Below are 72089 nucleotides of genomic sequence, written 5' to 3' on the forward strand. Positions count from 1 at the left end.
AGATGTCAGTTGCATGTCAGAAGGGTATTAGATACATTTGATTTGATTTGATTTTGATTTGATAATTAAAGAAGATGTATTCATGTCACGCTGCGCCTTGGTCTCCTCACTATGATGAACATGACAATATCTGTTTTTGGTCCAATTGTCACGCCCTGGTCGAGGTATTTTGTGTTTATCTTCATTTATTTGGTCAGGCCAGGGTGTGGCATGGGTTTTTGTATGTGGTGTGTATGTATCGGGATTGTAGCTTAGTGGGGTGTTCTAGTTAAGTCTATGGCTGTCTGAAGTGGTTCTCAATCAGAGGCAGGTGTTTATCGTTGTCTCTGATTGGGAACCATATTTAGGCAGCCATATTCTTTGAGTGTTTCGTGGGTGATTGTCCTTAGTGTCCTTGTTCCTGTCTCTGTGTTAGTTTACACAAGTATAGGCTGTTTCGGTTTTCGTTACGTTCTTTGTTTTGTAGTGTTTGTAATTGATTCGTGTTTTACGTTTGTTTATTAAACATGGATCGCAATCTACACGCTGCATTTTGGTCCGACTCTCCTTCACCACAAGAGAACCGTTACACCAATAGCATATTCAAAATAATCCATCATCCTTGCGAATCTTTCTGCACAGTTTGCACAATCGGATCAACATTTTTATTAATTACAGCTTTTGAGTTTCTTTGCCCATAACAAAAAATATATTTCTCCCTTCCAGTCCCTTTTCCACCCAACCTCATCTATATTTGTAGAATGAGCTTCCTGTAAACAATAGCTATTATATTCTTTCTCTTTTATCATGTAAAAATGTATCTTTTTATATGATCTGCTAAGCCATTACAATTATAACTTGATCTACTTATTTCCCCACTTACCATAATGATACCCAAGTTTAATTTATACTTACCACAACTAATGTTTGTAAACTTACCATTAAAAAGCACCATGATGATTAAGTGTCCATATAGTTGTACCATAATAACTTGCACTGTTAGGCATACTGTAGCTGCAACTTTGTAAACCTCCAATTGTCCTAATATTCCACCCACTTAAACCAGTCCCCATATCTAGATCTGTTGTCACTGAGACCATCATTTCATCTCCCTAACTCATGACGCACCTTTGCGTCCTAAGGCAAACCCTTGGCCGACAATTGGCATTGGCCAGAGGGAAATATCTATGAGGATGCTTGAAAGAACTAACCAAAAAACATGGAAAACAGTCAGAAAAAATGAATAGTAACAATAAATAATATTAATAGAAATAATAACAGCCAGTCTTATAAATGCGTACTCATATTAGAAAGTCCTAGCAAGGCTATAAGCTTGTCAGCCCAGCCTGCTCAGTTCATTGGATTAAATTGTTCGTTTTTGTTTTAAGAAATTAAGAGAAAACAACCTAAATATATCGCAAGACTAGTCCATTTTTTTATGTCCATTACATACAAGACATATTTCATATAGTCCTCATTATATCCTGTTGTATTCCGACACAAAAAAGGAACAAGGATAAAGGAACATAGATTCTAACGGCCACTAATGACTGCAAGTAAAAATGTGTCTTAAGCATCACATCCTGTTGTATTCCTGTTTTATCGTGCCATGGCTGTACCAGAGCCAACCGCAAGCCAAAACCAGGCACCCCTTCATGGGAAGACATACCCAAGTTCAACTCACAATCGATTCCGATACAGCCACGGCACGATACATGCAGTACTGAAAATCCAGAGCGAGTAAAACCAATCCTCTCTCCACCCACAACACATTTAGTTTTTTATTCCAGGGTGGTTGCTCTATCACCTCGGCTGTTTTACACCTAGGCCTATATCATTAGGATCAAGCATATAAAAGGTAGCATAAATAGCTTATATAGAAATATATAATATACCTTTCTCTCACTGAGAGAGGTGCTTCCATAAGCCAGTTATTGTATTGGTTCTACCGTTAACTTTAATCACTTTATCCCAGTGTTAACCAGCCCGCCACACACTAGAGACAACAACCCTGTTACAATAGCTAATCCATCAATTTGCCGGTGTGTATTGGAAAAATAATAATCCTTTACAATTTTTAAATGTAAAATGGTAATAACACCAATTATTTTAGGATCATATAGGCCTATTCCAATAGAGAACCTAGGCAGGTTTTTAATTATTTAATAGTTTGTCTGTAAAGGTTTTCCTCCTCTTCGTCTGAAGAGGAGAGGCGAGAAGGATCGGAGGACCAATATGCGGCGTGGTAAGTGTCCATGGTTCTTTTAATAAGAAATACTCAACTGATACAAAAACAATAAACGTGAAACGAACGAAAACCAAAACAGTACCGTGTGGTGAAAAAACACAGACACTGAAACAAACACCCACAAACAAACAATGAAACCCAGGCTACCTAAGTATGATTCTCAATCAGAGACAACTAATGACACCTGCCTCTGATTGAGAACCATATTAGGCCGAAACATAGAAATCCCAAAAACATAGACTGCCCACCCCAACACAAGCCCTGACCATACTAAATAATGACAAAACAAAGGAAATAAAGGTCAGAACATGACATTGTCCTAACCCTATATGGTATTTCTAATGTACAATGCTCAAATTAAATAAAGAAAAAAAATCATAAAGAAAAAAGGTCAGTCTTACCTATCTTCGCCTTCCCTTAAACAACCAAGTTTACGGAGATTGAAGAATTAAAAAAATAATAATGTGCAAAAATGGTAAAATCCAGGTGCGCAAAGCTCTTAGTGACTAACCAGAAAGACTCACAGCTGTAATCGTTGCAGAAGGGGATTCTAACATGTACTGTCTCAGGGGTGTGAATTGTCATGTATTGTCATGTTATGTCTTGTCCCTGTTCTTTCTCTTCTCTTCGTTTCCCCCTGCTGGTCGTATTAGGTTACTTTCTCTCCCTCTATCTCTCTCTCTCTCTCTCTATGGTCCTTTCCTGCTCCCAGCTGTTCCTCATTCTCCTAACGACCTCGTTTACTCTCTCACACCTGTCCCCTCTTTTCCCTCTGATTAAGTCTCTATTTCTCTCTCTGTTTCTGCTTCTGTCTTTGTCGGATTCTCGTTTGCTTTGCCCTTGTCCCGTCCTGTCGTAATCTGCCTCTTCATTAGATGCTGCGTGTGAGCAGGTGTCTCTGTCCTCTACGGCCCGCGCCTACCCGGAGGGACCTGCAGTCTGTTGCCGCTAGCCCTGCTATTCTCCTCTACTGCTAGAAGGGGACTCTCCTGTAAAGATTGAGGATTTATGTTTTCCCTGTTTGGACATTAAAAGACTCTGTTTCTGTTAAACCGCTTTTGGGTCCTCACTCACCTGCATAACATGAATACTTATGTTAATGAGATATAGCTGTATTTCATTTTCAATACATTTGCAAAATGATGTTAAAACATGTTTTCACTTTGTCATTATAGGGTATTGTGGGTAGATGTGGAGGCTGTAACACAACAAAATGTGGGAGCAGTGTACATACTGTAGGGCAGCAGTCTCTAAGGTGTAGGGTTGAGTACCCGGGTGGTAGCCGGCTAGTGACAGTGACTAAAGTTCAGGGCAGGCTACTGGGCGGAGGCCGGATAGTGGTGACTATTTAACAGTCTGATGGCCTGAAGATAGATGATGTTTTTCAGTCTCTTGGTCACAGCTTTGATGCACCTATCTCCGCCTTTTAGATGGTAGCGGGGTGAACAGGCTGTGGCTCGGTGGCTGAGGTCCTTGATGATCTGCTTGGCCTTCTTTGAGCAACATGGCACACAGGCTACTTTCTACGGTCACTGACAACTGAAGAGATTCTGGAGAGAATTCAGATATAACATCTTGGCTAGAAAATACATATAAGTAACCATATTGAATGTAGAAGATTTCTTTCAAAAAGATGAGTTAACATTTTTTTTTTAACCTTTTTTGGATACTTGCAAAAAAAGTATGTTGTTTTAATCAATCCACCTTTGTTAATTCAAACATTATGCATTTCATTTGTTTAATCGCAGGATTTTTCTGATAATTAAAAAAAATGTGGGAGCAAAATCACACACTTAATTAAGCCTCCAGATTCTCAAAAGAAATGCTCATAATAGAAGATGTGTTACTAAAACAAAAGAAGACTATTTAAGTGTGTGTGTGTGCCCAAAATGTTTATTAATCTCCCAGAGAAAAATAGATGTGTTAGAGAAAATTTCTAGAAGACTGTATCGACCAAAATCCAACACTAGAGGGCAGCCTTTCCATACAGAAAATTAATGTGCCTATACAGTTAATTCGGAACGTATTCAGACCCATTGACCTTTTCAACATTTTATACGTTACAGCCTTATTCTAAAATGGATAAAAGTCCATTTTTTTCTCATCAATCTACACACAAACAAAACATTTCTGCAGCATTGAAAGTCCCCAAGAAAACAGCGGCCTCCATTATTCTTAAAGGGAATACGTTTGGAACCACCAAGACTCTTCCTAGAGCTGGCCGTCTGGACAAACTGATCAATTGGGGGAGAAGGGCCTTGGTCAGGGAGGTGATCAAGAACCCGATGGTCACTCTGACAGAGATCCAGAGTTCCTCTGTGGGAATGGGAGAACCTTCCAGAAGGACAACCATCTCTGCAGCACTCCACCAATCAGGCCTTTATGTTAGAGTGGCCACACAGAAGCCACTCCTCAGTAAAAGGCACAACAGCCCACTATTCAGACCATGGAACACAATATTCTCTGGTCTAATGAAACCAAGTTTGAACTCTTTGGCCTGAATGCCAATCGTCATATCAGGAGGAAACCTGGCACCATCCCTACGGTGAAGCATGGTGGTGACAGCATCATGCTGTGGGGATGTTTTTCAGTAGCAGGGACTGGGAGACGAGTCAGGATCGAGGGAAAGATGAACAGAGAGATCCTTGATTTAAAAAAAACTGCTCCAGAGCTCTCAAGACCTCAGACTGGAGCGAAGGTTCACCTTCCAACAGGATAACGACTCCCATATAGAATACATTAGACGGTGTGTGTCCGAAAGTAATTGATGACCTATTTTATGTGTCACGTGGTTATGCCCATTTACAGTTAAAGTTGTAAGTTTACATACACCTTAGCCAAGTACATTTAAACTCCGTTTTCACAATTCCTGACATTTAGGATCACCACTTTATTTTAAGAATGTGAAATGTCAGAATAATAGTAGAGAGAATTATTTCTTTCATATTGTATTTCTTTCATAATTTCTTTCATCTTTCAACTTGGGTCAAATGTTTCAGGAAGCCTTCCACAAGCTTCCCACAATAAGTTGGGTGATTTTTGGCCCATTCCTCCTGACAGAGCTGGTGTAACTGAGTCAGGTTTGTAGGCCTCCTTGCTCTGACTCTTTTTCGGTTCTGCTAACACATTTTCTATAGGATTAAGGTCAGGGCTTTGTGATGGCCACTCCAATTCCTTGACTTTGTTGTCCTTAAGCCATTTTGCCACAACTTTGGAAGTTTGCTTGGGGTCATTGTCCATTTGGAAGACCCATTTGCGACCGAGCTGTAACTTCCTGACTGATGTCTTGAGATGTTCAATATATCCACATAATTTTCCGCCTCATGATGCCATCTATTTTGTGAAGTACACCAGTCCCTCCTGCAGCAAAGCACCCCCACAACATGATGCTGCCAGAACCTTGCTTCACGGTTGGGATGGTGTTCTTCAGCTTGTAAGCCTCCCCCTTTTTCCTCTAAACATAACAATGGTCATTATGGGCAAACAGTTCTATTTTTGTTTTATCAGACCAGAAAACATTTCTCCAAAAAGTGCAATCTTTGTCCCCATGTGTAGTTGCAAACCGTAGTCTGGCTTTTTTATGGCGGTTTTGGAGCAGTGGCTTCTTCCTTGCTGAGCAGACTTTCAGGTTATGTCGATAGAGGACTCGTTTTACTGTGGATATAGATACTTTTGTACCTGTTTCCTCCAGCATCTTCACACGGTCCTTTTCTGTTGTTCTGGGACTGATTTGCACTTTTCGCACCAAAGTACTTTCATCTCTAGGAGACAGAATGCGTCTCCTTCTTAAGCGGTATGACGGCTGCTTGGTCCCATGGTGTTTATACTTCTATACTATTGTTTGTACAGATGAACATGGTACCTTCAGGTGTTTGGAAATTGCTCCCAAGGATGAACCAGACTTGTGCAGGTCTACAATTATGTTTCTGAGGTCTTGGCTGATTTCTTTTGATTTTCCCATGATGTCAAGCAAAGAGGCACTGAGTTTGAAGGTAGGCCTTGAAATACATCCACAAGCACACTTCCAATTGACTCAAACTATGTAAATTAGTCTAATAGAAGCTTCTAAAGCCATGACATCATTTTCTGGAATTTCCAAACTGTTTAAAGGCACAGTCAACTTAGTGTATGTAAATGTCTGACCCACTGGAATTGTGATACAGTGAATTATAAGTTAAATAATCTGTCTGTAAACAATTGTTGGAAATATTAATTGTGTCATGCACAAAGTAGATGTCCTAACCGACTTGCCAAAACTATAGTTTTGTTAACAAGAAATTTGTGGAGTGGTTGAAAAACGAGTTTTAATGACTCCAACCTGTGTATGTAGTGTATGTAAACTTGTAAATTGTATGTAATTCTGTCCTTGAGCTGTTCTTGTCTATTCATGTTCTGTATTATGTCATGTTTCATGTTTTGTGTGGACGCCAGGAAGAGTATCTGCTGCTTATGCAACAGCTAATGGGAATCCTAATAAAATACCAAACTGAGACTCTCCCCCTCAGAGCTAAATCAGTCATCTACTGTTTCACTGTCTCATCTTCACTCCTGACCAAACTGTTTGTATCTTGTGTAAGCCTTTGATAGAGACAGATTTGGCATCAGTTCGCTGCACTAAAAGTACAGCTCTAATGAACTAACCCTAACCCAACGTTTCCCAAAATAGGGGTAGCTTTACAAATGCGGTTACGAGAGAAACTCTGAAAAAAAAAGTTTGCGGATAAATTAGTAACCTTCGAAATCCACTATTACCAGTTGGGACAAACAGAGAGGCTTCTGTTCTCTTCCTACAATCTTTGCTCTAACTTTTGAACAGTTGAAGCTATTATGAACCCCTATAAGCCATTATGATCCCATTACTGAAAGCTAAGAGTCTCAGAAACACTTACGTGTCTGTTTCCCGGCGACCTTCATAAACCAAGCAGGACTTGTTAGAACAGAGTGGACAGCACCAGACACCAAATGGGGGGGTGGTTATTTTCTACACAGAAGATCATGCATAATTATTCTCTGATGATCTTGTCATGCCCTGACCGTAGATTGCTGATGAATTTACCAGTTTTCATAATTGATAAAATCTGGTAAAAGGGTCTAAAGAGAAGGAAATGAGACCAGCTTATGGCTGCATCTGTCCCCTGTACACGGCCGGGAGCCTATCTGCTCTGTCTGTCAGACTTACGGCTGTCTAACTATCACTCAACTTACCCTCCTGGCCCCTAATTCCACCCCCCTCCCTCCTTCACATCTCCTTCCCCTCTCTCCAAGTCTCGTTCTCCCTCTCTCGCTTTCCATATAACCATCACCTGTTCCCGTCTCTCAAGCACACCTCTCAAGCTTAAGTCACACAAACATGATGGTGACTGTTATGACCACAGGATCCAGAAGCTAACAGGGCGGCGATGGGATCAATCTGCCAGGAGAATGCCAGCCTAGTCTTGGTCAGACTGGGACAAGACAGGTTACTATGGGTGTGTTGGATCAGTGTGTAAGCTCTTTAACCTGAAGTGAGTTAGCAGTTGTATGTATGCGTCCCCCTCCCCAATTCCCACCCTGACCTATAAACATAGCCATGCTAACATAGTTGAGTTTGGTTAATAACAACACAAGCACACACACACAACATTTCCCACTCTCTCTTTCCTTTCCTGCTCCAGCTAAGCAAATCTAATTTGCCCTGTGCTGTTCCATATGCTGAAGAGAAAATGTCATAGCCTGTCAAATCAGACCGCATAGCAATCAAAATAAACACTCTGCTTCTTCCCACTCAATCAATTGGTGGGTATCACTGGATGAAGGCAGAGCAGGGTTATGCAAGGCCAGAAATTAAGCCATAAACACAGAGGTGGTATAACAGAGGAGGAGGAGGAGATGGAGACCTGGATAAGAAGAGAGAGAAATTATAAAGATACGAAGACGTTAGTAAGAGAGAGAGCAGTTGCGAGAGGGAAGTGGGGGGAGGAAAGATGCAGAGAGAGACAAGGATGGAGAGAAAAGGGAGAGTGAGCGAGAGTGCGATAGAAAGAGAAGTGGAGAGAGAAGGAGTGGTACCATTTGTCACCCCAGCTGTCTGTGGTGAGAGGATATCGGCTTTGTCTGTATTGTTTGTGCTTTTTTATGTGGTCTGGAAGCCCCAGGATATGGGAAAACATTGGGATATCTTTACACACTGTCTGTATATCACAAAGCAGCACTGCATGGCTGCAGAGATCACCAGATTATTCCAGCACTTGGGCTGTTGATTTAAGTAAGCCCCAGAAACATGAGCCTGGACAGAGTTTGAAATCAAACATGAAGATCATCTCCTTATCACACGCTGTACCTGCCGTACTACCCCATTACAGTGAGTGTTAGTTACTGCCATGACATGGCCTGCACTGTTCAACACGTCAGACGTTGAGGGCGTTGAGAACGGTGCGTTCTCTGAAAATGGCATCTGGTATAAAAACTCTGTGATCAGTGTGGTAGTCATCTTTGTTCAACCTGCTCTGATCCTGAGTACTGACTTGTTCTACAACATCCCTCTAACTGAGCACCTGGGTGTCCTGAACTAGAAGCTCCATCACATCAGCCGATACACATCTAAAACCACCACAGTCTAAGTTGACTGATGTATTTGTGTGGCTGATTATAGACACTAGTTAGGTGCACAAAGGGAGCTGGTAGCTACTATTGCTAAAGATTACAGGCAAAATCACCTTATTCCTTCCATTGACAAAGGAGGGGTGCAGTCATTGATATGGTATTGTGTGTCATGTGGAAGAAACATTTTCCGAGGACATCCCCATTTTTTTCAGGTCTTTATGAAGTTATACTCTGGTGTCACAGCATATTCAGTTCCTTAAGACGCCTTTTTGCAACAAAGGCTTTTAAAGCTACATAAAACACACACACACACACACACACACACACAGAAATGCTCTCATTTGGTGGTTGCTGGTGGTTTGAGTTGAGAAAAAATGACCCTAAACAAAGTAGTGAGAATCATAGGGTTACAGATCTCGTACTAAAATAACATTTCTGAGAGGGTTAAGCCAAAAGTGTCTCTACATGGGAATGACAGTATTTACTGCTAGTCTGTAAGATGTGGGTAGAACATGACACAAGGACAACTATAGGGTCTTTGCGTTGGTATGTTTCATGAAATGACTCAATGCTTGGGGCTTGGAGGCATAGAGCATGTCATTTGATGAATACTGAAGCAAAACTCTTTAAATTGGTCACCACACAATCAACTCAAACAAACGTATTGAGGTAATAGTCACACAAAAAATGTATCACTCATAAATTGAGAGGATTATCAATAAAGTGGGGTTAAATGAAGGACATTCACAGATTTATATAGGTAGTGTGTCCTTTAGTTGGTGTCTGACCCCTGAAGGAACCTCCCCAATGGCCCACATGTCTTTCTGACACTAATTGATTCCACCGCTAAGCACAGTTGTCTTTGCCTGAACCGGCAAAAATGTAAATCATCCAAGACCATACTGTTCCATGCAGGCTACTACAAACAAACAAACAAACAAACAAACAAAACACACACACACAACCAACTGCAACACTCCTCTCCTTTAAATCAATAACTTCTCAGCGCCCCCCTTCCTGACTCCCCCCCCCCCCCTGGGACTGAGGAACAGGTGATCAGCCTCAAACGGGAGGGAGGGAGGGAGGGAGGGAGGGAGCAGGAAGTGACTATTCATCACCCCAGGATAGAGAGTCTGCTTGCTTCCGAGAGCCACGGCCATCTCAATTTAAGATAACTTTAACAACAGCTAAACAAACTCAGCACCTCAGGTCAGTTAGAGCACACAATAGTTTTTTAGAGCATGTCCTACACACTGCCTCCCTTTAGACCACACAGTTCAAAGGGAGAATTTAGAGCAAACCCCTCACCTTTACTGTTCTGTTGGGGCTGATGGAGAAATAATCATTTGTTTGTTTTATTTTCAGAAAGTTGCATGAACAGAAGTTATTTATCGTAGCCTAGCGGCTAGGAACGTTGGGCCAGTAACCGAATGGTCGCTGTTTGAATCCCTGAGCCGACTAGGTGAAATGTCTGTTGATGTGCCCTTGAGCAAGGCACTTAACCCTAATTGCCCCTGTGAGTTGCACTGGATAATTTTTTATATTTCAACCTGATGTAGCCTCACATCACCTTGATGTCCTCTTTTGTCTTAGTCTTCTATCTCCCCTTCCATCTGCAGAAAGAATCAAGAGAGACATCTATCTCCACACAGGGTGCACTGAGCAGTGTTGGGCCAGACCATGTGTGAATAGAGAGCTGTGCCTGGCTCCTTCTGGGTAACTCAGTCATAGACCATGACCAACTTCAACCAGAACTACCGCAGATAACAAACTGCACAGGGCTGAGAACACAAGAAGAGATTAAAATAGCAACAACAAAAAAGTCAGATACATGTTTCCATTAAATGTTTCAGGAAAAACACAGACCCTCCTTCATCAAGCTCCCAGATATACAGTTGAAGTCGGAAGTTTACATACACCTTAGCCAAATACACTTAAACTCCGTTTTTCACAATTCCTGACATTTAATCCTAGTAAAAATTCCCTGTTTTAGGTCAGTTAGGATCACCACTTTATTTTAAAAATGTGAAATGTCAGAATAATAGTAGAGAGAATGATTTATTTCAGCTTCACCTACCCAGTGGGTCAGAAGTTTACATACACTCAATTAGTATTTGGTAGCATTGCCTTTAAATTGTTTATCTTGGGTCAAACGCTTTGGGTAGCCTTCCACAAGCTTACCACAATAAGTTGGGTGAATTTTGGCTCATTCCTCCTGACAGAGCTAGTGTAACTGAATCAGCTTTGTAGGCCTCCTTTCTCGCACATGCTTTTTCAGTTCTGCCCACAAATTTTCTATAGGATTGAGGTCAGGGCTTTGTGATGGCCACTCCAATACCTTGACTTTGTTGTCCATAAACCATTTTGCCACAACTTTGGAAGTATGGTTGGGGGTCATTGTCCATTTGGAAGACCCATTTGCGACCAAGCTTTAACTTCGTGACTGATGTCTTGAGATGTTGCTTCAATATATCCATATAATTTTCCTCCTCATGATGCCATCTATTTTGTGAAGTGCACCAGTCCCTCCTGCAGCAAAGCACCCACACAACATGATGCTGCCAGAACCTTGCTTCACGGTTGGGATGGTGTCTTCGGCTTGCAAGCGTCACCCTTTTCCCTCCAAACATAACGATGGTCATTATGGCCAAACAGTTCTCTTTTTGTTTCATCAGACCAGAGGACAATTCTCCAAAAAGTAAGATCTTTGTCCCCATGTGCAGTTGCAAACCGTAGTCTGGCTTTTTTATGGCAGTTTGTAGCAGTGGCGTCTACCTTGCTGAGCAGACTTTCAGGTTATGTCGATATAGGCCTTGTTTTACTGTGGATATAGATACTTTTGTACCTGTTTCCTCCAGCATCTTCACAAGGTTCTTGGCTGTTGTTCTTGGATTGATTTGCACTTTTCACACCAAAGTACATTCATCTCTAAGAGACAGAATGTGTCTGCTTCCTGAGAGGTATGATGACTGCGTGGTCCCATGGTGTTTATACTTGCGTATTAATGTTTTTACAGATGAACGTGGTACCTTCAGGCGTTTGGAAATTGCTCCCAAGAATGAACCAGACTTGTGGAGGTCTACAATTACTTTTCTGAGTTCTTCTCTGATTTCTTTTGATTGTCCCATAATGTCAAGCAAGAGGCACTGAGATTGAAGGTAGGCCTCGAGCCACATACACAGGTATACCTCCAAATTGACTCAAATTATGTCAATTAACCTATCAGAAGCTTCTAAAGCCATTACCTAATTTTCTGGAATCTTCCAAGCTGTTTAAAGGCACAGTGAACTTAGTCTGACCCACTGGAATTGTGATACAGCGAATTATAAGTTAAATAATCTGTCTGTAAACAATTGTTGGAAAAATTACTCGTGTCATGCACAAAGTAGATGTCCTAACCAACTTGCCAAAACTAGAGTTTGTTAACAAGAAATTTGTGGAGTGGTTGAAAAACTAATTTTAATGACTCCAACCTAAGTGTATGTAAACTTCCGACTTCAACTGTAAATACTTTTTCACTCCCTTCCTTTCCACATGGGGCCGCTATTGGTAGCTTATTACTGAGGGTGATAGTGTAGCCTGCTTGAGACAGAAGTGACTAGCTCTTGAAGGTGAGTGAATTAACAGGGACCTTGGGAAACTGTTATTTCAACTCTCTCTGGATTCTTACCGGGTATTGTTCAGAATCTCTGGCTAACATTTGCTTCTACTTACCCATCTTATGGTTAGTAGTCTGGGACACTGCCTAGTAGCACATAAACTCAGCAAAAAAGAAACGTCCCTTTTTAAGGACCCTGTCCTTCAAAGATAATTAGCAAATATCCAAACAACTTCACAGATCTTGTAAATGGCTTAAACACTGTTTCCCATGCTTGTTCAATGAAACATAAACAATTAATGAACATGAGAGAGATTAAAGTAGACGGCACGCATCAACATTTTGATTGATGACCCTGCGTCATGATGACGAGTGCATGTTTAAATATGGGGCCCCGCCCCGTCCCCCCTGTTCCTGTGGTCACGTGTTAGAGGGTGTGTGTTATTTTATATCTATATGTCATGCTTTGAAGTAGTCATGGTGATTGATGTGTAGGGGCCTGGTTGAACTGGGGGGGTTTGAGTGTTTGAACTTTTGGACCGTGTATGTCCCCCACCCCCAGTTTTATCTCCCTTATGTATGTTATCTGATGAAGCAGGAATGTCCGGGGGTATAGGGCTGTGGCATATGCATTATAAATGTCCAGAACAAGGCGTGCGAACCCAGAACCGTAAACACTATTTTTAAACATGGATTTTGCGATCAGTGGCAAAGCTGTGATGACTGTAGCAACGGAAGCAGGACCGAGTCTGAAACATCGAGAAAGGGCAAAGTATACAGCCGCAATATACGATGCTCCAAAAAAGCGGTTTCTAAATGTGTATAGAACCCAGATACTTCCCGCAACTGCGCTGAAAGATGAAGTGCTGATGTCTAACGGACAGCAATGGGGTATCTGTTTGATTACTTGGCCTGTAGAGTGAAACTCTATACGGTAGCCGAAGGAGAAGAATATACCGACCAGACATTAGGAGTGGCCTATGGGGTTGAAGACTGGACGGTTTTTCGCCAGGTTTTGTGTCCCGAACTGAGCCGTATCACCAAGGGTTACAGCTTGTTCACAGGCTACGAGACCCGTTGGGAAGGTACCCTGACACCTCCGGAAGAGTATTTCACCGGGTGAAAATACAGAGAAAGAATGGACTTCCCTGAGTTCTATATCAGCACCGAGGAAATCCGAAACCAAAACATCAGGGATGGCGGTTTGGTCTGTGATTTTAGGCTTCGAATGCTTATCCCGTTTAAAAGTTGAAAATGTTGGAGTTGTTGGACGCTCTGTTTGTACAGAGCCAAAAGCGCCAGAGCCTTGTTCGGCTAAAGAAGTGCATAATATATACGAATCCGGAGGATTACGACGCAAGCAGCCCCAAGAAGGTACATTGTCAGAGGCAGCCCCCTAAGAAAAACTAGGTAAGCTGCGGCATTAACCCCGCCCAGATACCCCGAGGGCTGGTTCAACAATAAAAGGAGGGTCCTTAAAACCTACAGTTCTTAACCTACGCATTAACCATGGATATTCCTAACGCATTCCTAACTCCGAAACGGCATGGGGGCCGACACTAAGGATTGTATGCCGCGCAGCCCTACATTATACTCCCCCCTGGCAAGACCCCCGACACCCCCTACATGTACACAGCCTGAGGACGTGTTTGATGGGGTGGTCAGTACTATTTTTGTGGACACAATCAAGGCCTCAGTAGCCACGCTTTTAGACGTGGTGATTGGAGAATATATACAAGAAAAATGCATCGGTTGTGAGATTAATCACCCCAGCCAGCGCAGGCATCCATGCCTATACGACCCCCCAAGATACTACTTCTTCAACAATTTTGAGGCGCTGGTGAAAAGACTTTGGTCCTGCAGGTTTATACCATCGCTGGTCAGAGCCCTGGAGGCTATGGGCCTTGTGCCGTCTATCCCCAGAGATAACGGGTAACCGAGGCATTCCTACATGAACTGAAGGAGGCGATCCACATCCACGAGAAACTCAAAGAAATCCGACACACCCTGGTGGACGATAACATATACCGGGAGGCTGTGGTGGCTGATGTGATGACTTTCTGGCTCAATAAACCCCAAGAGACCGAGTGACATTTTTGTTATTTAGATGTAGAGCAATGGGTAACTATGTGTATACGATGTTAGAGAGAATAAATACATTTTTTCTTTTGAGAGAACTTACAAGTGTTATGCATCAAATTATTGAAAATAAAGTGAACAATGTATCGTTCTACACAACCCACAATTCCGGGACTAATGTAGAGCGTGTGTTGAAAATGGAACAAATCATGAATCATGTACGACATGCGGGCGAGTGTCTACAATGGACACAAATGGTAACCCGGCTTGGTGGTGATTCTGAAGAACTAGAAACAACCTTGTCTAAGATTTTACTTTATTTGTTTGAAACACCAATTAATTGTAACATGTATCATATTTGTTGTTTATATACTTTCATAGCGGATGTGTGTGTTGTAAAAATTCAGCGAAACAAACCAGTTAATCTAAACCAAATATACAAGGTTTTGCATGATTCGATCATTGAGAAAGCAGGGACATGTATCCTGCAACGAATTCTGAATTGTCTGTATACGTAATACATAATGTTTTCTTGAAAATAAAAATCCCAAAAATGAAAAGTTGTTGTTATTTGAAAGTGTCTCATTAACGTTATTGTACCTCAGAGAGGCAAGAAGGATGGCAGAGCAGATTTTGAAAAACATTTATTATAATCCCTCTAATCCGGGGTCTTATGGGGGCAAGGAACGTTTACAGAGAGCTATAGCCGAAGAAACAGGTAGCCGGTTAAGCGATGCTAAAGTGAATGAGTGGCTATCAGAGCAGGATGCGCACACTCTGCATAAGCCTGTAAGAAAACATTTACAGAGAAATAGAGTTTTTTCTACCCACCCATTGTCCCAATTTCAGGCTGATCTATGTGACATGCAGGCCCTTGCAGATAAAAATGATGGAAATCACTACATGCTAACGGTTATAGATATTTTCTCTAAAATAGCTTTTGTCCGGGTCTTAAAAAATAAGAGTGGTGCTGAGGTGACCCGGGCATTTGCCTCTATCTTGAAGGAAGGAGGCGCCCCCAAGAAAGTGCAGACTGATGGCGGAAAATCATTTTTTTAATAAGACTTTTCAGAAACTCATGAAGAAGCACAATATAGTACATTTTGCTACAGATTTGAAAGCTTCAGTTGTTGAACGCTTTAACAGAACTCTGAAGGAGCGGATGTGGCGCTATTTTACAGCTCACAACACGCATAGATATATCGATATAGTTCAAGATTTAGTAATTGGGTATAACAATAGTTATCATAAAAGTATAAGGATGAAACCCTCCGAGGTCTCTTCGGAAAACTCTTTTCAAGTCTTTAAAAATCTGTATGGTTTGCTCCCCCTTCGACGTAAGAAAAAAATACATTTTAAATTCATTGTGGGGGACTTGGTTCGTATATATCCAAGTTGAGGGGTGTTTTCGACAAAAAATACGAGCAAGGATACAGTGACAAGCTATTCACGGTTACAGAATGTCTGCCGCGCATACCCCCGGTCTACACATTAAAAGATTATGACGGGGAACTTATAGAGGGATCTTTTTATGAGAAGGAATTACAGAAGGTAAAGGTGGGTAAAGACAAGGTGTTTCACGTAGAGGAGATTCTAGATCAAAAGAGAGAAAAAGGACAAAAGTGGGTGCTGGTCCGCTGGAAAAACTGGCCGCTAAATTTCAACAGCTGGGTATTAGAGAAGGATGTAGTGGAGGCATCAGGGGTTAATTTAAACCCCCATGCATGATAAAATACATCCTCATTCGGGTGTACACCGGAGGGCATAATGGAACACAGCGGCTTCTACCTGACTCTCCCCAGTAATGCGTCCGCACATATATATCGTAATAATCAGAGTTCGAATTATACAACCAATTTTCCAAAGCCTATAGAGTTATCAGAGGCCTGGGAAGTAGGTCTCAGCGAGATTACATACCCCCATAGCTGGTATAATATCAAAGATAAGGACCGTGATTTTTATTTCAAAAAGTTATCGGAACCTGCGAAACTTATTAAGGTTAAAAAAGGGTTCTATAGAACCGTCAACAGGATCGTCTCCGAGTTGAATGAACGCCTATCGCAGAACAGTATGGAAATATTCCTGATGTACAACCCTATACATAAACGGGTACAAATCTCAGGAGATGCTTCCGGGGGGATAAAGACCGGCGGTAATTTAGCATAGATGTTGGGGATGGGTCCCAATAAATGGACGTATGTGAAAGATAAATTATTCCCATTCCCCGCGGATATACATGCAGGATTTTACAACATATTTGTGTATACCGACATCATATCCTATCAAAGGGTCGGAGACAGCTGTGTGCCACTCTTGAGAACGGTTCATATAGACGGAAAGGATGGGGACATAGTCACTGTCACCTACGACAAGCCACACTACGTACCTGTAAGCAAGAAATATATTGAAAACATTCTTGTTGAGCTTAAAACGGATCAGAACGAAAACATTGAATTTACTTATGGTAAAACGACTGTAAAAATCCACTTTAGACCCACCAAAACCTCTCTACATATATAATAGTAGTATTATATATTTTATATACATAATACATCTAAATTAAAATTATGGAACACCGACATCTCGACCCTAACCGGTATGTCTCATACTATGTGGATCAAGTGGGTAATGGGTTACCCGGCTATTATGGTTCCCCCACCATGTATGGTTCGGGGATCGGAGGTATATTTCGTAACCTCTTTAGGATGGTTTTACCGTTTATGAAGAGAGGCTTCAGCATAGCCAAACCGCATTTAAAATCAGCAGCAAAAAATATAGTAAGTGAGGTTGTAGCCAATGCTATGACCAGAAGGGAGGCCAGATGTCGAGAGTCAAGAAGGCTCAGGGTTGATGATGTTGTCTCGAAGACCGAAAAAGAGACCTCCGGGTATAAGGCGCAGGTTTGCGCCTAAAAAACGGAGGTTAACGGTTAAAAGAAACTCAGTTAGTCAAAGACGGGGTAAAGGGAGGAGGTCTGGACCAAAAACGGTAAAAAGAATACTAGTATTTTCTAAAAGTACAAGCACCATGGCTCTTTTACGCCGCATGTCCTCTGAAGCTATAAAGACAGAGCTCGATCTTTTCACGGCCCCCTTAACCCAACATTCAGTAGAGAGGTCCAGTTATGTGGAGATAGCCCCACTCTCTGCCATTACAGACAACGGCCCCATAGAGTTTTTCATACCAGGCCACGGTGACAACTATCTGGACCTCAACAACACCTTGGTGCATTTGCGTCTAAAAGTGACCAAAAGAGATGGTACTGATATTGTGTCACGTTCTGACCTTTATTTCCTTTGTTTTGTCATTATTTAGTATAGTCAGGGCGTGAATTGGGTGGGCAGTCTATGTTTGTTTTTCTATGTTTTGGGGTATTTCTATGTTTCGGCCTAGTATGGTTCTCAATCAGAGGCAGGTGTCATTAGTTGTCTCTGATTGAGAATCATACTTAGGTAGCCTGGGTTTCACTGTGTGTTTGTGGGTGATTGTTCCTGTCTCTGTGTTTTGTACCAGATAGGGCAGTTTTTGGTTTTCCATGTTTATTGTTTTGTAGTGTTCATGTTTATCTGTTTTTATTAAACATGAGTCAATATAAACACGCTGCGTTTTGGTCCTCTACTTCACCACAGGAAAACCCTGACAGAATCACCCACCTGTCTAGGACCAAGCGGCGTGGTAACGAGCAGCAGCAGGAGCAGCAGCAGCAGCAGTGGGAGAGGCTGCACTTCTTGGAGAATATGGACTATACTACTTGGGAGGAGATAGACAGGTGGGCGGTCGACCCAGGGAGAGTGCTTGAGCCCGCCTGGGATTCGATGGAGCAGTGTGCGGAAGGTTACAGGAGAATGAGGTTGGCGAAGCAAGCACGGCGGCACGGACGGAAGCCCGAGAGTCAGCCCCAAAAATTTCTTGGGGGGGGGGCACAGGGGGAGTGTGGCAGAGTCAGGAGTCAGACCTGAGCCAACTCCCCCCGTTTATCGTGAGGAGCCAAGGAGGAGCTCAGAACCAGAGCTGGTGTTGGAGGTGAGCGAAGCAGAGACTGTGAAGGAGTTAATGGGGAAATTGGAGGAGAGAGATATGAGGGAGTTGCTGCTGCCGGAGTCTCCTGCCTGCCCGGCGCTGCTGCCGGAGTCTCCCGCCTGCCCGGGGCTGCTGCCGGAGTCTTCCGCCTGCCCGGCGCTGCTGCCGGAGTCTGAGGCGCCAGAGCCCCTCAGCCCAGAGGCGCCAGAGCCCCTGCCTCTCTGTCCCGAGCTTCTGCCCCTCTGTCCCGAGCTTCTGCCCCTCTGTCCAGAGCTTCTGCCCCTCTGTCCAGAGCTTCTGCCCCTCTGTCCAGAACTTCTGCCCCTCTGTCCAGTGGGGTCATTGAGAGGGGTGGCCATGGTTAGAAAGCCACGGAGGCAGACAATAAAGTGGACTAAGACAATGTTGAAGTGGGGTCCGCGTCCCGCGCCAGAGCCGCCACCACGGACAGACGCCCACCCAGACCCTCCCCTATAGGTTAAGGTTTTGCGGCCGGAGTCCGCAACTTTGGGGGGGGGGTACTGTCACGTTCTGACCTTTATTTCCTTTGTTTTGTCATTATTTAGTATAGTCAGGGCGTGAATTGGGTGGGCAGTCTGTTTGTTTTTCTATGTTTTGGGGTATTTCTATGTTTCGGCCTAGTATGGTTCTCAATCAGAGGCAGGTGTCATTAGTTGTCTCTGATTGAGAATCATACTTAGGTAGCCTGGGTTTCACTGTGTGTTTGTGGGTGATTGTTCCTGTCTCTGTGTTTTGCACCAGATAGGGCTGTTTTTGGTTTTCCACGTTTATTGTTTTGTAGTGTTCATGTTTATCTGTTTTTATTAAACATGAGTCAATATAACCACGCTGCGTTTTGGTCCTCTACTTCACCACAGGAAAACCCTGACATATTGCAAACGATGCCAAAGTGAGTCTCATTAATTACCCAGTGGCCACCATCTTCTCCCAAGTGGATGTGACTTTGGGGGAACGTCTAATCAGTCAAAGCAGTGCCACATACCCATACCGGGCCATCATGGAATGCTTACTCAACTACTCTGAAGACACTCTCAAGACCCAATTCAGCGCAGGGCTTTTTAGCAAGGATACTGCAGGAGGCTCTATGGAATCGACAGACCCATCCACCAGTGCAAATAAAGGACTGGAGGCACGGGCTCGCTACTGTGCAGAATCTCGAGAGTTTCATCTGCTAGGCCCTATACACTCTGACATTTTCTTTCAAGATTGTTTACTCTTAAATGCGGTTGATTTAAGACTAAAATTAACCAGGGCCAAGGATGAGTTTTGCCTAATGTCTGCAACGGACGGGGACTTTAGCTTAAAAGTGTTGGGGGCCACGCTTTTTATTAAAAAAGTGTCTATCTCCGGCAGTTCGTCTGGGTCACTCACAGGCTTTGCTAAAAGGAAATGCCCTTTACCCTCTCCAAAGAATTACCATGAAAACCTTTAGCATACCTGTGGGCAGCAGAATCTGCAGTCAAGAAAACCCATTTCTAGGCCCTTTACCGCGATACGTGGTTATAGGTTTGGTTGATCACGCCTCCAATACGGGCAGCTTAAATAAAAACCCATTTAATTTTCAACACTTCAATGCAGAGTATGTAGTTCTGTGTCAGGACGGAAGTCAGGTCCCTGCTAAGGCTTTCCAACCGCAATTTAATAACAACATATCTGTGCGAGAATTTTACAATCTATTCCTGGCTACCGGGAGGCATCTAAAAGATCTCTCTTTACCTATTGACAGAAATGATTTTGCAGAGGGTTACACAATGTATGCTTTCAATTTATCCCCTGATGATGACACCTCAAGAAATCTTTCTGTGGTGTCCCAAGGTAACCTCAGGCTGGAAATGCGTTTCCGTACACCTTTAGCCTGTACCGTTAGCATGATAGTTTATGCCTGATTCAATCTTGGAGGTGAATAGCCGAAGACAGGTTTTAGTAGATTATTATTAAGGATCGTTGAGCAAAGACATGAATACCCAAGAGTTGGAAGGGCTCATGAGCCGACTGATTGGAAAACAATTTTGCGGAGTGTTGGCTTGTGATGAATTACCTATGGAGAACTGGATGGTGCGGCCTGCCATGTTTATTGTCAATACCCATCCTAAAAACATGCCAGGTGAACATTGGCTAGCTGTGACATTAGAAGAGGAAGGAGGAAGAAAAATCTAAACTTTTTTTGATTCCTATGGCTTTCCCCCCGGTTTTTCACATTTCCCCAAATCTATTAAAGAATTTCTGACCAAAAACTGCTCAAAGATATACTACAACATCAAACAGGTGCAAGATAACCTTTCCACTACATGCATTCAACACTGTGTATTCTACCTATGCCAAAGAGCCCGGGGAGTTTCTTTTGAAGATGTTATGTCTCTTTATAAGGATGATTTAAGAAGTAATGATAAAGTTGTAGCTTGTTTTGTTAGAAAATATCAAAAGTGTTCAAACGTGTATCCGTTAACCTCTTGCCTCTACTTGGGACGCTTGCGTCCCAACTAGAGCTCTGGAAATGCAAATGCGCTACGCTAAATGCTAATAGTATTAGTTAAAACTCAAAAGTTCATTAAAATACACATGCAGGGTATCAAATTAAAGCTACACTCGTTGTGAATCCAGGCAACAAGTCAGATTTTTAAAATGCTTTTCGGCGACAGCATGAGAAGCTATTATCTGATAGCATGCACCAATACACTACAACACAAAAGCACAGCAGGGGACGTAAACAAAATAATTAGCATTTCGGCGTTACACAAACCGCACAATAAAATAGAAAACAGTCATTACCTTTCACCATCTTCTTTGTTGGCACTCCTAGATGTCCCATAAACACTATTGGGTCTTTATTTCGATTAAATCGGGCCATATAAAGCCAAGATATCGTTATATGTAGACTGTGTGATAAACGAAAAAACAGCGATTTCACAACGTAACGTCATTTTTTTAAATTCAAAAAGTAGACGATAAACTTTCACAAAACACTTCGAAATACGTTTGTAATGCTACTTTAGGTATTAGTAAACGTTAATAAGCGATAAAAATCATCCATAGGCGATGTCAAAATCATTAGCTGTCGTCTTGGAAAAAATTTCACGAGAGAGCTCTTCCGGAATGATCTGGGCGGAGACCGGAGGTAAGTGGTGCCCCTGTTTCGGTTCAACCAAGAATCAAAGAGGATTCAATTCACAAGACTCTAGACAACATGGGGATGCTGTGGGAGTTGAATGCTCGGTCTTATCTAATTCGGCTCACTGTTAACAATTGCTGGAAGTGGCGCAAGGATATTTATTTCCATTTTCTGTGATCAGGTTTTCCTGCGCTTTCCGATGTAACGCACGTTATGTAATAGCCACAGTCGTGATTTAACCAGTTTTAAAAACGTCCGAGGGTTTCCTATCCACACATACTATATTCCTGGCATGAGTAGCAGGGCGCTGAAATGTTGCGCGATTTTTAACAAAATGTTCAAAAAAGTAGAGGGTAGGAGCAACTAGTTAAGAACGTGTAATCAAGGCGTATGCTCACGCCAAATGTTTCAAGAATGCCACAAATATTAAATTGCTTATTTTTTCAAATAAAATGTATTTAATTTAATCATTCAAAAGTCATTCAAAAGTCTAACCACCCAGAGAGATCGGGATTAGGGAGGCGTTCGGGGGGGTAAATGGGTTATCGTCATTCATTTCATAAGGATGCAAGGGTTTTGGGGCATCTTTAGGGGTGCTGTATCTCGTTAAAGGTTTGTGTTTTAAAGAGTGAATCTATTGACGAATCTTATAGTTGGGTACACCCGAGAGGGGAATGTTGAGGATGGCCAGGGCCTTGAGAAACTGAAGCCAGCAACCTTGTGGGCAGATGTGGTACTTTTAAGCAAGTCAAGTATATGTGAACCCTTGACAACCGAACCCTGAAGGATAAACTCACCTTTGTCGTTCCAAGTAGCTGCCCCATTTGAGTCTTTTATCTTGTTCATAATGTAGCTAACATTTTTCCTGTTACGTGCCGGAACATGGGTTAACAAGTCATGCATAACTTTATCTTCAACAGGCATTTGATCTTCAGACGGTAAGCTCGCAGGTACAGGCATTACAGGGGTGTGGCTCTCGCTAGGCTCGTCGTCTTTTAAAGGGTCCTGTAGGGAAATAGTTAAATGGCCTGTCTCTCTCTCCCTTGCTTCACCAAGGACAAATACCTTTGCAAGAGGTTTGTGTATTTTTGGACCTTATCATAGGGGTTCAATCCTTTTTGATTCAAAATATCCTTCATGGCCGTATCCAAATCATTTTCCGCTGTTTGTCTGATATTTTCGGGACCATGCACTTGTTTTTTAAGTCTATCCAACTCTTGTTGTGGCACCAGATACATTTTATTGGCCATCACCCTATGTGTTCAACCACCACGTCGGGCGGCAATAAGGCTGGTGATGAAGGGAACGGCTATACTTAGTAAAGGTAGAATAAAACCGCCAGACTGTTGTATGATATGTCGTTTCTTTTGAAGACTGACCCTTTTATTGGCAAAGAGCTTGATCGCGGTCTTTTGTCTCTTTAATTTTTTCAATTGTGTCAGGGTGAGTGGAATGCGGCCTTTGAGAAGATTCAAAGTAATCTCACATAGGGATAATATGAGATCTGAAGAACAGTGACCCAAGATGGCCTTCCGTTCATTAGATGTACCCCCAACTAGGCTTCTCAAGAGGGGCAAGTTTCTTTTTAAACGCAGAGACATAGCGTTTACTTTTTAGGAATGTACGCAACCGGCCACTCCCACGGGAACAGACCGGTTCGTAGCCTCAGGTGTTCTGGAGTATTTGCTTTTAAATCCACGATTAAATAAGAAAATGGCGCTTTGGTAGCGTCCTCGTAGCTCTCCATAAAGTAGGATTTCCTTCCCGGGTACATCTGCTGAGCTAGAGTGTTAATTTGTAGTTTGTCTCTAGGATTTTTGAACAAAACCATGTAATTGGCATTCAAACTGATGGTGCGGCTATTTTTACCTTGGTGAAACACATTCTGCACCAAGTAAAGCACGGACAGGTTTCTATGATGAGTATATTGGGTAAACGCTCGGGCAATTTCTGGATGTTCGCTACCTGCAAATAGCATATCGTCCAAAACCAGCAGATTGTTTTTATGAGGAGGTAAAAGTTCATCATCAGACAGGGAATCAGGTATTCCTTCAACAAACTTGATTTTTATTGTCTTCAACAATTCATCATACATAGGTTGATAACAAGAATAACACCACACAACATTATCAGGCTTTTGAGATAACACATGTTCAGAATTCTCTAAAATACTTTTTACAAAACAAGTTTTACCACTATTCGAAGGCCCTGCGATTAAGGCCGAAAATGGTAGTTGCAACCGGGGGTCAAAACCTTCTACAGCAGTCATTATATCTTAAGCTTAAGACACCCTGTAGCTTGTAGCATAAGTCAGTAGCCAAAGGGACAATGTGGTCCAGTCAGGCAAAAGCAGTCTCTTGTCATAGACAACCCTGAATCTTTTAGTAAGTGGGGCCTTCCTCAGATGGAAGCCCTTTTTTATCCCTAACAATCTTTTTGTATGAGCTCCAAAATCTCCAAGTAACTATTCCTGTCATTTAGGAACCCCTCGACCAAGCGTGTGATTGATTCCAAGTTTTACACGCGGGGCATTTTCATAGTTTTGAGTCACGCCTGACACACTGCGGCCTGTAGCATAAGTCAGTAGCCATAGGGCAATGTGGTCCCGTCAGGCAAAAGCAGTCTCTTGTCATAGACAACCCTGAATCTTTTAGTGAGTGGGGCATTCCTCAGATGGAAGCCCTTTTTATCCCTAACAATCTTTTTGTAGGAGCTCAAAATCTCCAAGTCACTATTCCTGTCATTTAGGAACCCCTCGACCAAGCGTGTGATTGATTCCAAGTTTACACGCTGGGCATTTTCATAGTTTTGAGTCACGCCTTTGGCTTTCAACACCACGTGATTCTTTTGAGTCCTAAAAGCATAGCTTTTGGGACCACAGGAGGACCATTCTGTGATATGGTCACCCTCTGCGAGTTCACTCGTTAAGCCACCCAGATAGTTGCTGAGTGGGGGGCTCCAATCCCCCGGTTTGCTTACATAGACCACAGAGTCTGTGTCGTGGTAAAGAACCCGCCTCTGAAGCTGCTCCATGAGCTTGTACAGTTCAAGTCGACCATAGGCCATGGTAAATGCTGCAAGAAACACATTTACATTACCCGGGGGTAGAACCCACTTCTTGTTACGTCGCTGTTACGGATACAGTTATCCTGTGTGTGTGTTTCTTTTCTCTCCTTCTCCCCTCACAGGTGAAAACCATCACTCCCCAATCAGTCAACAATCAATCATCAATCAGAAGACACACCTCCTCCTATTTCCTACCCTATCACAGTTCCTTCCCCATGGTTTAAAAACCCCATCATTTGTTTGTTCTAGAGCAATCTCTAGCTCAATCTCTAGCTCAATCTCTCTGTAAATGCCATGTCTGTAGGTCTCTGTGTTTCACTCTCGCTTTGTGTCTTAACCTCTCTTTTGTTTAAAGCACCTCCATAGCACTTTGTCATCACCTGTGAGTATTGGTTTTGGGTTATGGTGTTTGTTTGTTTGCTGGTGGGAAAAGGGGAAACCAAGACAAGTCGCCCATGGGCATACACTACCCGTAGGTGAACTTTGTTAAATACACTAGTTAGAACTGGGCGGACCACCCACTGTATTTTTGGTTAGTTAGTTAGCTGTTGTTAAAGTAGGCTAGTCTAGCTTAGGGGTGTTTTTGAATACTTATTGTTTCTTTCCTTGGGTCCAGCTCAGCCCCTTTTCCTGCTCCCCCCATTACCGTGTGTTTATAAATAAACCTAGAGTTTGACGGTAGATTTCTGTTGTCGTGGTTATTTCGTGCACACTTTTACTTTGTCACAATAATAATTTGCATGAGTTATGTTACGGGTCTCATTACCATCCCTCCTAGACTGTCGGGCCAAAAGGGATTCGTAACATAAGTGGGGCCTCGTCCGGGATCTGTCATAACTGACACCCATGCCGCTCATGTAGATTGTTGTAGTGGTATAGTTCAGTGTTGAGCGTCATAGCTGAAGTAGCATTAGTGTTTGCTATTTTCTTTGGCACTTGTGAAGTAGTGTAACATGACTACTTTTGATTTGAGATCCTTTTTGGATAACCCTTCGTGGGAGGTTTTTGACAAATGTCGTAGAGTTGATTTAATGACCTTGGCTGACCATTATTCAGTATCGATTCCGCAGAGTTTAGTTAAGGCGGAGGTTAAACAACTAGTATTAAATGTATTGTTGGAAGAGCAGGTGCTTGTGTTACCGCTGCCTGAGTCTACTACCCCTGTAGGGGATGTTGCTGCTCCTGTGAGCCCATTGGTGTCTGATAATGAGGGCGAGGCTAAAACACCAGACACATTGTCCCGTTTTGATCCACTCTCCCCACTGTCAAATGGTGATGCCAGGAGGGATGTCCGTTTAGCACAGTTCCAACTGGAGGTGGAAGAGAGAGCCCAAATTAGACAAGAGACTCTCCAGTTGGAGATATGTAAAATAGAGGCAGAAAAAGAACGAGAACAGCGGCATTTGGAGATGTGTAAAATTGAGGCAGACAGAGAACAAAGGCAGTTGGAGTTCAAAATGCGCCAGATGGAACTGGAGGCAGAGACAGCGAGGCTAGCCTCCGGTCCTACTGTGCCTGTTTGTGAGCCGTCCTAACCTGCTGTGTCCTCAAACACGTTTGACATTAGTAGGCAGATTGCCTTAGTACCTTGCCTTAGTACCTTTGTTCAGAGAGTCAGAGGTTGACTCCTATTTTTGTGTATTTGAGCGTAGCATTGAAATGGCCTGAAGAGGTATGGTGCCTATTACTTCAGTGTAAATTAACTGGTAAAGCCCAAGAGGTTTTGTCAGCGCTACCTCTGGAGGACAGTTTGAATTATGAAGTGGTCAAAGCTACTGTTCTTCGTGCCTATGAGCTTGTGCCTGAGGCATACCGACAGAGATTTAGGTCTCATAGAAAGTCTTCTAGTAAGACTTATGTGGAATTTGCTAGAGACAAGGGAAATCTGTTTGATAAATGGCATGCTGCTAGTAAAGTAACTGATTTCAACTCTCTCCGGGAGTTAATCTTGTTGGAAGAGTTTAAAAATTGCTTACCCGAACGCATTGTAGTTTACCTAAACGAACAGAAAGTATCCTGTCTGGCAGAAGCGTCTGTGTTGGCAGACGAGTTTGTGTTGACACACGAGTGTGTTTTCGGCTCAAACTGAGAGTAGAGCCACTGAGTTTCCTACCTTTAGCCCTAGTCGGCCAGCAGTAGTATATCAAGCACGCCAGAAGAATGAGCGTCCCTGTTTCTATTGTCATAAAGTAGGACATATGATTAATGATTGCTTCCTGCTTAAACGCAAACAAGGGATGCCTCTTCGTGCCAAGCCACCAACAGGTGTAGCTCTAATTCGTACGGTTGTGAGGTCTGCAACAAAACAGGTGCCTCAGGGTAACTGTAGTTTGAAAGTCTCAGTCCCCGACCGCAGTTATGAACCATTCATTTTCGAGGGGTTTGTGTCCCTAACGAATGACGAAGCGTCTCAGCGACCGGTTAAAATCCTTAGAGATACTGGTGCGGCGCAGTCGTTTATATTGTCTGATGTGTTGCCCTTATCTGACGATACATACTGTGGTTCCAGTGTGTTAGTGCAGGGTATTGAAATGGGTTTTGTCCCAGTGCCATTGCACTTTGTGAACGTACACTCTGAGTTAATCAGTGGAATATTCAGAGTGGGGGTACGCCCTATGTTGCCAGTGAAAGGTGTGACCTTTATAATGGGTAACGATATTGCCGGAGGAAAGGTAGTACCCGTATTGGAAGTATTGGATAAAAGTGACCACTCTCTCTCTAATGAGCTGGCACAGAGTTATCCACATGTGTTCCCCGCTTGTGCTGTCACTCGTGCTCAGGCACGACAAGAGGGTGACGTGATAGATTTGTCGAACACTGTTCTGTTCAAAGAGGTTGATCAAGAAGATGGATTGTGTGATACCTCTGAGAAGCTGATCACCTCTGACAAACAGCCCAGGAAAGAATCAAAGAACGTTGAACTTATTGCTGATGCAATACAGTTACCAGTCACTCGTGAGCAGCTGATTGCTAACCAAAAGGTTGACAACAAGCTTGCTAAATGTTTTCTAGTGTTGTCTCATTGGAAGATGTGAAGAAGAAGAACGTGGCTTACTTCATTGATGGTAATCTCCTCATGCGTAAATGGAAATCCCATGTTGACGCGGATGGAGATTGGAATGCTGTTTACCAAATAGTGATTCCTACAGCCTTTCGACAAAATGTGTTATCCCTTGCTCATGATCACCAGTGGTCTGGTCATTTAGGAATCACAAAAACTTATGATCGGATCCTTCGACATTTCTTTTGGCCGGGTTTAAAACAAGATGTGGCTCAGTTCTGTCGGACCTGCCACACATGTCAGATAACAGGAAAACCAAATCAGGTTATTCCTCCCGCTCCTCTTTGTCCCATACCTGTCATAGGTGAACCATTCGAGCATGTGGTGGTTGATTGTGTCGGACCGTTACCGACGACAAAATCGGGTAACCAGTTTTTGTTAACGATAATGTGTATGGCTACAAGATACCCCGAGGCCATTCCTCTGAGAAGGATTACAGCCCCGGTAGTGAGTAAAGCCTTAATAAAATTCTTCACGACATTCGGGTTACCTAGGGTGGTACAAAGCGATCAAGGAACCAATTTCCTATCCAAGATCTTCAGGCAGGTGTTAAAATCCTTGTCAATTACGCACCGTGTGTCAAGCGCCTATCACCCAGAGTCTCAGGGTGCACTTGAAAGATGGCATCAGACACTGAAGTCTATGCTACGTAAATATTGTTTGGAATCTGAGAAAGATTGGGATGAGGGAGTTCCTCTAGTTTTGTTTGCTGCTCGTGAAACTGTGCAGGAGTCCCTAGGTTTCAGCCCGGCTGAACTGGTGTTTGGTCACACAGTGAGAGGACCAATGAAAGTCCTTAAAGAACAGTTCTTGTCCCAAGAGTTGTGTACCAGAGATGAGAATGTGTTGGACTACGTTAGTCGCTTTCGTGAGCGCCTACACCAAGCTTGTGCTCTCGCAAAGGAAGCTCTATCTTCCTCACAGAGGAGCATGAAAAGACACTATGATAAAGAGGCTGTTTCTCGTCCACTACAGCCAGGTGACCAAGTACTGGTGTTATTACCTGTTCCAGGATCTTCACTGTCAGCTCGTTTCTCGGGTCCTTATTTAATTGAAAAGAAAATAAGTGAAACTGACTATGTGCTTCAAACTCCTGATAGACAACGCCAATCTCGTGTGTGTCACATTAACCTGTTAGTCCTATAGGGGCAGTATTTCATTTTTGGATAAAAAGACGTGCCCGTTTTAAGCGCAATATTTTGTCACGAAAAGATGCTCGAATATGCTTGGAATTGATAGCTTTGGAAAGAAGACAGTCTTACGTTTCCAGAAATGCAAAGATTTTCACTGTGAGTCCCTTAGAACAAATGTTTCGGGCAAAACCAAGATGTATGACCGACCAGGAAATGCACAGGATTTCTGAGGCTACGTTTTCCATGATCGCCTTATATGGCTGTGAATGCGACAGGAATCAACGGACTCTTTCTCTTGTTTCCCCAAGGTCTCTGCAGCATTGTGACGTATTTGTAGGCATATCATTGGAAGATTGACCATAAGAGACTACATTTACCAGGTGTCCCGCTAGGTGGCTGCGTGGCAATTGGTGCGCAAAAGTCAGGTCCCGGTATTTTTCCATTCAAATCTCAGAACAAACCAGGCTACAAGGACGGTGCTTTCAACGGAGAGAAATATGACAAACCACCTTCAGGATTGATTCAAACAACGTTTTCCATGTTTCAGTCAATATTATGGAGTTAATTCGGAAAAAGTTCGACATGTAGGTGACTGAATTTTCGGTTAGTTTCGGTAGCCATATGCATAGTAACAAAAGGGAACGATGTGTCCTACACAAGAATCTTTCAGGAAAAACTGGACATCTGCTATGTAACTGAGAGTCTCCTCATTGAAACATCTGAAGTTCTTCAAAGGTAAATTATTTTATTTGATTCCTTGGCTGGTTTTTGTGAATATGTTGCGTGCTAAATGCTAATGCTAACGCTAAGCTAGCTATCACCACTCTTACACAAATTAGTGATTTTCTCTGGTTCTAAAGCATATTTTGAAAATCTGAGACGACAGGATTGTTAAGAAAAGGATAAGCTTGAGAACAGGCATATTTATTTCGTTTCATTTGCGATTTTTAAAAATCGCTAATGTTGCGTTATGCTAATGAGCTTGAGGCTGTAGTAACGATACCGCATGCGGGATGGGGCGGACTAAGAGGTTAACATGTTGAAAGCTTACCACACCCGACCCATCACACAGTTAGAGAGTTCAAAAACAGAGGAAGGTACTGCTGTCTCCTCTGCTACTACTGCTATGATAGTGGACTGTCATATTGATGATGTTGATGGCTTGGAGTTGCGCAATACTCAGCAGCAGTGTGTTAGATTGCCCAACTCAGAAATGCTGCTGTCTATCCAATCCGGTCTGGTTCATTTAACGGATGGACAGGCCAATGATATTGTGAGGCTACTACACAGTTTTCCATGTCTCTTTAATGACGTTCCTACTCGCACAAATGTGTTGGAACATGACATTAATGTTGGAAATGCTACACCTATCAAGCAACACCCATATCGTATCAACGCTTCCAAGAGGAAGATAATGAGGGATGAGGTGAGATATTTGTTGGAGAATGACCTGGCTAAGCCAAGTTCAAGCCCTTGGAGTTCTCCTTGCATTTTGGTTCCTAAACCTGATGGTACGTCCAGGTTATGTACGGATTATCGAAAGGTAAATTCTGTCACAATGCCAGATTCGTTCCCGTTACCCCGACTGGACGACTGTATCGACACTATTGGTGCTGCTAAGTATGTAACTAAGTTAGACCTCTTAAAAGGTTACTGGCAGCTTCCGTTAACTTCACGTGCTTCTGAGATTTCTGCCTTTGTGACCCCAGACAACTTCCTACAGTACTCAGTCATGGCTTTTGGGATGCGAAATGCACCAGCCACGTTCCAACGACTGGTTAACTCCGTATTAGCTGGCGTTCCTAATTGTAGTGCATACCTTGATGACCTAGTGATTTATTCATCTGAGTGGTCAGATCATGTTGACTCTCTAAGGGTGGTATGTGAACGGTTGGCAGCTGCTTCTCTAACCCTGAACTTGGCAAAGTGCGAGTTTGGGAAGGCTACTGTTACCTATCTCGGTAAAGAGGTTGGCCATGGACAGGTGCGCCCTGTTGATGCCAAGGTCTTGGCTATAACTGCATTCCCTGCACCTACCACCAGACGAGAGCTACGCCGCTTTTTAGGGATGGTTGGCTACTACCGTAGCTTCTGTAAAAATGTATCTGCGGTAGTTGCTCCATTGACCGATTTGCTTAGTCCGGCTAGATCATTTGTGTGGTCCTCTGATTGTAAGAGAGCTTTTGAATCAGCGAAAGCACTCTTATGTAGTACACCTGTACTTGCTGCTCCAGATTTTGAACGACCGTTCAAACTTGAGGTAGATGCTAGTGCCAGAGGTGCTGGTGCTGGTGCTGTTCTACTGCAGCAGGACAAGAGTGGAGTGGATCATCCCGTTTGTTATTTTTCACGTAAATTTAATAAATGTCAAACAAACTATGCGACAATAGAACAAGAAGCTCTTGCTTTGTTGTTGGCTCTGCAATACTTTGAAGTATATATCGGTTCCAGTGCCCTACCCGTGATTGTATATACTGACCATAACCCCTTAGTTTTTCTCCACCGAATGTACAACCAGAACCAGCGCCTTATGCGTTGGGCGCTGATTGTACAAAATTATAATTTGGAGATCCGCCACAAAAAGGGTTCTGATAATGTGTTGGCAGATGCTTTGTCTCGTGTGTGAAAATTATTTCTGTATGTTTTGCAAGGTTGTTGCTTTGTGATGAGTATTCATTGACATACTGTAGTCGCAGCCCCTAGGGTTGCTCTTTTAAGGGTGGGAGTGTTACGGATACAGTTATCCTGTGTGTGTTTCTTTTCTCTCCTTCTCCCCTCACAGGTGAAAACCATCACTCCCCAATCAGTCAACAATCAGAAGACACACCTCCTCCTATTTCCTACCCTATCACAGTTCCTTCCCCATGGTTTAAAAACCCCATCATTTGTTTGTTCTAGAGCAATCTCTATCTAGCTCAATCTCTAGCTCAATCTCTCTGTAAATGCCATGTCTGTAGGTCTCTGTGTTTCACTCTCGCTTTGTGTCTTAACCTCTCTTTTGTTTAACCTCTTCAGTCGACCCTCTACTTTTTTGAACATTTTGTTAAAAATGGCGCAACATTTCAGCGCCCTGCTACTCATGCCAGGAATATAGTACGTTCATATGGTTAGAATGTGTGGATAGGAAACCCTCGGACGTTTTTAAAACTGGTTAAATCACGACTGTGGCTATTACATAACGTGCGTTACATCGGAAAGCGCAGGAAAACCTGATCACAGAAAATGGAAATAAATATCCTTGCGCCACTTCCAGCAATTGTTAACAGTGAGCCGAATTAGATAAGACCGAGCATTCAACTCCCACAGCATCCCCATGTTGTCTAGAGTCTTGTGAATTGAATCATCTTTGATTCTTGGTTGAACCGAAAGAGGGGCACGACTTACCTCCGGTCTCCGCCCAAATCATTCCGGAAGAGCTCTCTCCTGAAATTTTTTCCAAGACGACAGCTAATGATTTCTACATCGCCTATGGATGATTTTTATCGCTTATTAACGTTTACTAATACCTAAAGTAGCATTACAAACGTATTTCGAAGTGTTTTGTGAAAGTTTATCGTCTACTTTTTGAATTTTAAAAAATGACGTTACGTTGTGAAATCGCTGTTTTTTTTGTTTATCACACAGTCTACATATAACGATATCTTGGCTTTATATGGCCCGATTTAAACGAAATAAAGACCCAATAGTGTTTATGGGACATCTAGGAGTGCCAACAAAGAATATGGTGAAAGGTAATGACTGTTTTCTATTTTATTGTGCGGTTTGTGTAACGCCGAAATGCTAATTATTTTGTTTACGTCCCCTGCTGTGCTTTTCTGTTGTAGTGTATTGGTGCATGCTATCAGATAATAGCTTCTCATGCTGTCGCCGAAAAGCATTTTAAAAATCTGACTTGTTGCCTGGATTCACAACGAGTGTAGCTTTAATTTGATACCCTGCATGTGTATTTTAATGAACTTTTGAGTTTTAACTAATACTATTAGCATTTAGCGTAGTGCATTTGCATTTCCAGAGCTCTAGTTGGGACGCAAGCGTCCCAAGTAGAGGCAAGAGGTTAAAGCACCTCCATAGCACTTTGTCATCACCTGTGAGTATTGTTTTTGGGTTATGGTGTTTGTTTGTTTGCTGGTGGGAAAAGGGGAAACCAAGACAAGTCGCCCATGGGCATACACTACCCGTAGGTGAACTTTGTTAAATACACTAGTTAGAACTGGGCGGACCACCCACTGTATTTTTGGTTAGTTAGTTAGCTGTTGTTAAAGTAGGCTAGTCTAGCTTAGGGGTGTTTTTGAATACTTATTGTTTCTTTCCTTGGGTCCAGCTAAGCCCCTTTTCCTGCTCCCCCCATTACCGTGTGTTTATAAATAAACCTAGAGTTTGACGGTAGATTTCTGTTGTCGTGGTTATTTCGTGCACACTTTTACTTTGTCACAATAATAATTTGCATGAGTTATGTTACGGGTCTCATTACCATCCCACCTAGACTGTCGGGCCAAAAGGGATTCGTAACAGTCGCCATTGCACCAAGGCAATGTCTTGACTCAAGAATGAAAAATGTGAAATTTCGTATTGGTCCGAAAAAACAAATTCCAAAAATTCTTCAGGGTCTTTAATAATCGACGTTGTTAGCATATTACACCTCTGCGCTAATTTGCCCCAAAGCGAATTTAAGTACAATTTCGACACATTTCGTTTGGTTTTATTGACCTCTATTCTGTCAGGGTCAAGAAGGATGCCTTCTCTGTCATGATAGTCTTGAATGTACAAGTTTTTACTCTCTTGATCTGTGACCGATGCAGGATAGCCTGAAGCCATTTGCTTACATCTCAAGAAGGTCTTGATGTACTCTTTAAAAAGAGTGTCTGATTTCTTGGAAAAGTTCCATACTTCAAAGATTTTGGCCACACAATACCCCATCTCTAAAGCCTTAGAGAATTCAACTGTGACCCACACCCCGGTCAGGGCCCTTTCTTGATCGGAGTGATCACATGGGGTTTTGTTGTGTGTTTTCACTGCAGGTGCGACAAAGGGGAAAGAAAAGTTTTCCTTGAGGGCCCCCTGTAAGGCAACACAGGTATAAACAAACCCCTAGGAGGGTAGACTGTTGCTTTGATCAGACCAAAATAGTTTTGAGGTAAGTCAAAATCACGATGAATAATTTCCGGATGCCCTATAGGATAGCATGAGGAACTCATTACATGAGGATAAAGGGATGTAAAATCTACATAGCCTATTGTCTCGTCGGGTTGCGCTACATACCTCAATGTCAAAGCATTGGTACGGCCGCCATACAAGGCCTGTGTTGGTTCCAGAGGTTCTGTGGTGTCAAAGCTGGAAAGGAAGGCTTGAACATGAGGATCAGACTTTTTGAGGGCTGTCCATTCGTGCTCCCACAAAACAACCACTTTTAGACCGTAAGTAGCCTGTAAAGAATCAACTTTGTCTTGAAACTCTTGGTACATTTCCCCAAAAGTCTTTTGGGTTAGGACACACATGTTCTGGGGCACAAAGCAAGATTTGCAACCATGGAAGAAACAACCGTTGTACTCATACACGGTCTCAACCCCGTCAATCTGGGTGTAGCCATCTACATGGTAAGAGCCAAATGCCTTCTCCCCTCGATTCAAAGCATGTTGAATAAAAATATCTTTATCCTGGGCCATATACTCTAACCATTGAATGGACCCACTAGAGTATGACTTGAATTGGCGTCGGTAGTTATCAGGCGAGGGGATAGCTATAGAGGCTGTAGGCAGATAGTGTGTACGGTAGGTTTTCATGCATGCCGATGCAATAGTTGTACAACTCCAGGGGTCAATGCCTGCATCTTTGATTACCTCTTCTCTGAATCTGAGGCATCCTTCACGAAGTATAACCACATCATTGTCACAGTATGATTCCATCTCTTTATGGAAATCAAAGGTGCCATGTCTTACTCTCTCGTACCACGTCATGAATCTCTCACGCTCTTTGGGAGACATTTGATCACACCCGTACATTTCAGGGCTGGGATATGATCTGACATAATTTAGATTCTCCTCAGATGTGAAGAAGTGGGGGAACCAGCCTTTCACAGAGTTTTCAAAACCCAAGGCCTCTGGCATTTGAGCTCATGGGTAAAAAGCTTAAGCTGTCAATATATCTCTGGTTGAAGGCGGGGTCTACAAAACACAAGATTTTACTACCTTTAGCTATGACCCTGGGTGCCACGCCTTGCTGTATCAATGGATTCAGAAGCAGGTAAGAATCGTAGGCTCTAGCATTGTGGGCTATAAAGGTAAAGTTTCGGTACTGTGGCTTTCTAAAATGTTTTAGAAAGAGTAGTGCACAATTGGATCCTTCTGCAGACCACCTTTCCCCCTTGAATGTCATGGTAGATACGAAAATAGGCAAATGATCCCCCGATTGCTGATTTGTCTCAAAATCATAGAACACATATTTCTCTGAATGTTCATCTTCAGCCAAGGGCTGAATATAACACTCGTGTGTGGCACTTCTTGAACCACTTCAGCGTTTCTGTTTTTCAAAGGCCCTTTACAGATTGGACAATGTATGATTCCACACACATGCGGTTTAGGGCTATCTATTTTAAGGTTGTAATTGCAATGACATTTTGGGCATTTCTTGTTAATGGCACAAATGCTTACAGATTTACAGGCCTTAGGGTGCCATGTTTCAATTTTGTGTTTATCGTAACAGTAGGTCGAACGACATGTGCGGTGGCAATCCTCACAGGGTGTCAAGTTTAAGGGTTGCATTGGGCACTCTGCATCCTGACATACGGAACAGTTATAACGGCACGAGTGCCCCCCTTTCGGGTGTAGCCGGTATGGCAGGATGGACACACATATGGTGCGCCTAAAAATGCTGTGATGTTGGTAACGGCGTAGTAATGTTCGTTTTGCACATAAAAGTACAGAATCTGAGGGTGTGTTTGGGGGGTGTTTTGGAACTTCAAGAGAGATGCATTAGCTCTACTGTGGTACAAAACCACAATCTTTATATTTAGAAAGTTTTCAAATTTGACCCCATCCTGTATCCCGAGACCCACCGCCGTTTGGATCTCTCTAGCCTTTTGCAATGCCGTCAGATCAGTACATCCAGGGTTAAGTAAATGCGCTAGGCCTATTACAAAACAGCTTATTATCGGGATTGTGAACGTTTATGAGGTAGGCCATTTTATTGCTTATGATTTCTGACTGCATTAGGCTCTCAAACTTCCTTCTCTGTCCCCCGCCCCCCTGGGGTTGACGTATTATTTGCACTACAAGCTCGAGTGTCCGATTGTTCAAGATCTGCTTCGCCATTGGGTAAAATAAGAGATACTGTGTTATGCAGGCTATCTCCACAAATTTCCAACTGTAAGACATCACGTGGTTCGCCATAATCTCTTGCCGTCTCTAACAGATCGTTTAGAGTGTCCATTATCATCATGTAAAATACCGCATAGTCAAGATTCTGATTCACCCATAGGAAATTGAAAAACTGTTGAATCTCTGTATTGTTGAATTTATTCCGGTACACAACCCGGACACGTCTATCAAGACCATCTCCTGCCAGATTTATTAGACAATTTTCCAATTCCCCAAAAACATCTTGTGGCGTTTCAGATTCTACGGACCTGGGCGTTACTGGTTGGTCTATCTCTGTTGGGGTGGCAGGGGCCGAAAATGTCTGACTCTCATTCAACCGATTAATTAAGGTTATGAGGGCTTCGGGAATCTGGGATAACATGTTTTCATCGGACGTCCCTGACTCGTTCATACGGTTAATAACTTCTAGGAGTTCAGGCGTTATCCGTGCTAAGAGGGTTTCAACTGTCTCCCCTTGTTGCTGTAGTTCTGCCATTTGGATAATTAAGTATGTGCGTTTTTGGGTCTTTCTGGAATGATTGGTGTTACATGTATGATTTTAGCGTCTGTATTTGCGTTTTTTAATGGGGTTGCTGTTTAACATGCGTGGAATTGTTCTATGCCAGAATAACATATCGTCTCTGTACTGTCTCTCAATTAAAACCCCCAGTCGTTTGTATAGCAAAACATTCCTCGATCTCAAAGCCCTGGAAAATAATGTGAAAAACCTTTCTTGTTCTGCTGCAGGTAATGATGCCGTAGAATTGACGGGGTCGATAAGGTTGGCCGCATCACAGAATAGCTGGTCATCAACATCTGAAATGTCATGTCAATGTTTCATCGGGAATGTTCGGTGCGCCGGAATCACCCAGCTCTAGATGTATGTGTCCGTCTGTGTCGTTTTTCGCCGGGGCGGAGTCTGAATGAAAATAATACATACAAAATTACGTTATTAAATATAAAAATATGTTAGATACATAAAATGTCAAGTACATTTCCGGTATAATAATATATATTAACAATACATAGTTAAAATACCTCTGCTTTTTTTGGCGCTTGTTCTGACGAATTGAGGATACTGAGGGCTCTAGACTTTTTCCCTCTAGCTTTCCAGATTCTGCAGGGCCTGTCTCCGGGCAGTCTGAAAAAACATTATTTGTCCTTGTTTTAACATATTCTGTCAAAAAGAGGTATAACTAATAAAAAGACGTATAACTAATAACAAAATGTATAATGGTCTCATACCGTCCCCCCCTGGAACGCCTGCTCGTGAAGCCGCAAGTTCCCTGCCCAACAGTATTTTTCGGGTGGCATTGAATCTGAGCAATGTACTTGGGCCACAGTTGTTGGGGTCTGGGGAGAATTGCATCCAAGTCACCCGTGTCCTCTGCCCATAACGAATCCTTTATCATTCTTGGCTGTATGTCGGCTGTAAATACATCAAATAGTTTTTTAAATAGTACACACTATTTTTTAATTTTTATATATACATATTATTGGTTATGTGTTTAATTATAAGGACTTACAACGAAAAAAGGCTGATGGCGACTGACTGCCTGATTTTTGCGCCTGTGAATCCCCCTCATGTTGTTCCAGATCCGGTAAACTGCGTAAAAGCTGCGTAAATGTTTGGGATCCTAACCAACGTTAGACAATATTAACAGTTATACGCTATATATACACTTTTTTTACTTATATTGGCCTTTGGCCTGAAATACCCAAATAACTAGGGTTTAATATTACAATAATATTCAAACAAATCTTAAAATATATTTTTCATTTACTCACCTCCAGAAATATCCATTAGGAGAGATTCACTTATTCAGAATATTTTTTTTTAATCTGTCAGGGCAGCTAAATATTAGGGCCTTTGGGTTTGCGCTAAAGCAGTGCTAACCGCGTTAAAAATAGATGCTCCCCGTTCTGGCCCCAATTTGCTAAAGTACTGAATGAGTTTCGAGAGATATCCTGTATGCAACCCCCCCATGTATGTTTGGTTTAGAGACCAAAAGGCTGTGAATTCATAGAGCCATTCTGTCTGCAACGGGTTTGATGGGCTCCCGGTGCGTTGATTAGATATCAGTGTTTAACCCCGGGCGGTTGGCCGATATCTTGACAGGCCATATGACGGATAGTGCAAACCTTGGTTTCAAACGATTCTCTACAGATAGAGCGCTGGGACCCCTTGTTGAACCCACACCTTATGGTTTCTGTAACGCACACACACACACACTCCTGCTGCTCCGTCACACGCACACTCATGCACGCCCCCTGATTCTCTAGGTCTTATCCTTCGCGACAGAGTTGGACGATGTTGTTAAATACCTTTTCCCATAGTTAAAGGGTGAGATACAGTTTTTTAAATTCCTTTTATTGAATTCCAAAATATTTCGTACAACCTTTAAGACATGTTTGAATTAAGTAACAAATTTGCATAATATTTAAACATGCATCACTCGTGTTTTATGTAAAAAACCTTGGAGACCGGTCGTTGTACATTATTACAAACTTTAATAAACCGTAATGTTCATAACATACCATTGTAGGAATAGACTATAAAATAATACATGTTTTTTCAGATCTTACAGTTGTCTGCGCCAGACCCTAGCGTGAGAGAAAAGAACGCTTCCCCTTAGTTAAATGGGTGCGATACATTTTCAAAACCAATGATTTAATTCTAAATATTTAACACCTACATTTTAACACACGTTATAATTCAATATTTTTTACTATTTCTTACAGATATAGGGTCCTGTTAGCCCTGACCATTATCCGTTTCCAATTCCCCATCGCAAAGTCTTTTGCCCGCTCCATCGAAGCTCTGACCGCTTTCACTCCAGGGAAAGATCCGCCTTCGACCTTGTTGGTCCTGGGTATGTCTCAACGATAACCTCGGCCATCGCCGTAATTGTTCACGATTTTCGAAAAGACTGTCCAGCTTATTCATCAGTGTTCGGAAAATGTGGTAATCGTGCCATTTAAAACTGAACATTATTTGAAAAAATTTTACATCCTTGCATGCTTTGGATGATACATATGAACTGACCGTTTTCGTAGCATTTGCACTATCAAATTGTTCACATGCTAAAATTGTCACTCTGGAGTCCGGGGTATACGCCATTGAAGCGACTCTTAGGGCCATCAGATCACTTCGTCCACAGACTTGTTCTTCCAACGCATATCCGGGCAGCCTTGAAGCACTCAGGGCGCGTTCCATTTGACACAGCGCGAGTCTTATTTTAAGCCATTCTCTCATCCTTAGCGCTGGAGAAAAACTCTCGGGTTCTGCCCGATAAAAGGGTTGGGACACGCTGTCTGTGAATATCTTAACCGTAGATTCCTCAGGGTGGAATATGTACGAAATATGTCCCTCACTTGTACACAAAAATCCTTTAAAACATTCTGAAGCCTCACGCAAAACATCCTCCAGGCTTTTGTCCTTGGATTCATGACATGAGCTGCAAAGCACTCCGAGAATTGGCCTTGTAGACATACTTTAGATGTTTAATATTCAGGTCTTTATTTTAAAAAGTCCTTGTTCTGGACATTTATAATGCATATGCCACAGCCCTATAGCCCCGGACATTCCTGCTTCATCAGATAACAGACATAAGGGAGATAAAACTGGGGGTGGGGGACATACACGGTCCAAAAGTTCAAACACTCAAACCCCCCCAGTTCAACCAGGCCCCTACACATCAATCACCATGACTACTTCAAAGCATGACATATAGATATAAAATAACACACACCCTCTAACACGTGACCACAGGAACAGGGGGGACGGGGCTGGGCCCCATATACGGACATGCACACGTCATCATGACGCAGGGTCATCAATCAATCATTTTGACGCGTGCCGTCTACTTTAATCTCTCTAACATGCACCTGTGGAAAGGTTGTTAAAACACTAACAGCTTACAGACAGGAGGCAATTAAGGTTACAGTTATGAAAACTTAGGACACTAAAGATCCTTTCTACTGACTCTGAAAACACCAAAAGAAAGATGCCCAGGGTCCCTGCTCATCAGCGTGGAGGCATGATGACTGCAGATGTGGCCATGGCAATAAATTGCAATGTCCGTACTGTGAGATGCCTAAGACAGCACTGCAGGGAGACAGGATGGACAGCTGATCATCTTCACAGTGGCAGACCACGTGTAACAACACCAGGAATGCACAATCCCTCCATCAGTGCTCAGACTGTCCGCAATAGGCTGAGACAGGCTGGACTGAGGGCTTGTAGGCCTGTTGTAAGGCAGGTCCTCACCAGACATCACCGGCAACAACGTTGCCTATGGGCACAAACCCACCGTCGCTGGGCCAGACAGGACTGGCAAAACGTGCTCTTCACTGACGAGTCGCGGTTTTGTCTCACCAGGGGTGATGGTCGGATTCGCATTTATCATCGAAGGAATGAGCGTTACACTGAGGCCTGTACTCTGGAGCGGTAGCTCAATCCCATTGAGCTCGGGCCATTCCCTCCAGAAATGTCCGGGAACTTGCAGGTGCCTTGCTGGAAGAGTGGGGTAACATCTCACAGGAAGAACTGGCAAATATGGTGCAGTCAATGAGGAGGAGATGCACTGCAGTACTTGTAAGGGATAGGCGTCCCAATAGGCATCCCACTTCCGTTGAAACTGGAGGGCGAGCAATTCAAATAAATAATAATAAATATGATAGATTTTAAACATGTATGTTCATATAAGTGTCTTATATCGGTTGAAAGCTTAAATTCTTGTTAATCTAACTGCACTGTCCGATTGACAGTAGCTATTACAGCGAAAACATGCCATGTGATTGTTTGAGGACAGCGCCCCACATCAAAATATTTTTCCACCAGCACAGGTTTCATAAATTCACAAATAGCAATTAAATGTTCACTTAATTTTTGAAGGTTTTACTCTGTTTTGTCATGCAAAGGGTCCCAGCTATAACATAGTTTTGTTAGATAAAATCTTTCTTTATATCCCAAAAAGTCAGTTTAGTTGGCACCATCCATTTGAGTAATCCACTTGTTCAACATGCAGAGAAAGGAATCCAAAAATCTACCCCTGTACTTTGTTTCAACAAGTCAAAATACATTTCTATTTACTCCTCACATACCCTAAAATGTAATCAAACTATAATATTTCTTACAGAAAGAAGCATGTTCAATAGGAAATGTAGCATGTTCAATAGGATTTTAGCAGGTGCGTCCTGTCTTCATGGTGGGCGCAAACACGAATGACTGTGTCCCTGTACTAAAACTGATATTTCTTATTTGTTTTTTAAAAGTCTGAAACCTTGAACATATGCTGACACCCTGTGGAAGCCATAGGAATTGCATCCAGGGAGCTAATATTCAGTATGACCTTACACTTGGCATTCTAATAGGATGGTCTCTCTCAACAACAAAACAATTCTGTTTGGTTTTTCTTTGGATTTTCTCCTACCATATCTATTGTGTAATATTATCTTACATTATTTTAACATTTCTACAAATTCCAAAGTGTTTTCTTTCCAATGGTACCAATTATATGCATATAAGCTTCAGGCCCTGAGCAACAGGCAGTTTACTCTGGGAACATCATTCAGGCGGAAATGGAGAAAAAAGGGGCCTAGCCCTAAGAAGTTTTAATGCAGCTGGTGGTCACACCAGATACTGACTGTTACTTTTTGACCCCCCCCCCTTTGTTCAGGGACACATTATTCCATTTATGTTAGTCACATGTCTGTGGAACTTGTTCAGTTTATGTCTCAGTTATTGAATCTTGTTATGCTCATACAAATATTTACACATGTTAAGTTTACTGAAAATTAACGCAGTTGACAGTGAGAGGACGTTTCTTTTTTTCTGAGTTTAGTATCACAGCTTTAAGAGTGCAATCAACAGATTTGGCTTGAGCCATGGCAAACCAAGAGAGTTAGTCAAAACACAGTTTGTCTACTTTAAGTAGCATGTGAATCTACACCACTATCATAAGAGATCAGCTCTCAGCTGCTAATATAGGTTATTATGGAGCCTATAGCATGTGTTAGGGTGTGTGTGGGAACAATCCCAGTGAGTAAGCTTTGTGAGGCTCTAGGCCCCCAGTGCAGAGTGACTGTGACATACACCAGGTTACCTGCCTGCCGGCTTGGGAGTCTCTGGGTGTTTGGCGTTGCTGAAGAGAGTGCACGGCACAGTCTGTTCCCTGCCAACACAGGGTGAGCCTCCCTCCCTCCCGGTACTGACAGCCATTCTGGAGGTAGCCGGGGCAAGCCCAGGCATGCAATCTGACCCTGTTGGAGATCTAGCCTCCAGAAGTGTGTGTGTGTGTGTGTGTGTGTGTGTGTGTGTGTGTGTGTGTGTGTGTGTTTAGGCGTGAGTGAGAGACAAGGTTTATCTACACACAGCACCAGTCAAACGTTTGGACACACCTACTCATTCAAGGGTTTTTCTTAATTTTTTACTATTTTCTACATTGTAGAATAATAGTGAAGACATCAAAATGATTAAATAACACATATGGAATCATGTAGTTGACAAATCAAAATATATTTTAGATTCTTCAAAGTAGCCAACCTTTGCTTTGATGACAGCTTTGCATACTCTTGGCATTCTCTCAATCAGCTTCATGAGGTAGTCACCTGGAATGCATTTCAATTAACAGATGTGCCTTGTTAAAAGTTAATTTGTGCAATGTCTTTCCTTCTTAATGCGTTTGAGCCAGTCAGTTGTGTTGCGACAAGGTAGGAGTGGTATACAGAAGATGGCCCTATTTGTTAAAAGACCAAGTCCATATTCTGGCATGAACAGCTCAAATAAGCAAAGAGAAACGACAATCCATCATTACTTTAAGACATGAAGGTCAGTCAATCTGGAAAATATCAAGAACTTTTAAAGTTTCTTCAATTGCAGTCGCAAAAATCGAATCCCATCAAATCAAATAAATGCCATTGGTCACATACACATGTTTAGCAGATGCTATTGCAGGTGTAGAAAAATGCTTGTGTTTTTAGCTCCAACAGTGCAGTAATATCTAACAAGTAATATCTAAAACACACAAATTTAAAGTAAAGGAATGGAATTGAGAATATAGAAATATTTGGACTAGGAATGTGGGAGTGGCATAGACTAAAATACAGTAGAATAGATTAGAATACAGTATATACTGTATAATGCAAAATATGTAAACAGTGACTAGTGTTCCATTATTAAAGTGGCCCGTGATCTTTTTGGCCTTCCTGTGACATCGGATGCTGTAGGTGTCCTGGAGGGCAGGTAGTTTGCCCCCGGTGATGTGTTGGGCAGACTGCACCACACTCTGGAGAATCCTGCGGTTGCGGGCGGTGAAGTTGTCATACCAGGCGGTGATACAGCCCAGCAGGCTGCTCTCAATTGTGCATCTTTAAAAGATGTGAGGGTTTTAGGTGCCAAGCCAAATTTCTTCATCCTCCTGAGGTTGAATAGGCGCTATTGCGCCTTCTTCACCACACGGTCTGTGTGGGTGAACCATTTCAGTTTGTCAGCGATGTGTACGCCGAGGACCTTGAAGCTTTCCACCTTCGCAATTGCGGTCCCATTGATGTGAATAGAGGGATGCTCCCTCTGCTGATTCATGAAGTCCATGATCTGCTCATTTGTTTTGTTGATGTTGAGTGAGAGGTTATTTTCCTGGCACCACACTCCCAGGGCCCTCACCTCCTCCCCCTGTAGGCTGTCATGTCATTGTTGGTAATCAAGCCTACTACTGTTGTGTCGTTTGCAAACTTGATGATTGAGTTGGAGGCATGCGTGGCCACGCAGTCATGGGTGAACAGGGAGTACAGGAGGGTGCTGAGCTCCTTGTAGTCCACCTGTGTTGAGGATCAGCAAAGTGGAGGTGTTGTTTCCTACCTTCACTACCTGGGGTCGGCCCGGCAGGAAGTCCAGCACCCAGTTGCACAGGGCGGGGTTCAGACCCAAGGCTCCGAGCTTAATGATGAGCGTGGAGGGTACTATTGTGTTGAATGCTGAGCTAAAGTCAACAAACAGCATTCTTACATTGGTGTTCCTCTTGTCCAGATGGGATAGGGCACTGTGCAGTGCGATGGCGATTGCATCATCTGTGGATCTATTGGGGGCGATAAGCGAATTGAAGTGGGTCTAGGGTGACAGTAAGTTAGAGGTGATATGATCCTTGACTAGTCTCTCAAAGCACTTCATGATGACAGAAGTGAGTGCTACGGGGAGATAGTCATTTAGTTCAGTTACCTTTGCTTTCTTGGGTACAGGAACAATGGTGGACATATTGAAGTATGTGGGGACAGCAGACTGGGATAGAGAGAGATTGAATATGTCCGTAAACACCCCAGCCAGCTGGTCTGCATATGCTCTGAGGACGCAGCTAGGGATACTGCCTGGGCCGACAGCCTTGCGAGGGTTAACACTTAAATGTATTACTCACATCAGGCATGGAGAATGAGAGCCCACAGTCCTTGGAAGCTGGCCCCGTCGGTGGCACTGTGTTATCCTCAAAGCGGGCAAAAATGATGTTTAGCTTATCTGGAAGCAAGATGTCGGTGTCCGCGACATGGCCGGTTTTCCCTTTGTAGTCCGTGATTGTCTGTAGATCCTGCCACATACGTCTCGTGTCTAAGCGATTAAATTGCGACTCCACTCTGTCTCTGTTCTGATGTTTTGCCTGTTTGATTGCCTTTCGGAGGGAATAACAATAAGTTTATTCCCAGTCACCTTGCCATGGTTAAATGCGATGGTTCGCGCTTTCAGTGTTGCGCGAATGCTGCCATCTATCCACTGTTTCTGGTTTGGGTATGTTTTAATAGTCACGGTGGGTACAACAACTCCTATACATTTCCTGATAAACCGTATCCGTGTATTCATCGATATTGTTTTCAGAGGCTACCCGGAACATATCCCAGTCAGCATGTTCAAAACAATCTTGGAGCATGGATTCTGATTGGTCAGACCTGCATTGTATAGTCCGTAGCACTGGGTACTTCCTGTTTGAGTTTCTGCCTATAGGAAGGGAAGTGCAAAATGGAGTCGTGATCAGATTTGCAGAAGGGAGGGCCTTGTAGGCATTTCAAAAAAATTGATTAGCAGTGGTCCAATATTTTAGTGCTACAGTGTGTTTATATAACTTTGGTAGCATTTTCCTCAGATTAGCTTTGTTAAAATCCCTGGCTACAATAAATGCAGCCTTAGGATATGTGGTTTCCAGTCCAGTGTAGTTCTTTGAGGGCCGTCATGGTATCGGCTTGAGGGTAAATATACCCGGCTTTGACTATAACCGAAGAGAATTCTCTTGGGAGGTAATATGGCCGGCACTTGATTGCGAGGTATTCTAGGTCGGGTAAACAAAAGGACTTGAGTTTCTGTACGTTATCACAATCACACCATGAGTATTTAATCATGAAACATACACCCCTGCCTTTCTTCTTCCCGGAGAGATCTTCATTCACGTCAGCACGATGAACTGAGAACCCAACTGGCTGTACGGACTCAGACAGTTTATCCCGAGAGAGCCATGTTTCCGTGAAACAGAGTATGTTACAATCTCTGTTCTCTTTCTGGATGGAGATCCTAGCCCTGTGCTCACCAACTTTATTATCCCGGGACTGATTATTAGCGAGTAATATACTCGGAAGCGATGGGTGGTGTACGTGCCTCCTGCGTCGGACTAGGAGTCCACTCCGAATACCTCTTCTCTACCGGTGGTGTTTTAGACCAGCCTCTGGAATCAGTTCAAAGAAAGTTGTATTACTGGTCGTAATGCTGAGTTACTGCTGCTCTGATATCCAAAAGTTTTTTCCGGTTGTATGTAATAACAATAATAACATTTTCTGGGCTAATAATGTCAGAAATAACACATAACAAAAACAAATGCTGCAAAGTTGCTTCGGAGCTATAAGCAGAGCTGTCGTATCTGGGCTAATAAAATGTCTTCAATTTTTCAATGGGACCTCTGGACTGAGTTACTGTAAGAAGCAGATTTATTATAGATCTGTCATTCGCATTAAAAGCAAGTCTATGAAGCAGTAGATATGTTCTATGTGCGCTATTTATAGTCTTCCTGGTCTTAAGTTTAGTTTTTGCATCTTTTACTTTCGGTTTTGTATACCAGCTTGTATACCAGCTATACACCTGAAAATACAATATGTTTGGTTATTGATACATAAACAGTGTCATGTCTACTCCCGCTCCTCCCCTCCGGGCATTCAATGTTGCTGGTTTACTAACCACCGGCCCTGGCATTCATCATTACGCGCACCTGGCAGTCATCATTACGCGCTCCTACACTATATCAACAGGCACATCTGGACTCCATCACTTCATTGATTACCTTTCCTATATCGGTCGCTCCCTTATATCCATTCCCCAGGCAGTATTGACTATGTGTTTCATGCCTGTGCTCTACTCGTGTATCTTCTACTGTGCGTTTGTTTATTAATAAACTCACAACCTTCACTTGCTTCTCAACTCCCAGTATCCACGTTACAGAATACTGCCTTATCAAATGGAAGCATCCGGACATCTCCCAGAGGGTCGACCAACAAGGATACCTTCGCAGTCTTCAACGTCTCGAACATGCCCGAGAGGCGTTGCCTTTCACTAGCGGAGGATACTCTGCCACCAGTCGACCCAGCACATCAGTCCATTCAGCAGTCCGCCCAGGTCAGCGATGCCCGATTGTCCCTCCTGGATAAATATGATGGAACTCTATCTAAATCCCGTGGCTTCCTACTCCAGTGCTCCCTCTATTTTGCGCATCTGGTGGGAGCCCCCACCATGAGAGGTCCAAGGTTGTCACAGTTATTTCTCTGCTGACTGGGCGGGCGTTGGAGATGGGCTATGGCCGCCTGGGAGAGAGGAGATGAGGATCTGGCTTCGTATGAGGGGTTCATTGTTCAATATTTTTGATCATCCACCAGAGGGCAGAGAGGGGGGTGAGTGCCTACTCCAACTACGGCAGGAAGACCAGACCGCTGCCTAATACGCGCTCACCTTCCGGACAGTAGCAGCATCCAGTGAATGGAATGAGCCGGTGCTCCATACGCTATTCCGAAGAGGACTGCACAAGCAGATCGAAACGGAACTGGCATGTTGTGATGACATCCTCTCCTTGGATGCACTCATCGCGATGGCCATCTGTTTGGATAATCTACTGGTCGGTACCCACATCGCCTCTCCCTCCCTCCGTGAACACTGTAGCAGAGCCTGAACCACTGGAGGTAGGGGTCATACGCCTCCCCGCGGCGAGCGATGCAGACGGAGACGGCTGAGGCTCTGTCTCTATTGTGGTCCAGTACATCCCAACTCGGGATCCACGAGAGCAGAGAGATGGTCAAGTGATCTTCCACCTCCTGGAGCGAGTATATATAGGTGTGAGTATATCATCTTCATCAGTTTCTGTTAAACCCTTTTTAGAGTCGATCACACTAGCTGGCTGTCCCTCATGTACTGTCTCTACAGCGCTAGTGGATTCCGTTGCCATGGGGAACTTTATTGACCAGACCCTTGCCTCCTCTCTGAACATCCCTCATACCCCCTGTCCTCTCCGTTTCCAGTTCAAGCCCTTGATAATCGGCCACTAGGATCTGAAACCATCACACACATCCCCACACCACTCAACCTCACCGTGGAGTCCATTCATCAGGGAAACCTCCCCTTCTTCATCACTAGTGCACCAGCTCACAAGATAATTCTCGGCCTCCCATGGCTCTAACGCCATAACCCCACCATCCCGTGGTCGAGGATGAGAATCACGGACTGGTCACCCGAATGCCGGAGGACCTGTATTCCTGTTCCCTCTCGTGTCATAGAGCCTGTGGTCTGGGAAGTAGATGTGGACATTCGCCAGGCTCTGGAGAGGGAACCTGCTACCTGTCCTCCTGAGTGCATCTACGTTCCCACGGGGATAAGGGAGCGACTGTTGACCTGGGCACACAGATGTTGTCGCTGGACATCCTGAGATCACTCGTACTATACGATCACTCTCCGAAAAGTATTGGTGGCCCACCTTGATGCAGGACATTACTTGCTACGTCAACTCCTGTTCTGTGTGTGTCCAAACTAAGTGTCCCCGGCATGCTCCAGCAGGGAAATTCCTTCACCTTCCAGTGCCTCATCATCCCAAGTATCATTTGTCCATTGACTTTGTTACCGATCTCCCCTCATCTGACGGTTTTGGACAGATTTTCAAAAGAGATGTTCTCTCTTTTCCAAGAGAGACCTGGTCCAATAGCAGCAGGGGAAATGTTTCAGACAAAACAACTTACATACACTAACACAACATTAAACAAAACTATAAACACACATACAGTACAACAATTACATATTACATTAAAAACACAAACATCTTGACTAAAACAGCTGGACTAAAAACAATTACACTCTTCTATGATATATACATCGATCAAGTGTTTAAACTCCACCAACGAAACTAGATCATCACATTTTAAAATGTTCAAGGAGAGAATTCCAGGACTACGGTGCTAAGTAACTAAAACTATTTCTACCATGACCTGTTCTAATTTTTTGGTACTGTCAGAAGCAAATCAGAATGGGACCGTAATTGATATTTATTTACTGACCTGACTAAAAAAGAACAGAGATAAAATGGCATTTTACCAAATATGGCCTTATAAATTAGTGTATACCAGTGTTTAAGCCTACACAAGGTCAATGACGACCAGCCAACAGCGCTGTCGAGATCACAATGATGTGTTAGACATTTCTGATTTGTAATGAACCTGAGGGCTGCATGATACGGTCTGGTTTTCCAAGATGGCATAGCAGTTCAGACGTCTTTTGTCCTCGTCTTGTCGTGGCCCATATATATATATATATTTACAACTTTTTTCACATACATTTTATTTTTATTTTGCATCAACTCATCTTCAAAACACTCTCCTGCAACCCGCCTCACCAATTTATATTTATAAAAAAGTATTATTTACCTCAAATCTGTAATCCTCCAAAAAGCTAGCCAGAAACTCCAAGAAGCTAGCCAGAAACTAGCCAGAAGCTAGCCAGGAGCTAGCCCAGAAGCTAATCCAGAAGCTAGTTCAGAAGCTAGTTCGCTTCTTTACTGGCAAATCGTTAGTATTCAGCTAACCACGGTTTGTGGTCATCAGCTATCCTTTAGCTCGAAAATCTATCGCCAGTTTTGTACGGCGCAGCGCGGCTCGGAACGGAACATACCGGACCAATTTTTCTCTCCATGTCCCTGGATTTCAACTGCTCTCTGGACATTCATACCTGGATCTCACAGCTAGCTAGCTGCTATCCGTGTGACTATCGGCTTTCGTCGATTCCGGAGCAAACATCAATTATTCCGGAGCTAGCCAGCTCCGTCAATCACTCCTGAGTTCCATCAATCACTCCTGGGCTGCAGTCAACTATCCGGACCCGTTTTACTGCCTACGCGGAGCCCCACCAGGCCTTCACAACTGGACTGCCGACGTTATCTACCCGAAGGAGTTATCCGGCTGGCTCCTCCGTCGCGACGTTACCTGAACGCACATCTGCGGCCTGCTAACCGTTAGCTGTCTTACCGGCTGCTATATGAATAGACAATCGGACAATTTATTTATTTTTATTATTATTATGTTTTCTTCTTGGGCCTCTATAACTATATCTATTGTTTTTATTTTTGTTGTTGTTGTGTGATTTGGATTAATACCCTCTACCACACGGAACCCCACTAATCTACTGACGGAACGTAAGAGGTGGCTAATAACAGACCTCCATCCTATGCTAGCTTGCTACCGATGGCCTGGCTAGCTGTCTAAATCGCCGTGACCCCCAACCAACCTCTCCACTCACTGGACCCTTTTGATCACTCGACTAAGCATGCCTCTCCTTAATGTCAATATGTCTTGTCCATTGCTGTTCTGGTTAGTGTTTATTGGCTTATTTCACTGTAGAGCCTCTAGTCCTGCTCACTATACCTTATCCAACCTATTAGTTCCACCACCCACACATGCAATGACATCTCCTGGTTTCAATGATGTTTCTAGAGACAATATCTCTCTCTTCATCACTCAATACCTAGGTTTACCTCCACTGTATTCACATCCTACCATACCTTTGTCTGTACATTATACCTTGATGCTATTTTATCGCCCCCAGAAACCTCCTTTTACTCTCTGTTCCAGACATTCTAGATGACCAATTCTTATTGCTTTTAGCCGCACCCTTATTCTACTCCTCCTATGTTCCTCTGGCGATGTAGAGGTGAATCCAGGCCCTGCAGTGCCTAGCTCCACTCCTATTCCCCAGGCGCTCTCTTTTGACGACTTCTGTAACCGTAATAGCCTTGGTTTCATGCATGTTAACATTAGAAGCCTCCTCCCTAAGTTTGTTCTATTCACTGCTTTAGCACACTCTGACAACCCGGATGTTCTAGCTGTGTCTGAATCCTGGCTTAGGAAGACCACCAAATATTCTGAAATTTTAATTCCAAACTACAACATTTTCAGACAAGATAGAACTGCCAAAGGGGGCGGTGTTGCAATCTACTGCAAAGATAGCCTGCAGAGTTCTGTCCTACTATCCAGGTCTGTACCCAAACAATTTGAACTTCTACTTTTAAAAATCCACCTCTCTAAAAACAAGTCTCTCACCGTTGCCGCCTGCTATAGACCACCCTCTGCACCCAGCTGTGCTCTGGACACCATATGTGAACTGATTGCCCCCATCTATCTTCAGAGCTCGTGCTGCTAGGCGACCTAAACTGGAACATGCTTAACACCCCAGCCATCCTACAATCTAAACTTGATGCCCTCAATCTCACACAAATCATTACATTTACATTTAAGTCATTTAGCAGACGCTCTTATCCAGAGCGACTTACAAATTGGTGCATTCACCTTATGACCTCCAGTGGAACAGTAGTGCATCTAAATCTTTTCAGGGGGAGGGGGGGTGAGAGGGATTACTTTATCCTATCCTAGGTATTCCTTAAAGAGGTGGGGTTTCAGGTGTCTCCGGAAGGTGGTGATTGACTCCGCTGTCCTGGCGTCGTGAGGGAGTTTGTTCCACCATTGGGGGGCCAGAGCAGCGAACAGTTTTGACTGGGCTGAGCGGGAACTGTACTTCCTCAGTGGTAGGGAGGCGAGCAGGCCAGAGGTGGATGAACGCAGTGCCCTTGTTTGGGTGTAGGGCCTGATCAGAGCCTGGAGGTACTGAGGTGCCGTTCCCCTCACAGCTCCGTAGGCAAGCACCATGGTCTTGTAGCGGATGCGAGCTTCAACTGGAAGCCAGTGGAGGGAGCGGAGGAGCGGGGTGACGTGAGAGAACTTGGGAAGGTTGAACACCAGACGGGCTGCGGCGTTCTGGATGAGTTGTAGGGGTTTAATGGCACAGGCAGGGAGCCCAGCCAACAGCGAGTTGCAGTAATCCAGACGGGAGATGACAAGTGCCTGGATTAGGACCTGCGCCGCTTCCTGTGTGAGGCAGGGTCGTACTCTGCGGATGTTGTAGAGCATGAACCTACAGGAACGGGCCACCGCCTTGATGTTAGTTGAGAACGACAGGGTGTTGTCCAGGATCACGCCAAGGTTCTTAGCGCTCTGGGAGGAGGACACAATGGAGTTGTCAACCGTGATGGCGAGATCATGGAACGGGCAGTCCTTCCCGGGAGGAAGAGCAGCTCCGTCTTGCCGAGGTTCAGCTTGAGGTGGTGATCCGTCATCCACACGGATATGTCTGCCAGACATGCAGAGATGCGATTCGCCACCTGGTCATCAGAAGGGGGAAAGGAGAAGATTAATTGTGTGTCGTCTGCATAGCAATGATAGGAGAGACCATGTGAGGTTATGACAGAGCCAAGTGACTTGGTGTATAGCGAGAATAGGAGAGGGCCTAGAACAGAGCCCTGGGGGACACCAGTGGTGAGAGCACGTGGTGTGGAGACGGATTCTCGCCACGCCACCTGGTAGGAGCGACCTGTCAGGTAGGGACGCAATCCAAGCGTGGGCCGCGCCGGGAGATGCCCAACTCGGAGAGGGTGGAGAGGAGGATCTGATGGTTCACAGTATCGAAGGCAGCCGATAGGTCTAGAAGGATGAGAGCAGAGGAGAGAGAGTTAGCTTTAGCAGTGCGGAGCGCCTCCGTGATACAGAGAAGAGCAGTCTCAGTTGAATGACTAGTCTTGAAACCTGACTGATTTGGATCAAGAAGGTCATTCTGAGAGAGATAGCGGGAGAGCTGGCCAAGGACGGCACGTTCAAGAGTTTTGGAGAGAAAAGAAAGAAGGGATACTGGTCTGTAGTTGTTGACATCGGAGGGATCGAGTGTAGGTTTTTTCAGAAGGGGTGCAACTCTCGCTCTCTTGAAGACGGAAGGGACGTAGCCAGCGGTCAGGGATGAGTTGATGAGCGAGGTGAGGTAAGGGAGGAGGTCTCCGGAAATGGTCTGGAGAAGAGAGGAGGGGATAGGGTCAAGCGGGCAGGTTGTAGGGCGGCCGGCCGTCACAAGACGCGAGATTTCATCTGGAGAGAGAGGGGAGAAAGAGGTCAGAGCACAGGGTAGGGCAGTGTGAGCAGAACCAGCGGTGTCGTTTGACTTAGCAAACGAGGATCGGATGTCGTCGACCTTCTTTTCAAAATGGTTGACGAAGTCATCTGCAGAGAGGGAGGAGGGGGGAGGGGAGGAGGATTCAGGAGGGAGGAGAAGGTTGCAAAGAGCTTCCTAGGGTTAGAGGCAGATGCTTGGAATTTAGTGTGGTAGAAAGTGGCTTTAGCAGCAGAGAGAGAAGAGGAAAATGTAGAGAGGAGGGAGTGAAAGGATGTCAGGTCCGCAGGGAGGCGAGTTTTCCTCCATTTCCGCTCGGCTGCCCGGAGCCCTGTTCTGTGAGCTCGCAATGAGTCGTCGAGCCACGGAGCGGGAGGGGAGGACCGAGCCGGCCTGGAGGATAGGGGACATAGAGAGTCAAAGGATGCAGAAAGGGAGGAGAGGAGGGTTGAGGAGGCAGAATCAGGAGATAGGTTGGAGAAGGTTTGAGCAGAGGGAAGAGATGATAGGATGGAAGAGGAGAGAGTAGCGGGGGAGAGAGAGCGAAGGTTGGGACGGCGCGATACCATCCGAGTAGGGGCAGTGTGGGAAGTGTTGGATGAGAGCGAGAGGGAAAAGGATACAAGGTAGTGGTCGGAGACTTGGAGGGGAGTTGCAACGAGGTTAGTGGAAGAACAGCATCTAGTAAAGATGAGGTCGAGCGTATTTCCTGCCTTGTGAGTAGGGGGAAGGTGAGAGGGTGAGGTCAAAAGAGGAGAGGAGTGGAAAGAAGGAGGCAGAGAGGAATGAGTCAAAGGTAGGCGTGGGGAGGTTAAAGTCGCCCAGAACTGTGAGAGGTGAGCCGTCCTCAGGAAAGGAGCTTATCAAGGCATCAAGCTCATTGATGAACTCTCCGAGGGAACCTGGAGGGCGATAAATGATAATGATGTTAAGCTTGAAAGGGCTGGTAACTGTGACAGCATGGAATTCAAAGGAGGCGATAGACAGATGGGTAAGGGGAGAAAGAGAGAATGACCACTTGGGAGAGATGAGGATCCCGGTGCCACCACCCCGCTGACCAGAAGCTCTCGGGGTGTGCGAGAACACGTGGGCAGACGAAGAGAGAGCAGTAGGAGTAGCAGTGTTGTCTGTGGTGATCCATGTTTCCGTCAGTGCCAAGAAGTTGAGGGACTGGAGGGAGACATAGGCGGAGATGAACTCTGCCTTGTTGGCCGCAGATCGGCAGTTCCAGAGGCTACCGGAGACCTGGAACTCCACGTGGGTCGTGCGCGCTGGGACCACCAGATTAGGTGGCGCGCCACGCGGTGTGGAGCGTTTGTATGGTCTGTGCAGAGAGGAGAGAACAGGGATAGACAGACACATAGTTGACAGGCTACACAAGAGGCTACGCTAATGCAAAGGAGATTGGAATGACAAGTGGACTACACGTCACGAGTGTTTAAGCTTACGTAGCAAGAATCTTATTGACTAAAATGATTAAAATGATACAGTACTGCTGAAGTAGGCTAGTTGGCATTGGCTGCGTTGTTGACACTACACTAATCAAGTCGTTCCGTTGAGTGTAATAGTTTCTACTGTGCTGCTATTCGGGGCTAGCTGGCTAGCTAGCAGTGTTGATTACGTTACGTTGCGTTAAAAGAACGACAATAGCTGGCTAGTTAACCTAGGAAATCGCTCTAGACTACACAATTATCTTTGATACAAAGACGGCTATGTAGCTAGCTATGTAGCTAGCTACGATCAAACAAATCAAGCCGTTGTACTGTAATGAAATGAAATGAAAAATGTGATACTACCTGTGGAGCGAAGCGAAATGCGACCGGATTGTTGAGTGCAGAAGTTCTGTTCGGTAGACGTTGGCTAGCTGTTGGCTAGCTAGCAGAGTCTCCTATGTTAAGGACGACATAAAACTACACACTCTAAACTACACAATTATCTTGGGTACGAAGACAGCAAAGACAACTATGTAGCTAGCTAACACTACACTAATCAAGTCGTTCAGTTGAGTGTAATAGTTGTGCTGCTAATCGGTAGACGGTGGACTAGCTAACGGTGGACGTTAGCTAGCTGGCTAGCTGCAGGGCAGTGTAGACTGCGTTAGGACGACGAAATACGATAATTACGCAATTATCTATGATACAAAGACGGCTGTGTAGCTAGCTAAGAAGGAATTGCTAAGATTAGACAAATCAAACCGTTGTACTATAATGAAATGTAATGAAATGTAATACTACCTGCGGACCGAGTGCAGATGCGACCGCTCGCTCCAACCCGGACCTAGCAGGTACCTCCCCAAAGCCTTAAACACGGGCACCCTCATAGATATCATCCTAACCAACTTCCCCTCTAAATACACCTCTGCTGTCTTCAACCAAGATCTCAGCGATCACTGCCTCATTGCCTGCATCCGTAATGGGTCAGCGGTCAAACGACCTCCACTTATCACTGTAAAACGCTCCCTGAAACACTTCAGCGAGCAGGCCTTTCTAATCGACCTGGCCGGGGTATCCTGGAAGGATATTGATCTCATCCCGTCAGTAGAGGATGCCTGGATATATTTTTTAAATGCCTTCCTAACCATCTTAAATAAACATGCCCCATTCAAGAAATTTAGAACCAGGAACAGAGAATTTCAATAAGCATTTTTCTACGGCTGGCCATGCTTTCCACCTGGCTACTCCTACCCCGGTCAACAGCACTGCACCCCCAACAGCAACTCGCCCAAGCCTTCCCATTTCTCCTTCTCCCAAATCCGTTCAGCTGATGTTCTGAAAGAGCTGCAAAATCTGGACCCCTACAAATCAGCCGGGCTAGACAATCTGGACCCTTTCTTTCTAAAATTATCTGCCGAAATTGTTGCCACCCCTATTACTAGCCTGTTCAACCTCTCTTTCGTGTCGTCTGAGATTCCCAAAGATTGGAAAGCAGCTGCGGTCATCCCCCTCTTCAAAGGGGGGGACACTCTTGACCCCAAACTGCTACAGACCTATATCTATCCTACCATGCCTTTCTAAGGTCTTCGAAAGCCAAGTCAACAAACAGATTACCGACCATTTCGAATCTCACCATACCTTCTCTGCTATGCAATCTGGTTTCAGAGCTGGTCATGGGTGAACCTCAGCCACGCTCAAGGTCCTAAACGATATCTTAACCGCCATCGATAAGAAACATTACTGTGCAGCCGTATTCATTGATCTGGCCAAGGCTTTCGACTCTGTCAATCACCACATCCTCATCAGCAGACTCGACAGCCTTGGTTTCTCAAATGATTGCCTCGCCTGGTTCACCAAATACTTCTCTGATAGAGTTCAGTGTGTCAAATCGGAGGGTCTGCTGTCCGGACCTCTGGCAGTCTCTATGGGGGTGCCACAGGGTTCAATTCTTGGACCGACTCTCTTCTCTGTATACATCAATGAGGTCGCTCTTGCTGGTGAGTCTCTGATCCACCTCTACGCAGACGACACCATTCTGTATACTTCCGGCCCTTCTTTGGACACTGTGTTAACAACCCTCCAGGCATGCTTCAATGCCATACAACTCTCCTTCCGTGGCCTCCAATTGCTCTTAAATACAAGTAAAACTAAATGCATGCTCTTCATCCGATCGCTACCTGCACCTACCCGCCTGTCCAACATCACTACTCTGGACGGCTCTGACTTAGAATACGTGGACAACTACAAATACTTAGGTGTCTGGTTAGACTGTAAACTCTCCTTCCAGACCCATATCAAACATCTCCAATCCAAAATTAAATCTAGAATTGGCTTCCTATTTTGCAACAAAGCATCCTTCACTCATGCTGCCAAACATACCCTTGTAAAACTGACCATCCTAACAATCCTCGACTTTGGCGATGTCATTTACAAAATAGCCTCCAATACCCTACTCAACAAATTGGATGCAGTCTATCACAGTGCAATCCGTTTTGTCACCAAAGCCCCATATACTACCCACCATTGCGACCTGTACGATCTCGTTGGCTGGCCCTCGCTTCATACTCGTCGCCAAACCCACTGGCTCCATGTCATCTACAAGACCCTGCTAGGTAAAGTCCCCCCTTATCTCAGCTCGCTGGTCACCATAGCATCTCCCACCTGTAGCACACGCTCCAGCAGGTATATCTCTCTAGTCACCCCCAAAACCAATTATTTCTTTGGCCGCTTCTCCTTCCAGTTCTCTGCTGCCAATGACTGGAACGAACTACAAAAATCTCTGAAACTGGAAACACTTATCTCCCTCACTAGCTTTAAGCACCAACTGTCAGAGCAGCTCACAGATTACTGCACCTGTACATAGCCCACCTACAATTTAGCCCCAACTTTCCCAACTGTATTTAATGAATTAATTTATTTTGCTCCTTTGCACCCCATTATTTTTATTTCTACTTTGCACATTCTTCCATTGCAAAACTACCATTCCAGTGTTTTCCTTGCTATATTGTATTTACTTTGCCACCATGGCCTTTTTTGCCTTTACCTCTCTTCTCACCTCATTTGCTCACATTGTATATAGACTTGTTTATACTGTATTATTGACTGTATGTCTGTTTTACTCCATGTGTAACTCTGTGTCGTTGTATCTGTCGAACTGCTTTGCTTTATCTTGGCCAGGTCGCAATTGTAAATGAGAACTTGTTCTCAACTTGCCTACCTGGTTAAATAAAGGTGAAATAATTGTTTTTTTTAAATACACTGAATCAAGTGCTCTCAGGGTAGTGGCTGAGGCCTGCATATATATAACATCACTAAAATATAAAACCGACAGTAATGTACATCGTACCAGCTCCTTCCTGGCCTCAAAAGAAAAACAAGCCTTACGCCGGTAATAAAATCCTATTTTCAGCTTGAGCTTCCTTATCAAGTTCTCTACATGCACAGTGAAGCTCAGCTTATCATCAACCCACACACCCAAATATTTGTACACTTTAACTTTATATTACTAATGTGATCATATACATTACGTTTTGAAATATAATTTTGGACTGAGAAGAACAGCATTGGAAGGGAAATTCAAGACTAGCCAATATGCAGTGATAATGTTTTGAGCCGATAGCCTACTGCACAAATCTAATTTCTACAGAACTGTTTTTAATAGGTTAGTAGGCTTCCGTTTTTTCTGAGCGGTAGATCCAACCTTCCGTTATAACCATGCCAATGATTGATTACATATTCTCTATGTTCAGCATAAAAAGCAAGAAATCATCTCTTATGTTCACTATGTTTCCATCTACTTTGGACACGGTGAAATTCACTCCAATAACAATATAAATACACAGCACATGCCAAGTCTCTGCTATTAATCCCAGGATCCATGGCGGGACAGGGTAGTTTAATGTGGTGGGTGGGTTTGAAATAATTTTCCCCTCTGATAATTAGTTTATCAGATCATTTACGCAGCTCAGAATCATTAGCTCCAATTGAATGACAAAAAGTAGATGAGCCACATAAAAGATAACAGCACTTTAAGCTATTCCAAACCCCATTGTAATTGTGTCTGAAGAGTACACAGTAACAAAGAAGTCCCAATGAGAATTCCCTGTATGGGCATCCTGGCTCCCCTCCTAATGCGACCTCCTGTATCTCAACGGGACTGACCTGCACGACTGCTGTTGACCATTGTTGACATGCAGTCAGAGACAGTCAGAGAACAGTCTGGGGCAACTGGAGCAACACACACGCGCACACGCACACACACACACACAAACAGACTGTGGGGCGAAGGGGGACGGGGGTAGTAAGATGACCCTGGCCAGCCCCTTGGCCTTATCTATGTTGAGTCGGGTGCTGGTAAAACCCAAGCTGAATTTAACAACTCCAGCCAAAACTCAGGCTGGGTCAGTAGATCTCAATACCGCTCAGGTTAGTTACATAGTCTACCACCCACCACTGACACTGTCTACCACCCACACCACTCACACTGACATGGTGACTGTTTGAAGGTCTGGGAATGGAAAATCAGAGGCTTAAAGGATAATCCAGTCTGAATCCAGTCTCAAGTGGTCTTATAAACTAGGTATTGAGAATGTTCTTTAACAGTGTTCCAAACTAACTTAAAGACTACATTCAAATGAAACATGGTGACATCAGTGGCATTGTTGTGAAGATTGTCAAAGTGGTGGGGATTTAGTGGAGGTAAGTGTTGGTGTGAACTACGTTGGAGGAGAGACAGGGAGGGCTGGGAACTGCCTAATGACAGGCCAGCCAGGGAGAGTATGATTCACAGTTGGGGCTATCAGATTCCCTTGGAAGTCTCTTTGTTTGATGGTAAAACAAAGCGAAATAAACACAAGCTAAACTAGCCAGGCTTTATTTACTGTGTATGATTGTGTGTGATAAGAGCGTTGTAACACCCTTAGCTGGAGCTCAGATGTAACTAATGAGGCAGAGTGAGGCCAGCCGTTCAGGTCACACACAGAGTACTAGAGTAGAGTGGGGGGGTTGACTGACTGACTCTGACTGGGGTCACCAGCAGGCTCCATGTACATACACAGCTGCACTCACACTATCATCAGGACAACCCACACATGCATGCACACACACACACTCAAACAGCATGGTCATTAGTAAGTTGTCTCAGCTGCTCTATCAACAGCCTGACTGGATATGAGAGGGAGAGAGAGAGAGAGCAGGACCACCTCTACAAGGCAGCAATCTCAACTTTTGCCAGGACCCTGAAAGATGTCACCCTCAACCGTAGCCCCAGCACCTCACACAGGAGCAACGGACACCATGCCAAGACCAGCAAGACCCCCTCCCAAAGGACCTGCACTGAGAGAACGCCCACCAAGAGGACCTACACCCAGACCACAGCATCACCAGCCACACCCCAACCAGCTAAGACCACCTCAAGCAATGACACCCCTTGCTACACCCTATATAGCCCTCCCATATCAGACCTATGCCCCTTCTGCCCACCCCATGACCCCTGCCCCTGCCCCTGCGGCAAGAACTTCAACATGAAAGCAGGACATACAGTATGCTCAGGCCGTGCCCAAGCCCCATCCTGCGACCTAAGAGCTATGTATCAGATGCTCAACATGCTCTGCTCACACCTACTGTGATGGTCCGGGCCTAAACCACACATAAACAACACTAGACACTATGGAACACAAAGCTTTTACTATTTCATCCTGGAATATACAAAGTCTGAGGTCAGGTACATAGACTTCATCAAAGAAATTGGAAATACAGACATTGTCATCCTACAAGAAACATGGTATAAAGGAGGCGGACCCACTGGTTGCCCTCTAGGTTATAGAGAGCTGGTATTCCCATCCACCAAACTGCCAGGTATGAATCAGGGAAGAGATTCAGGGGGTATGTTAAATTGGTATAGAGCAGACCTAACCCACTCTATTAAATTAGTCAAAACAGGAACGTTTTACATCTGGCTAGAAATGAATAAGGAAATTATCTCATCAGAGAAAATGTCCTCATGTGTGCTACTTATATCCCCCCAATAGAATCCCCATATTTTAACAATGATAGGCTTCTCCATCCTAGAGAGGGAGATCAACAATTTCCAGGCTCAGGGACATGTACTAGTCTGTGGCGACCTAAATGCTAGAACTGGACAAGAACCCGACACCCTCAGCACACAGGAGGACAAACACCTACCTGGAAGTGACAGCATTCCCTCCGCCATATGCCCCCCTAGACACAACTAGGACAACATAACCAACAAAAACAGGTCATGACTCCTGCAGCTCTGGGTAAGTGTGTACATAGTCAATGGTAGACTTCGAGGGGACTCCTATGGTAGGTACACCTATAGCTCATCTCTTGGCAGTAGTACTGTAGACTACTTTATCACTGACCTCAACCCAGAGTCTCTTAGAGCATTCAGTCAGTTCCACTGACACTCCTATCAGATCACAGCAAATTCACACTCTACTTGAACAGAGCTATTTTAAATTATGAGATATCAAGAAAAAATAACTGAATAATATTAAGAAATGCTATAGATGGAAGGAAAATTGTGTGGAAATCTACCATAAAACAAATAGGCAACAACAAATTCAATCCCTGTTAGATAATTTTCTGGAAACAAAAGGTTTCACTGTAATAATGAAAGTGTAAACTTGGCAAACTTGGCAACCTATGGTGGGATGGTGTCTTCGGCTTGCAAGCGTCACCCTTTTCCCTCCAAACATAACAATGGTCATTAGGCCAAACAGTTCTATTTTTGTTTCATCAGACCAGAGGACATTTCTCCAAAAAGTATGATCTTTGTCCCCAAGGGCAGTTACAAACCGTAGTTTGGCTTTTTTATGGCGGTTTTGGAGCAGTGGCTTCTTCCTTGCTGAGCGGCCTTTCAGGTTATGTCGATATAGGACTCGTTTTACTGTGGATATAGATACTTTTGTACCCGTTTCCTCCAGCATCTTCACAAGGTCCTTTGCTGTTGTTCTGGGATTTATTCGCACTTTTCGCACCACAGTACGTTAATCTCTAGGAAACAGAACACGTCTCTTCCTGAGCGGTATGACGGCTGCTTGGTCCCATGGTGTTTATACTTGCGTACTATTGTTTGTACAGATGAGCGTGGTACCTTCAGGCATTTGAAAATTGCTCCCAAGGATGAACCAGACTTGTGGAGGTCTACAATTTTTTTTCTAAGGTCTTGGCTGATTTCATTTGATTTTCCCATGATGTCAAGCAAAGAGGCACTGAGTTTGAAGGTAGGCCTTGAAATACATCCACAGGTACACCTCCAATTGACTCAAATTATGTCAATTAGCCTATCAGAAGCTTCTAAAGCCATGACATAATTTTCTGGAATTTACCAAACTTCTGACCCACTGTAATTGTGATCCAGTGAATTATAAGTGAAATAATCTGTCTGTAAACAATTGTTGGAAAAATTACTTGTGTCATGCACAAGTAGATGTCCTAACCGACTTGCCAAAACTATAGTTAGTTAACATGAAATTTGTGGAGTGGTTGAAAAACACGTTTTAATGACTCCAACCTAAGTGTATGTGTAACTTCTGACTTCTAGTGTCCTCGCCAAATTGTTGATATACAGTTGAACAGTCGGCCCCCACACCCAGCCTCACCCTACTAGAATCTGAAGTCAAATGTCTACTATTTGCTGATGATCTGGTGCTTCTGTTCCCAACTAAGGAGGGCCAACAGCAGCACCTAGATCCTCTGCACAGATTCTATGAGACCTGTGCCCTGACAGTAAATCTCAGTAAGACAAAAATAATGGTGTTCCAAAAATGGTCCAGTTGCCAGGACCCCAAATACAAATTCTATCTAGACACCGTTGCCCTAGAGCACACAAAAAACTATGCATACCTCTGCCTAAACATCAGCGCCACAGGTAAGGACAGCAACACAAGGACAGCAACACAAATAGACCCAACCAAATCATGAGAAATCAAAAAGATAATTACTTGACACATTGGAAAGAATATACAAAAAAACTGAGTAAACTATAATTATATTTGGCCCTAAACAGAGAGTACACAGTGGCAGAATACCTGACCACTGTGACTGACCCAAAATTAAGGAAATCTTTGACTATGTAGAGACTCAGTGAGCATAGCCTTGCTATTGAGAAAGTCCGCCAAAGACAGGCTGTGTGCACACGGCCCACAAAATGAGGTGGAAACTGAGCTTCACTTCCTAACCTCCTGCCAAATGTATGACCATATTAGAGACACATATTTCCCTCAGATTACACAGACCCACAAAGAATTCAAAAACAAATCAAATTTTGATAAACTCCCATATCTATTGAGTGAAATGGTGTGCAATCACAGCAGCAAGACTTGTGACCTGTTGCCACAAGAAAAGGGAAAACAGTGAAGAACAAACACCATTATAAATACAACCTATATTTATGTTTATTTATTTTCCCTTTTGTACTTCAACTATTTGTGACCGACAGGCTCAAATCGGTCTTATGTAGCAACATTTTAAATTGTGTATTTTACATTGGATAAAAGTAGAGACTCAGAGCTACAAAATTGTATATCATACACTACAGTTGAGGAACAATAGGGAAGTCATTTTTCTTTGAAAGTTCATAAACTTGTAAACTCACATTTGAGAAAATGGCCTTCGGAATATTTTGGTACGACTACTGGAGAGCCATTCTTTGTCTACACCCATTCAGCATCGTTCACACCCTCTTAAGCTTTAGCCCCACCCATCTCTTTAAGGGTTGATTAGAGCGTTCTGTACTAACAACAACAGTCAAGCACCCCTTTAAAGAACTTTACTATATACAGATTCAAAATAGCTATTGATAACAAATGTGTATTTTGTGGTTGTGACCCAGAGACACTTGACCATTTATTTTGGGACTGTTCTTATTTTGGAGTTATACGATTTTATTTTAAAAGAAACTACTATTAATGTTAATTTGAAAGACTGATATGATTTTTTATTTTGATCTAAATTATATGGACCCAATTTAACTTTCATTGTTAATTTGTTTATTTTTCATAGCAGATTCTTTATCCATAAAATGAAGTGGATGAAGAACAAACCCCTCTTCACATTGTTTAAGATATAATTGAAATATTATTTTGAAATGATCAGTAGGTGTAAAAACAAAAAGTCACACCCTGATCTGTTTCACCTGTCTTTGTGCTTGTCTCCATCCCCGTCCAGGTGTTGCTCATCTTCCCCATTATCCCCAGTGTATTTATACCTGTGTTCTCTGTTGTCTGTTACCAGTTCGTTTTGTTAGTCAAGCCTACCAGCGTTTTTTCCCCTTGCTCCCGTCTGTTTCTAGTTCCTGTTTTCTAGTTTTCCCAGTTTTGACCATTCTGCCTGCCCTGACCCTGAGCCTGCCTGCCGTTTTGTACCTTGTCACCCCACCCTGGATTATTGACCTCTGCCTTCCCTGACCCCAAGACTGCCTGCTGTTCTGTACCTTATGGACTCTGATCTGGATTATTGACCTCTGCCTGCCTGTCACGAGTTCCGCCGAAGTCGGTCCCTCTCCTTGTTCGGGCGGTGTTCGGCGGTCAACGTCACTGACCTTCTAGCCATTATTTATCCATTTTTCATTTTCCGTTGGTTTCGTCTTGTCTTCCTACACACCTGGTTTCAATCCCATCAATTACATGTTGTCTATTTAACCCTCTGTTTCCCCTCATTTCCTTGTCGGAGATTGTTTGTTGTATGTAGGTGTTTATTGTATATTCTGGTGTGCGACGGGTTTTGCACCTTCTATTTGTTATTTTGTATACTTTGGTTTTCTGAGCTTTTGGTGTTTATTAAACTCAGTTTTTACCAAGTTCATTCTCCTGCGCCTGACTTCCCTGCAACCAGCACGCACAACATTACACTGCCCTTGACCTGTTGTTTTGCCTGCCCCCTGTTCTAGTAATAAACTTTTGTTACTTCAACACTGTCTGCATCTGGGTGATTGTTACGGATACAGTAATCCTGTGTGTGTGTTTCTTTTCTCTCCTTCTCCCCTCACAGGTGAAAATCATCACTCCCCAATCAGTCAACAATCAATCATCAATCAGAAGACACGCCTCCTCCTATTTCCTACCCTATCACAGTTCCTTCCCCATGGTTTAAAACCCCCATCATTTGTTTGCTCTAGAGCAATCTCTAGCAAAATCTCTAGCTCAATCTCTAGCTCAATCTCTAGCTCAATCTCTAGCTCAATCTCTCTGTAAATGCCAGGTCTGTAGGTCTCTGTGTTTCACTCTCGCTTTGTGTCTTAACCTCTCTTTTGTTTAAGCACCTCATAGCACTTTGTCATCACCTGTGAGTATTGTTTTTGGTTATGGTGTTTGTTTGTTGCTGGTGGGAAAAGGGGAAACCAAGACAAGTCGCCCATGGGCATACACTACCCGTAGGTGAACTTTGTTAAATACACTAGTTAGAACTGGGCGGACCACCCACTGTATTTTTGGTTAGTTAGTTAGCTGTTGTTAAAGTAGGCTAGTCTAGCTTAGGGGTGTTTTTGAATACTTATTGTTTCTTTCCTTGGGTCCAGCTCAGCCCCTTTTCCTGCTCCCCCCATTACTGTGTGGTTATAAATAAACCTAGAGTTTAATGGTAGATTTCTGTTGTCGTGGTTATTTCGTTCACACTTTTACTTTGTCACAATAATAATTTGCATGAGTTATGTTACGGGTCTCATTACCATCCCCCCTAGACTGTCGGGCCAAAAGGGATTCGTAACAGTGATACAAATTGAAAATGTATCTCGATATGTAATACCCCTGTCTGTTAGGTTTATGTACTCTTGTTTGTATAGTTCTGGTTTTGTATTTATTTTGATCATAATAATAACAGTATAATTTTTTTAAAGTAGTCAGGCACAGAAGCTAACTTGCTAGCTACTTCCAGACACAAATGAGAGAACAGCTCATTGAACATTACTCACCCTAGCAGAGCTGGTTAGGCTGTTATGTTATCCAGAGTGATGCTGACTGAAACTGTGCAGTCAAATTGTCCTTTCGTAAATTCAGAGCATATCGCTCTCGGAGCGTTTAAGCGCACACTGGACGCTCTGGCAGGGAGTAGGGTTGATCCGAGCGTTCTGACCTCACAACCGCAGTCAAGGACCCAAGCTAACTGGTTAACTTGCTAGCTACTTCCAGACACATAATGAGTGAACACCCACTTTGACCAAGTAGTGACCCACGACATACGCCTAGTTTCCTGAAATGGGTCACATTTGCAGATCACTACAACACTGTATATAGACATATGACATTTGAAATGTCGTTATTCTATTGGAGCTTTTGTGAGTGTGATATTTACTGTTCATTGTTTATTGTTTATTTCACTTTAGTTTATTATCTATTTCACTTGCTTTGGCAATGTAAACATATGTTTCACATTCCAATAAAGGTCCTTATATTGAAATTGAGAGCGAGAGTGTCAATGACAAAGAGAACCCCCGGGATCCTCCATTTGGGCTGAGTGCTGAACTGGGTTGGGGCAGGTGGGAGCAGGCAGATCGACAGCCTTGAGAACAGGAACATGAAAGCAGGGGTTGATAGTGGATCAGGAGCTACAGTGAGGCAGTCAGGAGAACATAGAGCAAGTGTTTTCTCACAGTCATTTCATTAGAGTTTGTGGGTGATAGCTTTCAGCAGCATTCAAAGAAACACGGTCATAACTCAGAGGGGCACATACAACACACAACAGTACACATATAAACAGAGCCCATATACAGTGCATTCAGAAAGTATTCAGACCCCTTGACTTGTTACTTTACAGCCTTATTCTAAAATTGATGAAATAACATTTTTCCCCATCAATCTATACACAATACCTCATCATGACAAAGCGAAAACAGGTTTGTAGAAATTTTTACTCAAGTGCATCCTGTTTCCATTGATCAACCTTGAGATGTTTCTACAACTTGATAGGAGTCCACCTTTGGTAAATTCAATTGATTGGACATTATTTGGGAAGGCACACACCTGTCTATATAAGGTGTCACAGTTGTCAGAGCAAAAACCAAGCCATGAGGTTGAAGGACTTGTCCATAGAGGTCCGAGACAGGATTGTGTTGAGGCAAAGGTTCGGGGAAGGGTATCAAAACATTTCAGCAGCATTGAAGGTCCCCAAGAACACAGTGGCCTCCATCATTCTTCAATTTAAGAAGTTTGGAACCACCAAGACTCTTCCTAGAGCTGGGCGCCCAGCCAAACTGAGCAATCGGGGGAGAAGGGCCTTGGTCAGGTAGTTGACCAAGATGCCGATGGTCACAATGACAGAGCTCTAGAGTTCCTCTGTGGAGATGGGAGAACCTTGCAGAAGGACAACCATCTCTGCAGCACCACCAATCAGGCCTTTATGGTAGAGTTGCCAGACGAAATATACTCCTTAGTAAAAGGCACATAACAGCCCGCTTGGACTCTCAAGACCATGAGAAACAAGATTCTCTGGTCTGATGAAACCAAGATTGAACTCTTTGGCCTGAATGCCAAGCGTCACGTTTGAAAGACACCTGGCACCATCCCTACGTTGAAGGATGGTGGTGGCAGCATAATGCTGTGGGGATGTTTTTCAGCGGCAAGGACTGGGAGACTAGTCAGGATCAAGGGAAACATGAACAGAGCAAAGTACAGAGAGATCCTTGATGAAAACCTGCTCCAGAGCGCTCAGGACCTCAGACTGGGGCGAAGGTTCACCTTCCATATCAAACCTAAGCATACAGCCAAGACAACGCAGGAGTGGATTCGGGAGAACGGTTTGAATGTCCTTGAGGCCCCGAACGAACATCTCTGGAGAGACCTGAAAATAGCTGGTCATCAATGCTCCCCACCCAACCTGACAGAGCTTGAGAGGATCTGCAGAGAAGAATGGGAGAAACTCCCCAAATACAGGTGTGCCAAGCTTGTAGCGTCGTACCCAAGAAGACTCAAGGCTGTAATCGCTGCCAAAGTGGCTTCAACACAGTACTGAGTAAAGGTTCTGAAAACTTACTATGATAATGTGATTTTTCCGTTTGCTTTGTCATTATGGCGTATTGTTTGTAGATTGATGAGGGGAAAAACAACTGAATCCCATTTTAGAATAGGGCTGTAACGTAACAAAATGTGGAATAAGTAAATGTGTCTGAATACTTTCTGAATGCCTATCTGTATGGTGGTTTTATTGCTGGTTTGTAGCTGAGAAAGACATGGTAAGAACTTTACACTCTGACACAGAGACAGCAGGAGGAGAAGCTGCTGACAGTGTATGTGTGTGCGTGCGTAACTGGCTAGCTAGTTAGCGGTGTATGCTAGTATCGTTTCATTGCCTGTGTATGTTTGTATGTTTTTTTAAATGTATTTTTATTTCACCTTTAATTAACCAGGTAGGTCAGGTGAGAACAAGTTCTCATTTACAACTGTGACCTGGCCAAAATTGTCAATGGTGGATGTAGCTGGTGCATAGAAGTCAGGCGCAGGAGAGCAGAGATGAGTGAACACGAAGCACATTACTGAGGCAAATAGTAAGACCAGGACGCAACAGGTCACCAAAACCAAATGCCCAAAACAACTAAGACAGCACAAAGTACCACAAACAAAGTACAAAGTACCGGCTGCACAAAAACACAGGTACACATAAAACCCGGCGCTAACCAGCCGGAAGCGTGCCAACCTCAACAATAAACAATACCCTGCACAGACATGGAGGGAACAGAGGGCTAAATACACATAGTAATTATGAGGAGACGTAAAACAGGTGTGCATGAAAACCAGACAAAACAAATGGAAAATAAAAGGTGGAGTGGCGATGGCTAGAAGACCGGTGACGAACGCCGCCCGAACAAGGAGAGGGACCGACTTCGGTAGAAGTCGTGGCAAAGATAAATCAAAGCATTGCGACACAAACAACAGCACAGAGTTAAACATGGAATAAACAAACATACGGTCAATAACACAATAGAAAAAGTCTATATACAGTGTGTGCAAATGAGAAAAGATAAGGGAGGTAAGGCAATAAATAGGCCGTAGTGACGAAATAATTACAATATAGCAATTAAACACTGGAGTAATAGATGTGCAGAAGATGAACGTGCAAGTTGAGATACTGGGCTGCAAAGGAGGGAAAAAAATAACAGTATGGGGTGAGGTAGTTGGATGGGCTATTTATAGATGGGCTATGTACAGGTGCAATGATCTGTGAGCTGTTTTGACAGCTGGTTAGAGAGGGAGATATGAGTCTCCAGCTTCAGTGATTTTTGCAATTCGTTCCAGTCATTAGCAGCAGGGAACTGGAAGGAAAGGTGGCCAAAGTAGTAATTGGCTTTGGGGGTGACCAGTGAGATATACCTGCTGGAGCGTGTGCTACGGGTGGGTGCTGCTATGGTGACCAGTGAGCTGAGATAAGGCAGGGCTTTACCTAGCAAAGACTTATAGATGACCTGGAGCCAGTGGGTTTGGCGACAAATATGAAGCGAGGGCCAGCCAACGAGAGCATACAGGTCGCAATGGTGGGTAGTATATGGGGCTTTGGTGACAAAACGGATGGCACTGTGATAGACTGCATCCAATTTGCTAAGTAGAGTGTTGGAGGGCTATTTTGTAAATGACATCGCCGAAGTCGAGGATCGGTAGGATAGTCAATTTTATGAGGGTATGTTTGGCAGCATGAGTGAAGGATGCTTGGTTGCGAAATAGGAAGCCAATTCTAGATTTAATTTTGGATTGGAGATGAGTAATGTGAGTCTGGAAGGAAAGTTTAAAGTCTAACCAGACACCCAGGTATGTGGAGTTGTCCACATATTCTAAGTCAGAACCATCCAGAGTAGTGATGCTGGACAGGCGGGCAGATGCGGGCAGTGATCGGTTGAATAGCATGCGTTTAGTTTTACTAGCATTTAAGAGCAGTTGGAGGCCACGGAAGGAGAGTTGTAATGGCATTGAAGCTCGTCTGGAGGTTAGTTAACACAGTGTCCAGAGAAGGGCCAGAAGTACATAGAATGGTGTCGTCTGCGTAGAGGTGGATCAGAGAATCACCAGCAGCAAGAGCGACATCATTGATGTATAGAGAGAAAAGAGTCGCCCCGAGAATTGAACTCTGTGGCATCCCCATAGAGACTGCCAGAGGTCCGGACAACAGGGCCTCCGATTTGACACACTGAACTCTGTCTGAGAAGTAGTTGGTGAACCAGGCGAGGCAGTCATTTGAGAAACCAAGGCTGTTGAGTCTGCTGTTAAGAATGTGGTGATTGAGGTGTTGAGGTGCACCCATGACCAGCTCGGAAACCAGATTGCATAGCGGAGAAGGTACGGTGGGATTAGAAATGGTCGGTGATCTGTTTGTTAACTTGGCTTTTAAAGACCTTAGAAATGCAGGGTATAAGGATTCTGTGTTATGCAATATAGCCCGTTACCATATATGTGTTTGAATATTATCTACTGTTGGCTTGTGTGGATGTAGGTGTTATGCAACATAGCTGTGTCCGTATGGGGATTACATGATAACCAATTTGGGACAGTTCTGGGATTGGAGAAGAGGGTATTCTTATAGCATAGGGGATCCCACAAAGGTGGATAGGTTTTCCATGATATGGGGAAAACCTGGGAGCACTGTTGAACTCTGTAAAGGTGATGAAATCCTACTAACCATTAGGTCCATTAAGCTTTCTGATGCAGGAACCTATACCCTCGGTCTGGAAAGGAATGGGGCTGACACGATGGGTGTGTTCTCTGTAAAGGTGCTGCCGAGGCCACCGCGGTCCCAGACGAACCAGAGCCAGACCCAGACACACTCCTCCACCACTCCAGGCCCAACCCTGCCTCCACCTACCAAAATACCAAACCCTATCCAGGTAATTAATGTTAAGGATATCACAGATAGCGACCAATTGGGTACTGAAACTGGATATGACAGTTGGGAAAATATGTGGTTGGCATACATGCGATATACTGCCAAGACATTACAAAGGAAGGACTGTGTTATTCTGTTATGCTAGGCCTGTATTGGCTACTCATCCATTTGCCTTGGGAAAGGGGGAAGGATGGAGGTGTATTACCATGTTAAACCCAACTCCACCCTTTGTAAGACTCTGTCTCTAGTGTTCCCGGAAGTCCCTCCTCAAAAGACTCCATGGGGTGTTAAGGCGTACGGAGGTAACTACAGTTGCATCACTGGTACAGGTAGGGGTTTTGACTATGGGCGGTTGCCTGCAGCAGATTGTAGTAATAACATAACCATTAATGCCACCGGGCCAGTGAAAGGCTTGAATCAAACTAAGGGTGTTGCTGATGTATGGTGGAGGTGTGGCCCAAACAGGCATTTAACACCTGTCCTTAGAGGTAACTGGCAGGGTACGTGTGTTTTAGCCAGTCTGATAATACCACTAACCATTATTGAAGTTACAGCTAATTAGCTCCTGGGATCAACTAGAAAAGCACCTAATGATGTTCACCCGTACTCCAGATATAAGCGTAATGCACCTTGGTCTGAGGAAACAGATAATATACATTTCAACCTACTAGGTGTGCCAGTAGATGTTCCTCAGGAATTCCAGGCCCTAAACAGGAATGATGGTTTATGGCATCTGCTCCCCATTATTGGCCCAGCCATTGTAGATGCTAAACAGACCTCATGGATTAATTATATAAACTATAATCAACAACGTTTTGTTAACTATACCCACTCTGCCCATACTGGTATGGCCGAGCAATTGGAGGCTACTAGCAGGACCGCCAGGCAGAATAGATTGACTTTGGATATGATCTTGGCCAGTCAGGGAGGGGTTTTCAAAATGTTTGGTGAACAATGTTGTACATTTATACCTAATAACACCAGTCCTGATGGGAGTATATCAAAAGCATTGGTTGGGTTGGACGAGCTTTCGGCAGAAATGAAGGTCATGGCTGGGGGAGTCTGGCTGGATGTCTTGGATGGGGGTGTGGCTTGGTGAGTATGCATCACTGGTGGTTACTGGATTTCTGACCCTAATTATTGTATTTTATTATTGATGTGTTGTGCTGCTTTCATCATACCTTGTTTGAAGAAGTCTGTTACAGATGTGGTACAGGCTTCAGGTATGATGCCCTTGCTTGATGCTCCTGAAGGAGATGCAGATACGGAATCTAACTTCCGAAGAAAGATGGGGCTGACTGAGGATGACCCCTGGTTTGCTGTGGGTGAGGTCGTGGAATGATAACTTCTTAAATACATAACGTGTACGATATAACTTGTCCTCTCTTATGTGAAGGTTTAGAGTCCCTGGGTGGCAAGGAGCCCACCTGGTACAGGATAGGAGTAGCTGAGAGGACCAGATGGTTTATAATAATGCTTTGCTTTGCTTTGCTTTACTCTGTTTTCCATGACCAAAGTTTTATCCTATATCTAACATGTCAATAAACAATACAGTTGTATCCTATTTTTGGTAAGTGACACCCTTGTGGGTGTCAAAAGGGGGAGACAAAAGCATATATCATTTGTTGATTTTTTTTATATTTTTCTTTGTTGATTTTCTGTTTTTCTGTAAAAAAATAAAAAAAAAAAAAAAGTATAATAAACTTTTTATTATTTTCATGAAATGCTATTAACATATTACTATGTTGGGACCGCTGAAATAAAGGATAATGAGTGACACCCTAGCGGGTGTCAAAAGGGGGAATCAAAAACTCCAGTTTATATATATATGTTAATCAACAAAGGGACGTGCATCCCTTCATATATTCACAAAAAAAAGGTTTAAAGTTCCTGGGTTCATCAGCAACCTAGTATATCAGATGGTGTGGTTACACCCCTTGTAAAAAGGGGGATTATCAGGATTCTGTGTTATGCAATATAGCCTGTTACCATATATGTGATTGAATATTATCTGCTGTTGGCTTGTGTGGATGTAGGTGTTATGCAACATAGCTGACTTGAGACATTGTTAACAGTTTCAGGGCCATGGGCCTTTCT

The sequence above is a fragment of the Oncorhynchus nerka genome, linkage group LG12, assembly GCF_034236695.1.
Source record: "Oncorhynchus nerka isolate Pitt River linkage group LG12, Oner_Uvic_2.0, whole genome shotgun sequence".
Taxonomy (NCBI): domain Eukaryota; kingdom Metazoa; phylum Chordata; class Actinopteri; order Salmoniformes; family Salmonidae; genus Oncorhynchus; species Oncorhynchus nerka.